A 72089-nucleotide genomic window follows, 5' to 3' on the forward strand; every position below is an offset into this window, starting at 1 on the left:
GTTTGACAGACGATCATAGATGCTTTGCCTTTATAAACTCCCGAATAGCAGCAAGCAGCAGGGGAGAGTTTGCTGAACGAGCTCCATTCAGAATAAGGTTTTGGGTTTCTGAATTGAAAATGCCAATTTATGAAGGTCACATCATTTTTGTTGCATCAGGAGCTGCAGCTTTACTGTTTCAGTTCCAGGGAATAACTGCTAACCGCTATCCGGTTCTCATTTATAAGACGGGATTTCTTTCGAGGTTAACCTGGACATGCTTCTCTAAAACATTTTTCACGATTTCCTGTTGAAGCGTTGCCCTTTTTGTGAACTACAATAACAGAGCAGCAGTAAGGAGATTACTACAGAGAATAGGGCTTTTATGCAGCTCTCTTACACAGAAATGGATGCTGTTGCAATCCATCAAGTACATCAGATTTGTTTCCAGAACATTTGCAAGCCGCTTCGGCTGTATTCAGCACACTGACCTTAACCGTGTGATGTCAGTGGTCACAGTGCTGAGTGGATTCCCCCATTTTTCTCCACAATTTGGTCACCTTCCAAGTTCCCAACCCACCAACATGGTCGGGTGAAGGCCAACACATGCTTCCTCTGAGACAAGCGAAGCTATCCTGCTGAATCTTGACCTGCTGGGTCACACAGAGGAATGCACTATCTGCCCTCTTCCTCATACATGAGCGCTCAGACTACGGATTGTTACAGTCTGTTGCAGAGTGGCAGGACGGTACTAAAACGCTTTCCCGGTGCATGCTTGTCCCTGCAATGGGCCTCATTCAACAGGCCGGATTTATTCGTAAATCATTTGTACGAACGTTTACACGAGAAATTTGGTATTCGTGAAAATCCTTTTTCATTTCCTGTTTATGTTCCTGAGTGTGTCTAAGTTTATGCATAAGAAGACTAACTAATGTAAACCTTGAGTTAATGAAACTTTTGTGCAACCCAGTCTTTCATATTAACAGTATTAACTAAAGAAATATTAAATATGAAAAGAGATAAAGAAAGCAAGTCCTAAATCCATAAACTAGGACAAATAAGACCAGTCTTTAAAAAAAAAAAAAAAAAAATTTTTATTACAGCCAGCACTAACTCAGTCCCTCCAGGATTTTGTCGCAGAAATTGTGGAAACTCTGTGGTACTCGGAGGACTGAGATTTTCTGCAGATTTGGGCCAAGACATGTCATGCAACGTCATCACAATGCATCATGTAACCTCATCACATCAACACGCATTAAGCCATAGCCCTCTTCGATTCATGTGCGTCGAACACGAATACAGCTGAACGGTCTCATTTACCAACAAACATCACGGCAAAAGACAGTGCAAAACTATTTTGTGCAGTTGCACTTTTGCCAGTTCAAGTGGTTTCCCGCAAAAAAACAAACAAACAAAAAACACAAAATACTGAAAATTGCATCGTAAATTTAGAAAAAAACCACAGCAAAATTGAACATTTTTGGCCGCGACGATCACAAACAACAAAACAAACAAAACTGCGAAATCCTCTGCGGGCTGCTTAGTGGCTGATAAGAGACCGATCTGATATGTCTCAAGCCGCAATATATATGGTATGAAATTATGATTTTTTTTTTCCTTCTATATTTTCCTGTCAAACCACTTTCTTTTCTTCACGTCATATTGAATTGAGCTTTTCTGTAATTTACCTTCAGATTTTGGCCTTTCAGGTGCTGTAATGTTTTTTTTATTGTCACGGACGCAAGTCAAAATGACTTTCACCTCTACCTCTGAGAAAGTCCGTTTCAGCTGTTCGAGCGTTGCCTTTAATGGAGGTTTGTGGGCGTTACCAAATGCAAATCGGCTGTCCCGTGTATTTTACAAGCGATCGGCGTTCATCAACACAAAATTTTTTTTTTCCCTGACGGTTTTCCTGACCACGTGCTGCCTTTGTGGTGACTCGGTGCTCTATCACGTATTTATACTCACAACTGCACCAACGTGCAACGTGTACATCAACACCGTTTATTTGCCAAGTACAAACCAAAGAGTTCCTTTTGTGGTGTTGCCGACATATTCAGTAGAAAAAGATAAGCTTGTGGTTTGGGTTTAAATGAAAGAAATGCAGAATACGAGCCAGTTGTAGCTGAACAGTTTCACTAATTTTGATGTTAATGACTTCTGGCTGGGTTTCTGCATCGCGAGTACTCGATGTGTGTACGATTCCATAAGTTCACTTTTAATAGACTTGGACTTGGATCAAAGGTGAAAGCTACACCTTTAAAAAAAAAAAAAAAAGATCTATGCAATAAAAAAGAAAAAAAAGTGGTTTCCACTCTGGCTTCATACCAGAAAAGTTACTGCTGATTTAAAAGCCCCTTCCTGAGTCAACATCAAAGATTGTAGTGTTTTAAGTGTTTAATTAAGTGTACAGCTCATTTGTTCCCGGGTTATCCATTTCATCACCGGCTGTGTGCTGGGAATAGTTCTCAGCACATCTCTTTTCTTCTTCGTCGGCTGTGATGTAAAGTGCCTTGTAACTCTCACTTGGTGGAATGTTACCTCACCCTCTTCCTCCTCCTCTTCCATCTTTTTTGCCGTCTGTCTGCGCTTATTCATTCGTTTAAACGGTCTCGCTGGAGCCAGAAAATGTGTGCGAGTTGAGGTTTTCTGTCTCTCTCTCTCTCTCCCCTCCCCTCTCTGTGTCTCTGTCTCTATCCGTCTCTCTGCGTGACTCATGTGGGTGTTGGGCTGAAATAGTTTGGTGTAGTTTTACATTCCTTATATAGCCCGTGGAGAGGGGACAAGACGTAAAGCCTCACCCCCGCCACAAGGCCGAAGAGTCGGAGGGTCGCACTCGTTTCCAGAACCAGCGTTCCTCGTACTTTTCCTGGCTTTCCAGCGGCTAATTTGGCCCTTTCTGTGAGGTACGTTCGCACTGTTCGAGTCATTGAAGTCAGAATTGGTGGTGGAGCGGATCGGACGCAGGGGTGAAGGGTCTCGTAATTCATTCTGCCAGAGAGCAAGTGTCATTTGAGACTGTTTTTTTTTTTTGTGTGTGTGCTTTAATTGGCTTTGGCACACGTCTTTTCAGGAATGTCAGATCTTCTGTGTTGTGTATTATAGTTTGTAGTCTGCTTTGTCAGAACTTTGTCTTGAATGGTTTGTTGCACAGTGGACCTTCCAGTGCTTCGTAGTTTTCTCAGATTCCGATAATATTTTAATCCTTGTAGTCAGCGGTTCTCAAATCTCCAAACCTTGATAACTCCAACACAAATAAGTCTATATATAATATATAAAAATAAAGTTGACTTGGACCTGACGTGTTCTGTCAGGAGTTTTAAAACCTTGAAGTCACCAATAAATACCCTGAAACATTTGTATAATGAGTATTAATCTATAATAAATACTTGGATTACATTCGTACTAAGTGGATCTCTGGAGTTTAAAGACGCTCCCTGAGTTACGGTTTATGACGTCACAATATGACGCGCGATAAGATTTATCGTTCTGAGTAATTCTCACAATTCGGTTACAAAGACTTGCAAAGGGTAACGACAACTGTAGCTTTTATGACGTGCTCAAAATAAGCTGGCCGACTTCCCACAGCGAGTGAATCTCAGCTTTAAATAACGGAGAGAAACTCCGAGCACGTTCGTACACTGCGACGAGTCCAACGCGAACGTGTTACTGATGATGTTTAGAAGTGTTCATGATGATACGGTGCATATTGAGTAATGCGGTATATCATTAAAAAAAAGATTGGCACGGAATAATTGTTTTTGTTTGGGTGTGTTTTTTTTTTCTGTTTGATGAATAAGTGCATGACTTCAATCCTAGAAGTTTCCCCATGCCAGTTCCGGTAGTTTTTAAAACTGTTTAAACCCTTAAATCAGTACAGAATCGTTTGAGACTGTAATCGGCTCCTAACGGCCAGTTTGACTGCCATCAGTTTCATTCTCGGGACGTGATGCAACAAACAGGCTACATCACGAGCAACTGATTAAGTACGGCGGGAGAGACGTTATACTTTAGTGTGTAGTATAAAGCTACTATATGATGTCGTTAGACTTTGAAACAGGTTTGTAAAACCTCTAATGATGGTTTAATTTAGTGTAGGGTTAGGCAGCTCATGTGGTGTCTGGCAAATCGGCTCATGAAGTTGTGAGAAATGTATGAAAATTGCAGACGTCAGACTTTTGAGTCGTCGCTGAGAAATGCGACTGAGTCCACTTACCAAAAATCTTGTTGAACAAAAAATAAAGCAGTTAGCAATAGCAGACTGTTTAAGACATCGGCTTGTCTGGGTTTTGCTTTCACTCCCTTTTTGGTGGTTATTGCACTGTGATGAAGGACAACCATCCTTGATCTCTCTCCACTCATCTGTCCTCCCTCTCTCTGTCTCTCTCTCTCTCTCTCTGTCTCTCACACACACACAGGCCATGAACGTTTACAGCGTGACGCTCAGCGGGCCGGCGCCGTGGGGCTTCCGACTCCAGGGAGGGAAGGATTTCAGCATGCCTCTCACAGTGTCCAGGGTGAGTGTAATCCATCTTGCCTCCCAAAAAGAGCTCGACTTCACTCCCAACTATTAATCTGTGGAATTTTTTCTGAAGACGTCACCGAGAAGAGCGCCAGCGCGCGCACACACACACACACACACACACTCAGCAGTTTTCCCAAAAACGTTTCCACGTCAGCTCCTCTATCACTCGGTGAATAAATGTTATTTGGACGTGACCAAAACTGCAAGTAGGAATGTGTTCGTATATTCGGCTCACAGTTTTTTGACTTTATGGTGATGTGTATCTTTTTAAGTGTCTGTGAAGCTCAGATGATGGCAACTACTTAGGAAGCCTCCTCTCAAACGAAAATCAGATGGCAAGTGATGTGTAATCAGTGAATTGTAACAAAAATTGCACTATTGTGACTGTTGAATATGAATATTATACATTTACAAATGTAATAAATTTAGGAAGACACAAGTGAACAGCCAGATATGAAGCTCATAGACAGGAGTGAAATCAGGCTGCTACGTTGTGTACATTTGTCTCTGTTTTTCCCGACCAATTCTGAAATTTCCATTGTTTCTGAATATTGAATTGAATCTGAATACAGATACAGATTTAAATATTTGGAGGCCTAAACAGAGAGTAGAATTGGGTTACACCAGCATTGACAAATGACTGTTAAAAGATTATTGAACAGTGAATGTAAGCTAGATAAGGACAAATGTTTGGCATTTCTCACCGATGTATTCCTTAAAAGCTGTACTCATCAGGATGGTCGTCCCCTCCCCCCTACCCCGCATGCTAATAGAAATGGAGCACTGAATGCACTCCTGTGGCCTTGAGGCACTGTGTTCCTGCTGAACAGAAATCACAAAAGCATCAAACAAATCCTGAAAAGGAAATGCAACGAGAGAAATAACGAGAACCGTATGCTTCCAGCCCGGCGAGGGCCGTTTCAACACTCGCATTCCTTCTCAAACATGTCACTGCTTGATATCAAACCCATAAAAGAAGGCTCTGCGCAACTCTCTCTCTCGCCTCACATGGATATGTTGAAGGTTTGTTTGGTTTCTCAGGATGCCTCCTCCTCCTCCGCTAAAGGTCATCGAATCTTGGTTTATTGCTGCCTCCAAAGCTCCAGATTGAACACGACACTCTTTCCTTCCCTTGTATGTGCAGCATTAGGAAGTAAACCTGTTTGCCAAGAGTAGCAAAGAGTGTCATCTTGAAAAGGTCTTTAACGAGTACTACAAATGAGCAAATGGCTCAATCATGACAATGTTAGAAATGCATGAACACTTTAATAATTAAAAAAAATATATATATAATATAATATATAATATAATGTATGTTACATTGACTAAAGCCTAATATCAAACAACAAAATGTAAATCCTTCTATACACTTGGCTTCAGTGGTTACACTGGCATTTTGGAAAGAGACTGCGTTCTGGTTGGTTGGTGGAATTGCAGGTGGGAACTTGTGGTCGACTTCAACATTTATTTCTACCTTGAACGGGATTGCTTTGTGTGTTTTTTGTTTTTTGTTGTTTTTTTTGTTTTTCACACTTGCGTTTTTTTTCCCTCCCAGACTCCGAGATGTCTGAGTGCCAAGTTTGGTATTTTTCGGGAGGTGTGAACACTGTGGTCCAAAGATATCCCATCCTCAGTTCTCTTGAAAGCGTTGGGTCGGGCTTCACTTCAAATGAACCACGGCACAGTCCGCATCTGGGGCGGTAGCCGTCCATGCTTGGCCTTGCGTGCCGAGGAACACGATTGGTTTAACTTCTCACATTATTTCCTGTTTCTACTTTTGTGAAGCAGCGGAAATTAGAGCACAGTGGGGGGGAAAAGGCACGTCTCGTGTCCGCCTTATGAGATCAGCTCCTGGTTTGCAGGTGTTCCTGCATGATGACTTCCAAAAGGTATTTTTCTTTGTTGCTTGAGCGTGCCGGCGATTTATGAGCCCAGAATCAGTCTTGGGTTCTAGATTCGAGTATTCGGACCAAATGTGAAAGTGACCCATTTTTATATAACTAGGGCTTCGAAGGCACTTCGTGAAGCAGTATAGTGTAACTAATGCAGTACAAAGCTCTCATGAAGCTTTCCTAACTCAGTAGCTGAAATTTGAGCTTGTTCTAACAAGACTCGCTGCTGTAAAGTTTTGTCATCTGTAACTTTTAATCCATATTTACACAAACTTCATTGTGAATCCTTGTTCTTCCATGGCAAGGGATTTTTTTTGGGGGGGAAACGCCCCAAAAATGATATGAACACGACACAAATATTGTTTTACCCTTGTGCCAGAAATGATATCATTTGATAACATCTTTCCATTTTAGACTGTCAAACACAATACACTGTAACGTCAGTCATCTGTTTTCTTGTTTCTCTTCCCTCACGTCATGGTTTACGATTGGATTTATGACTCTTTATAAGCTCCACTCAACCTGGAACCTCTTGCATCTGTTTTGCCACCAGACAGGAGCTACAGTTGAGATCAGTGACCGAAAGGATCACCTGGATGCGAGGTAGACCTCGGTGACCTCACCTGTCCGAGTGACGAACAAGTGTTGCGTAACAGTTATTGTGAGCGTGTCTGTATGTGCTCTCTCTCTTTCACTTTCACCGTGGTCTCTGAGACTTTCTCTGGGTTTCTCTTGTCAGCTGGCATTTGACAACGTGACTCTCTAATATGGAAAAGAGCTTAATAATGAAAACAAGTCGCTGATCAGGGGGACGTCTGTAATACACCTCTCCTCAGTAATAATGCTAGGGCTGCAACTAACGATTATTTTCATAATCGATTAGTTGGCCTATTTTTTTGTTTAATCAGAAGGGGGTGCAAACTTTCAGTGCCCTTTTTTTTTTTTTTTAGTTCATTTAAAATAAAATCCACAAACTGAGTGTTACAAACATAAACTTCAGACTACAACTTTACACAATTGTCCAATTATATATACACGACTTAAAAGAACCCAATACACAGACATACAGCAGAATATATATTATTCATTTAGGACTGTAGTTTAATTCAGTGCTTTTTGTGCATCCATAAAATAATGTATAAATACTTATATAAGCTAATATATAAGTTTGTATTATATAATCGTATTTACTAGAGATGCACCGATGTATCGGCCGATAAAGGCTATTTTTCACGCTATCGGCCGATAATTTAAAAACATCCGATGATCAGGGCAGATTATATCCTGTCAATCAAAAGAGGGTGGGAAAACACATTGATTTGGTGCTGAGTGTAAAGATGATGTCTCTCCTGTGGAATGATGACAAAACTGCAGTTTTTAAGCTCTGCACTGCATTTACACCGGAAGTGAGCAGAGGTGAATCAGGAGTTTCGGCGTAGAGTCTATTTTTTCCCCCCCACGCTGCTCACGCTGAATTAAAGGGCCAGTACACTGTTGAAAGATTTAAATGATCGGTATCGGTATCGGCTGATATCACACGGTTATCGGTATTGGCTTAGAAATTTAGTATCGGTGCATCTCTAGTATTTACGCATTACTTCTTATAAAAAGTAATGTTGACATAAACAGTAAACTGAAGAAAGTTATTGTCGGTGACTCTGGGTGTTTGCTAAAGCTAGCGGCATCACATTACGTGCGTATGACGTCATGCGCTGTCGACTAGGAAGCGGCTTATTCTTCCGGTTAGTAAAAAACCGCTAGAGATCCTTTTGAGACTATATTACCTTTCTAAAATTCATACACTAGATGGTAGCGTACATAGTGCATAGTGTAAGTGTATAGTACTTCATTTGGGACACAACTTTTAATATTTTCTCTCCGAAGCGCGTTTTCGGAACAGAAGTAACGTAGTGAGTAAACACACCCCGTGCCAGGGGCAGACCGACTAATCAATAACGAGATTCGTTGACGTCGATTTTCATTGTTGCAGCTCTAAATAAAACTCTCGCTTCCGAACAGCAATATAATGACCATCGGTGGAGCAAGTTTCTAGTGGGTTCCCTCAATGCCTGAAGTGTCTTGATGGCATCACATGCTTTAGAGCAGAGCATACCTGCAGATTAGAAGACCGAAGCAGAACAGACGCACTACGTGTCTTCCGTCTTCACCAACTGAGAGACATTGTAATGAATTATTAGTCACTCATGTTTGAGACGATGCTAGACTGACGTGACGGGAACAGTGACTGTTCTCACAGGCTTGACTCATGCACTGATTCAGAACAGCCTTATTGACTGCTGTTGACTTTTCTGTCCTTAACGGAAGAACTAGGTTTCTTCTCAGCGTGATGGACCAGAGTGGGGTGAATGGTCTACGTCTCCCCTCCTTTTCCTTCCCTCTTATATGTGTGTATCTATCCACGATCAGAAAACATTCCATGCCTTTATGATGTATAATCTGAGCTGTAAGTGATCAGATCGTCTCTGTCTTGGTCGAATTGCAGATCTTCATTCGGAGTTCTTCAACTCTGCCGTGCGTGAGCTGTCTGCAGGATCTCCCTGATTAGCACGCATTTCCAGCATTCCAAGCATTTTTAGCACTGCCGTCCCACTCCTGACAACACACAGTGGCCTCTTGTGTCCTCCCTCGGTCATCCTTGAGCCCCCCCCCCCAGCCCTTGGAATGAGGCAAGGATTGTTTGTTTGGAAGAGTTCATACACGCCTGTGACTAAAGAAAAAGTTTACGCAACATTTCCAACAGATGTTTAGTGTTAGTTTCTACTTTTGTGATGGATCATTCATCTGGTTCGCGTCAACATATTCTGTCTGAACACGAGCTGAGCTGTAAATATGATGTAACCATTCGGATACGTTCCCACATGTCCCTCTCGGTTTTATCCTCGATTATGTCTTTATGCCTTCATGTCTTTACGGCTCTTTTCTCCCCTGCGTCCCTGAGCCCGCATTACTCCTGACGTTTAATGATGTGCGAGAGACATAAATTTGACAAGCGCTCAGCACGAAGTGCTTGCGCTCATAAAATCAGTCATTTGTTGCTGATCTGATTCCCAGCCACGTCAGGATTCGAGGCTGAATCTTTGAAACAAGTATTTGTGGTGGTGGTGGTGGTGGTGGTGGTGGTGGTGGTGGGGGGGGGTCTAGTTTCTCGTGTAAGAGCTCTCCGAGCTCCCATAGCTCGGCCCTGCAGGGTATTTATGGATCTGACGCAATGGTGTATTCCAGCCCCCCCCACCGAAAAAGGCAGTGGAAGAAGTAAAACTGAAATATGACTAGAATGAAGTGCTTGTGCTGAAGGTGAATCGGTGGTCTACAGATGAACCAAGGTGAAATGTAAAAGGCACTTGAGCATTGAAGGGGCTTCTTCAGTATGTTAAAGCCATCATGTGCCCTGGTATTCGTGTTACGTTGGCACTTTCCTACCTTTTTGAACTTTAGAAGGTGTCTCCTACAGTACGTAATGGCAGATGTGTCCTGCTGAATTTGCGCCAATGTTCTGATCTCTACGTGTGAAAGGACATGCTTTTTATCAGTACCGAAGGAGTTCACGGTGTCGTATGAAAGGCCCGAGCTCAGCACTTCGCCGCTGTCCTGCTTTGAGTGGAGGAACAGCTGCTCTGAACCTGAGCCCAGGACGCAGGTGCTTCTGTCCATCAGCACGGCCCTCGGAGCCTCATTGCTCTCCTCAGTGTCCTCCTTCATACGTTTCATTTATTCAGCTTCTCAAAACCTTGCACTCCCACTCACGCTTTCTGTCTTGTGTTTTGGATTTGGGCTTACCTTCTTAATCTCACATTCACGAGTTGTAGTTTCTCTGCTGCAGTTGTTGTAACGCGCAAGAAAAGTGCTGCTACTCCCTGGAGGGGAATTATTTTCATATAATAGTAGGGTCTGGAGTGCATTATTCCACTTACACCACAGCGATTTGCCAAAGATCGCAGTGTTTAATTAATTACCGAATGACACGTCGCACATTTTAAAGGTTTATCGTTCGATTTAATGTTGAGAAACATCCGCGAGACAAGTTAGTTCCTGTTCTCACCAATGTTATAGCTGTGATAAACACTCCTGAGCTTTCCTGTAGTAAACTGTCCTGAACTGGGAAGCTGATAACATCACAAAGCGCTTACAACCGAGACTCCTTTCATAAACGTTAAATTAATGTCTCCTTAAAAACGTCTTCTCGTTATAACCTTTACTTTGTTAAACAACACGTTAAAAAAAAAAAAAAAGGTTATTATTTTTATTAGTCTTGGATTATGTGGAATGTCCACAGTACAAGTCCCAGTGTATGAGCCGTTACTATAGAAACAACAGCGAGCGCATTAATACAAACTTATCGTTAATTTTACAGCTGGAACTACTTTTTGAGCCGTGCTATTATACGCAAGTTTTCATTTTCTTGACCATGATACAAGAGGAGTAAGACCCTTTGGAAGGTGCTGTTCTGGTGGGGTAATAACTCCACTTGATGTTCGATTACTTTCCTATAGCAGCATGCCTCTGAGTGATTTATTTTTTATTTAGACAATTCTAAGCTTTATGCTAAGCCAAAACAGGCAACTTGAACTATCTGCACAAAGGACAGGAGACTAAATGAATGCTGGTAAAATAAATGCTACAATATATTTATTTATTTATTTATTTATTTATTTAATAAGAAAAATTATAAGAAAGCTGTGATCTGTTGTAGTCCAGACCGAGGGCTGAGAGGATTGTGGACTTGCGAGGCTGTAAAACTCTGGGTGGAGTGTCGAGGGAAGGATTCAGGACAGGAAATGACTGAATGCTGCAAGCGAGGCCTTGTGAACTGTGTGTGCTACAGATATTGAATGCTGTGCTGCTGCTTCGCAAGGAGCTGAAGGTCATGTCGAAGGCGTTGCTCAAACACACACGCCGTCAAAGCGTAGTCTGATGAAACCAGATCACCTGCGACAATAGAAGCACTGCTGTGAGACTGAACTTTGTATCCAAGAGAACTCCATGGCCGAGCTGCGGACATGACTTACTCGCGTCTAGTCATTAAGGTTTACAATAAACCACTCTGAAGACTGTTGCATGACTCGGCAGAATAATCTCCAACGTTTATTTTCCACGTTGACTCCACGAGTTCACAAAATAAAGTAAAACTGGAGACAGGAAAACAACCTGGAGACTCACTGAAGCAGGGATTCATTTGGTAAACGGCTCACCGTCAGCATGGTTATAGCAGGAGCTCTTTGTCGAGTCATGTTTTTACATTAATCCATTTGTAAACAAAGTCTTTTGCTCTGAATCTCTGTACTTGATGGAGTCGAATGAATTTTGTATACCCCGGAAATGGCTGGTTCATTTGGTGTCTACGGTTTAAGAAATCGATTCTGTATTGAAACAGGTGTTGCTGCTTTGTTTTGACTGACAAAGGCTTCGCCAGTTAGCTGTTGACTCTTGCTACAGGTCACGTTCAGCCACATGTTCGCCTCTGGATTGAAATTTGTCGAACTCTTTGTGGACATGGTGTCAAGGTTGCGTCTTGTTTTTTGAGTCTTTGTGATCTGGATTCCTCAACGGGAATAATTTGCCTTTGGGGCAGGAGTCGTGACGTCCTGCATCCACTGACATTACCAGCGTTAAGTGTTTTCTTCATCCTCAAGTTGCCAACAATCATTTATCATGTTTTTTGTCCCTTTATAGTTACATGTAACTTTGTGGAACGTCCATGAAACAAGTTAGTTCCTGTTCTCTCTTGCGTTATAGCAGCTGTAAACGCTCGTTCTCTCACCAGCCTTGCTTTTGTGTGTTGTGGAGACTCCAAATGGAGTAAAAGTAATGGCACCTGTGTAATATCACAGTGTATAGTAACTTTATTTATATCACTATTAGATTGTCACAGCACTCATCCCCAGATCATGTGCATCACTGTTTCTGAGAGTCAAGCTTTTCATTCCTCGTTTTTTAAACGCATTACACATACCATCTGAGCCCGAAGTATTCCATGGCCCAGATCTCACAGAAACATAGCGAAATGTCTCTGCTCTGCATGTGCGCTGTGATCTTCACTTAACTGAGATCGACCCCGTTCTCATCTTTGTTTTCCCCTGAGGGTGTATTTCGTCTCTTCATCTTCAGTCCAGTAGAGTAACACAATACACCAGTGTCCGTAGACACCGAGTCAGCATTTAACATCCATCCACGTACGCACGGTATACATTTCCTGTACGTGACCCGCTGCTCAATTATCCATCGATGCCGCGGACTTCTATAGACAGACTGTTTTTACTGTCTGAACATCGCCGTAGTGCTGTCGACTTGGTCTTATCCTTGCCTTGTCCTTCATGTTGCCTTTGCACAAAATCCACTCGCTCTTCCCGGTCTCGAGGGTGTGATTATGAACTGACGATAAGCCGTGTCTTATCTAGCGCTCTTGGCAAGCATAATGCACAAGAGAAAACACTGTGAGGAACAACTGTAGGATCATTCAGATGTGTGGGGTTTTATTTTTTTTTTTTTAAAAGTGTGGGGTTTTTTTTTTTTTTTTTTTTTTTTTTTTTAAAGAGACTCTCATCAATTACAGGCTCACAGTATCCGCTTTTCTCTGTATTGTTTTTCTTTGTCATTGGTGCAAATGTCCTAGAATGCAATGCATCTAGAAGAGATAGTTGTGCAGAGTTACAGCAGAGACTGTCCTCGATGGTCTGAGCAGAGACTGTCCTCGATGGTCTGAGCAGAGACTGTCCTCGATGGTCTGAGCAGAGACTGACCTCGATGGTCTGAGCAGAGTGTACAGATGAGGGAGAAGTGGCCAGACTGAAGGACTAAAGCGCCACTGCATCATTCTCCCGAGGTAGAGCTGAATCAAGGGTTAAATCTCACTGGCACCACTATTAACAGGAAGTCATATGGCATTGTGGGTAATGTAGGACGTTTGGATTCCCCGACGCAAGATGACACCATAATGACAGCCGTGTCGCTGAAATTGCTCGGTTTAAGTTTTATTTACGGTGTAAACCATGTAATTGCACACTTTAGCGTTCGGTCATGTGCACCACAAAGATACGAATAGACAGCGTTGACATGCAGAACTATTGATCAGTGTTCAAGTTGTGATTAACAACTTGATTTACTCGTTTAGTGCTTAACCGGTTTCTTGGTTGAGCCGGTTTTGCCAACCGAAAGCATACTCCTCAGACAGTCAGAAAGCACAGAGTGGCTAAACGGTAAGTGCTATAAAATATATAAAACTATTTGCTCTTAGAAGAATTATTCACACCAGTGTGTTTGCTTATGCGGTGGCTAATGCAAAATGAAGTGCTTGGTGGGTTGTTAGTGATATGACTCATGCTAATTTTATGTGTCTTCGTGTGTGTGTGTGTGTGTGTGTAGCTGACTCCCGGGGGAAAGGCAGCTCACGCCGGAGTCGGAGTGGGAGACAGCGTGGTGTCCATCGAAGACTCCAACGCTGAGGAGATGACACACGTTGAGGCACAAAACAAGATCCGAGGCGCATCTGACTCCCTCACTCTGACACTCAGCAGGTACACACTCAAACGCTTAGCAGTACTCCAGTTGAAGCGACATTCGTCACTCGAGTAAACACTTCCTTGTTTTAAAACGCAGCTTGGGGGTCCAAACTTCGGTACCCCTGAGGTTAAAATCCCCTTTGTGTCTGACAACAACTTCTCAAAAATGTGTTCCTAAGAAAGAAAGAAACAATTTGGATTTTTTTCATTTTTTTTATCCACAGGGTTGTGTGCCCTTAATGCCATGAAAACTACTGTAAAATATTTTTCAGATTAGGTTCTCGTACCATGGACTTTTCTAACCGTGACACTCCCAACTTACCGTTTCTTCCATGATAAACAAATTCATTCCCAGTAAGGTGGGGTGGGTTTGTTTTGTTTTTTTCCCCCTTTCCCCCTGCTGAAATTCTTCTGATATTAAACCCCTGAAGGGCTGATCGCACTGGGACAGATCTCCTTTGTCTATCCAACTGAGATTAAAATCATTAAATGTACAAATCTTTATCTGATTTTTTCGATCGTGCGAACTTTTACTGCACTGACCGCTGGCTGGTCATTTCTAAGCGATGATCTATGCCAGATATGTGGGACATATGAGTGAATTTTTCAGAGAAATTGCAATCCAGGAGTCCAAGGAGAGCGAGGTTATAATCGTGTGAAATGTGCTCTTTCAGTTCAAAGGCTTGAACGATTCTGTGGTTTGAGTAATGGGGAAACAGGCTTGCCCGGTAGTCTCACACATACACGGCGTCTCCCTCTGCTCTTCATCCTCGAGAGCTCTGTCATTATCCCGCCGCTGTTGTATCAACACACATGCATGATGAAAAGCCTTCATAGCGTCCCAACCCACACGCTTCTCCTTTTTAGGCACGAGAGGAAAATGGCTGCCTTGAGAATTACTCAGTAAACCCCACGCAGCAGTTAGCCAAGGCTAGTGTAAGTGCAATGAGTCGAGGTAACCGAGAGTGACGTCAGTACAAGTCGTGACCTGGCACACCCATAACGGCGTGGCGGTCTTTTTTAGCTCGAGTCTAGAGCCAGAGGATTTGCTTGACTCCAAAACCAAAGTTCATTACAAAGATGAGGCTCCAACTGGCTGTGGGAGGAAAAGGGGGTGCAGTTCAAAGCATAGAAACCTCGGGAAAAGGACCAGTACAAGACAGATGTTGAATTCTCGAATCTGATTGGTCAGAATGTTCACTGATTTTTCTATAACAGCAAGTTTATATTAATGCACTCGCTATTGTTTCTATATAACAGCTAACACTTGTATATAATTGGTGTAAGGAAATGATTAACATTAGGGCTGGGTATTGCAACCAATTTGGCGATTCGATTCTTATTTATATGGTTTCGATTTGTTTCGAATTCGATTCAATATTGATTCGTTATCGATATTTCAATTTAAATGTTTAGTTTTGCAGACACGGAATCCATGTTTTAAAATAAATGCTGGTAACTGAAACCCTCCTGCTTAGCTACATTACTGAAATACACATTTACATTACCAATAAGACCTGCACAATTATGTTTCATTACTTCTACTTTGAGTAACATTGTAACAAGAATAAATGTGTGCATACAATGCACACAAGGTGAGCACAAACTGCACACTGCAGGTTATTGTAAAAAAAAAAAAAAAAAAAAAATTGAAACGGTGTAGAAGTGCAACAGTGAAATTCATTAACGACTTGAAACGTGTTTAAGAAATAAAACTGTTTTCATAATTCAAAACATAAAAGAATCTTCAGGACGAGAGGCGAACTACAGTTAATATTCACATCCTCTCAAGTAAATCACGCGCATTAAGTAATGATATCGTTTAGTTAAATTGTAGATCGATTAAAATCGGAGAATCGATATTTTTTTACCCAGCCCTAATTAACATCTATGGAAGTGGAATCTATGGAAATAATTGCATTTCTCTGTACCATGACGATCTGCATAACCAAGAACAGGAACTAACTTGTTTCATGAACATTAAATGAAATTACGGTCGCCTCCAAAATTATTGGAACGGCAAGGCCATTGATCAAGATGACAAGAAATCAGTATCGGCTGTAAAAATCCTGATCCTTTCTCATAAAAGAGTTTAGAATTTCAGCTTTTATTTCCTGGTATTTTTATGCAGATGTGTTTGTAGGTGAGCAAAAATATTGGAACATGTGACTGACAGGTGTTTCTTGTTACCCAGGTGTGTCCTGTTAGATTGATTTGTTTAAACAAAAAAATCTACTCATGGTTTTAGTCTTCAGATTCACCTGTGAAGACTGTATTTGTTGTTAAAAAGGATACACCAACATGAAGATCAGAGAACTGTCTATGGGAAAAAAGCAAGCTGAGAAAAGGGGGAAAATCAGTCAGAGGCACTGCATAAACATTGGGGATAGCCAATGGTTTCAGCGCTAACTGCATAAATAGATGTGCTGGTCATTTGATAAGTAAGAAATTGTAATTGTTGGCAAGTTGCTGTGGTATAAGAGGAATAAAACACTTCAGGACATGCTGTTATAGGAAAATAAGCAACTTCAGGGTTAAGAGTAACGACGCTTCAACATTACCACTCCATGGTGGAGTACTTTCCAAAAACACATGCCTCAGAGTGTTTTATTTCATGCTTACACATTGTTCATCAGTTAATATGATGCATGCCAATATTCAATAGAAACAAATTCACAATTTTTCTAACTTAAATGAACATGCAAGGGATCATTTAAAAAGTATTTTCGGTGTTGGTGCTAGGGCTGGGCGATATGCTGATATGATATCGGAATCTTGATAAACTTCTGTATCTTACAGTAGGTACACAATTTGAGATATTCTGGGCTTTTTATGACCCTTTTTTTGGAAGCAGATGATTTCTTGTTCTGTATATTTAATATTGTAAAATGTTTGGGGTTTTTTAATGCTAAAAATTTATTCTTTAATTAAAATTTCTCTTTAATTAAAAGTCTACTTTTCAGTTATTTTATTTTTGTACACATCAAATAAATGTGTACAACACATTTTAAAAAGCAAAATTTTTTTAATGCAGGTTTTTTTTGTTTGTTTGTTTTTTGGTTTTTTTTTTAAAACCAAACCTGTATATCATATATCATAAAGTCTTCAATTATCATGATCTGATGTTTTAACTAGTTGGCGTGTACATGACTCATGAAATTTCACTGTAATGGATTGGCATGTTTTTGCGTTATGAGTGTGAGGAGTGTGAAACTGTCCTTCATTCTCACTTTAAAGTTGAATACAGACCATTTTAAAGTGTTTTCTTTCCTCCTTGACGTTTTTCCATGGTACTGTTGCCAAAATATCAACACTGTCTTGGTGCCCTTGGGTTAATGTGCCCTATTCGAAAGGTACATAAAGATACATAGATTCCTTATTTGGCAAAATTTTAGGACAGCATCAATGAAAATTGTTGTAGTCATTTTTTTAAATGCAGAATGTAATGAAATAAAGAGGACTCGATTATGCTGTGAAAATTTAATTGACAATATCTCCTTGAAGCTTTAAGTAAGAGATGGTTTTAAAACCATCACATGATCCTCGTCTGTCTGTTTTGAAACCGTTTCTACTCATACACTCAGCCTGCCTACTGGGTAAAAGCACTGTTTATTGGAGTCGTAACCCTGGGCCCTGTGGTTTTCCACTCTCTTCTTACAGCAGTTTGTCAACTGTTGTAGCCGGCCACGGTAAAATGACAAAGTTCATTGTCTGTGAGAGGAGGTAATTGAAGGTGTGAGTCAGAACTTGTCCGTGTGGTTAATCTGGAGGTTTTCTTTGGTAAAGACAAGCCTTCCGGTTTGATTCACCATCGCTTTCGAACAAGTTGCACAAGCTTGTTTTGTAAACTGTCCGGACTGGACATTCCTGCACGCGTAAAGCTTTTGTATGAACGGTGATTCGTTTTAAATTTCAATACAGCGGAGATTGTCTTTGTTCAGCTTTATATTCTGACCTTAAGAGACCTTATGAGTAAAGGTGCCCTTTACAGTTGGGTTGTTGATGTTTAATTTGTCTCGTATTCAGCGCAGTCAGTCATCCATGTGTGGCCATTTCATGTGTTTTGTATCAACTTTGAGGTCATGGATGGATCATGTGTCCTATGACGTAATGCATTCAGAGGGATTCTTGGCATCTAGCTGAACCTCAGCTCTGGTCCTGAACTCTTAGCATTCATATACTAAAAGTGTCTCTCCCCTCTCAAACAGCTGTCCCACTAGCCTTTTTTCTGTGAAATTGCCTGTGTAATTATATTCATTTCCTTGGCATTCACTACAAACAAAGATTTTGGCATTGAAATCAATGCATCATGAACTTATAGCATAACCTCTTTGGCTGTGTTGACCGCTGAAGAGGGGGTTCTTCAGATTACAGTACAAAAAGATCCAAAATGGAGGAAGCACTTATTTTAGCAGTGAGATTTTATATAGCACTTCCTAATCCTGCTATAAATTACTCCATAAAAAGAGGAAGGATGCACGGTCAGGCAGACAGTTGGATTATATGGCTTTTTGTATTTTTGTACTGTTTATAAGAAATTTAGTTAGCTAGTTTGCTAGAAAAAATAATTGCACAAATTTGAAGACACAAGGAAGTTTGCCAACAAACTCTGTGTTTAAGTCTCATGTTTGAGATGAATTCATTTAGAAAGTTGAAATGCATTTATAAAGCAGGGCTTTAAAAAAAACTTTCCTAATTAGTATCTTACTCATTAAATAACCTACCATTTTACTAACTTAAATGCCTAGTAATTACCTGAGTATCTTCTCTAAGGAACTTTCTTAACTTAATAAGCAAGTTACTAAGTAAGCTCCTGACTGTCATAATTAGCAAATTCTGTAACTTGGTTACTTGCTAATCTTATTCTTATTTAGTAACTGTCTTGCTTAGGAACTTAGAAACTTAGTATGTAACCTTGGTAACTTATATGCTTGCTTGCTTGCTTGCTTGCTTTGTTTCTAACTTTGGTATGGCCATACTTAGGAACTTATTCAGTACTTGCTTTGTATTTTACTTGGTAACATAAGAAATTTCCTACTTTCTTAGTAACTTACTTTATTTAATTACATACCTAGGAACCTACTTACTTACTTGCAAAGCAACTTACTTAATAACTTATCACTTGGGTCACACCTATTTTACAAGTAGACATGAACATGCAAATTTCCAGGACAACTGGGGCTTAATTTCATGAACTCTTTGATTACAAAGCTATCTTGAGCGATTATTATTATTTGCACTGAGTGTTTTAGATAAATAAATCAAATAAAACGCAAGGTATGCGGTTCTGAGTTCTGCCAGAATTGGGAATAAAGACTGCTGCCTTTGTCAGTTTGTATCTAGTACCAAGTAAAACATTATTATTCGTTCTAATTCAATAAAGGCATCATGTGGTGATGAAGTGTCCCAGGAAAGCAGCCATTTGGAATCCCACTGAATGGCTCGTTCATCTCCCACTTCACATCTGGTGTTTTTATGGCTTTATGGTGCACTGAAATGGCTTCACTCCACATTGTTGTCCCATCCTGTTTCCTGCAGCCGTGCTCGGCTCAGATAACCTCGTCCAGGTTGGAGGACTTAAAAAGGCCACGCTACTACAGAGAGCTGCTGATGAGCCCACAGGAAATAATGCACAGTCACAGGAAATGCAGACTCATGAAGAGCTGCGCATTATAATATCATTTGTGGTTTTTCTCACTCTTTTTTTTTTTTTTTGACTGCCAACTGAAGGAGAACTACAGAAAGATACAGAAGTTGAACACGTGTGATGTCGCGTTGCTGTGTTCCACTTGCTTTTCGTGACTTGTCTAGTAACCTGACCATAATGACGCATCTTGCCGCATTAGTATGATTTTGTGGTTTGTATTTCTGCCCAGCTCCAGGACCTCTTACCATAATCACATATAAAATGAATATTCCATCTAAAACTAATCACTAGCTCCATGTTCCTTGGTGTTTAGTCAATTTGAGAAATGTTCCCCTGACAAAGCGGCTGGGGGAAAAAGAAGAAAAGAAAAAAAAAAAAGTTTTTTTTTTTGGGTTCACAAAATTGTTCCTCTGGAAGATTTGGCAGGTCCGCATGAGTGTGCTGAAATTTTACTCCTCCAGGACACTAAATGTTTGTATTACTTTACGACTTAAGGTCACCCAGGACAGTAATCAGAGTTCGATACATGTGTTAGGTATGTGTATGCGAGTTCAGTTCAGACTCAGGCACATGGTGGCTTAGTTAGCACATTCGCCTCACACCTCCAAGGTTGGGGGTTCGATTCCTGCCACGGCCCTGTGTGCAGAGTTAGCATGTTGTCCTCATGCTGTGAGGGTTTCCTCCGTTTTCCTCCCGCAGTAAAGACATGCGTGGTAGGCTGATTGGCATTTCCAAAGTGTCTGTCATGTGAATGTGTATGTGATTGTGCCCTGCGATGGATTAGCACCCTGTCCAGGGTGTACCCCATGCTCCATGGGATAGGCTTCAGGTTCCCCGTGACCCTGTAGGATAAGCGTTATAGAAAATGGATGGATGGAGCTCAGACTCCATAAACCGGTGCTTAACTTTGACTTTCTGTGCAGCTCATTTTCATTATTGAAATTACTTGTGCAAAGTTCATGCCTCCGAGGTTGCCAGGTTTTTGAGTATCGCTCGGTTATGTCAATTAAAAAAAAAATTGCCTTCAAGCACCAGATTGAAATTACGGATAGATTTTATTACATTGAAATGTAAAAGCAAGAGGGATTTTGACTAATATTATAATATAGAAAAGAACAGATTCGTTCAAATGAACGAATAGGAGAAAAATATGAGGGCAAATCAAATGAAAACCCAATGACATGGAGATTTTGTCTCTTTTTGTGACACCCATTTGCAATAAACAATCCAAAAAAAAAAAGGTTTTAATTTGATTTAGAAGGTGTGTTTCAATCAGCTCTTGGCCAGTATATGGTGTACGTGAGTTCAGGCACTGGTAAGGACCCTGACTCTCTACACATTGGGACATATTTCCAGCCACATGAAAACGTACTCATGTTATAAAACGTCACTACTGGCATTTATCAAGAATAGGCAGGACCGAAAGCTTTCTGATATTATAGGTCATAAATTTGTTAGCTTAATCACATGCTTTTGTTACGCTTGGGACTTCAAGCAGGATTGTAGGCTAGCTAGTGGATTTTTTTTATTTTAAAATCATTAAACACGTAAAAGTTAGCAAACCGTATGTACATCGTCAAATAAAGTTAAAAATCGCTAACTTAAGTAATTATTTGAGAGCAACAACAATGATAAATAGCTACTTGCATTAGTACACAATGTTAGCTGAGAGTTTGTCCTTTTTTTATTTTTTATTTTTTATTTTTATTTTTATTTTTTTTTAGCCGAGAGACTTCAGAACATATGACATTTCCAGTAAGTGAACGTAGTGAGCACAGATGCTCCCTGGTTTTTGCAGTGCATTGTGGGATTTGTAGAGCGCGTAGGTTCCAGTGCACTGGATGGATTTTGCGATCGAGACGGCCCCTAAAAATGGCCACCTCCCTAACCAGCGCCCTGACTACTGAACTATGGATCCGATTGAGACGCACCCACAGTCATGTATTCAGAATCTGAACTCTACCCACTAGCTGATACCGCAGAAGTGTCTCTTATCCTAGATCCTACTGCAGAAAGTCCATGGTTTTGCACAAATTGTCCAGTATTTCCAGTGTAAAACATATGGACGCTGCAACAAACCTTCCATTGTAACTCTTGTTTATGTTTTAAATCTCTCCTGAAGGTACTGACGCAATAAAGAGAACCAGTACCAGATCAAGTTACACTTTACTGAATGAATGTTCCTGTTGTTAAACATGCACAGAAGCATCAAATGTACAGGACGGGAGAGCGGGTACAACTGCGATTACAATGATTTTACAATTACAGTGATTTAAATGATAGATTTCCCACCTAACATCATGCAAGTACATGCACATGTTCATTGAAAAGAAAACTATCTATTTAACTAGAAATCGCAATCTCCTCTCTTCATTTACAAAGCACTGACGCTTTTCTGGCGACTAAACAACACGTTTTCTTTTTAAAAGCCTGTTATTAGAATTGGATAACATGGCGCATTTGCTGTACAAGTCCCTGTATATGAGCTTTTACTATAGAAACGCTATTACAAGTTTTACTATTGCATTAATCTCTCTCTCTCTCTCTCTCTCTCTCTCTAACTCTCTCTCAACAGAGCTTTCCAGTCTGGAGGTGAACAGAAGGTAAACATCCGTTTCTGCTCAGTGTCTGTCAGACATGTGGTGATTCTGCAGTGTCACGCAGCCTTGTATTGACAAACACTCGTACACGATTGGAATTTCTTTGCATAAACATGCACACGCACTCATTTTTCCACAACCGCTTCCATGGATCGATGTGCTAAGCCTCGTTTAACATTCTGTGATCTTAGAGCCTTTTTTTTTGTTGTTTAAATTTTTTATGAAGTTGGTGCACTACACTGCAGGAGTGTTGTTTTGATCAGTGTGATTGCCACATAGTTTTTTTTTTTTTTTTTTTTTTGTCTGTTTGTTTTTCCTTGCACTTGAACAGAATGCACAATCCCAGAAATCATTTAACACCTAGATCTCACCTAGATTCTCCAAAAAAATAACTAATTAAATGTACTGTTAACCATGGATGCACAAGTTTCTGAGTTTGGGGGAAACGGTGACACTGTGTGGCCATTCTAGAGCAGTACACCCAAAAAAGACCACTTTTTTTTTTTATTTCAGTGCCAGCTAAAAGGTTAAGGTTGACTCTGAAGCTGCTCAAGTGCTGAGCGCCGAGGTACAGAACACACAGAGGGTGCAATTTGGCCAACATCCAAGAGAAATATTACTCAGACAATAGGGTGTGTTCACAGGACTCTCTCTCACACCCTCTCTCTCTCCTTCTCTCTCATACCCTCTCTCTCTCTCTCCTTCTCCTTCTCTCTCTTTCATTCTCTCTCTCCTTCTCTCTCTCACCCTCACTCTCCTCTCTCTCTCCTTCTCTCTCTCTCTCTCTCTCTCTCTCTCTCCCCTTTTCCTTCTCTCTCTCCTCTCTCTCCTTCTCTCTCTCTCTCGACTCACTCAGAATGAATAGGTGATGGCAGATTTACTTACTTAGCACAACTGTTGCATAAGTGGTTCAATTTCAAAGAGTTAAACACTTGGAGTTCAGAGTGGTATTGAATTAAAATGCAACAAGGACACCACCTGTTGATCTCCACAGGCTCAAATAAATATTTCATCGTTATAGAAACAAATTCTGGGATCGTTCATAGTCTGTGTGTGTATATATGCTTGGTTTGATCAGCATGGTGTTCTGTTTGTATATGTGTGTGTTCACTGTGTGACCCTCAGGGATCGCTTGCTGCTGCACCCACTCAGCCTAAGTACTCCTTCACGCCCAGCACTACCATAAACAAGATGGCGCGGCCTTTCTCCGCCTCCTCTAATAACTCCAGCGCTGGGCCCGTCATCAAACCGGTGGCGTACGCTTCCAAGCTTAACGCCAACGCACCTAACGCCAGCATGTCGGTGTCGGGCAGCACGCCCCCCTCTCAGAATGGGTAGGTGATTCACAACGCACAGCGTGGAACTCAGGGAGCGCTGGCTTTTTAAAAAAATTTAAATCAAAAATCCGTTCTTTAAGTGTTAAGCTGCAGCATTCATCATTTTTACGGTATTCTGCAGCTGGATTGTTAAAAAGGTGAAAGAGTTCAGATTAGATTCTCGTCAACGGCCCCTCTGCACAATAGCAGTTTGGAAACATGAGGCTGCGGTGGGTCTTGAAGAGGACGGACGGGGTTTGCTCTCCGTGCATCTCTCACTCACTCACCCTCTCTCTCTCTCTCTCTCTCTCTCTCTCTCTCTCTCAGGAACATTGAGTGCTTTTTTAGAGAGTCTGTCTTTATAATTATTTAAAAACGTCATCATAAAGCAGTCCATGTGTTCAGACTCTGACTCGCAGACTCATGCGGAGCACGCGGAGACAGCCAAGCCGTCTCATGCGATCCTCAATCTGTTTTCCTTTCACCTCTTCTTTATTGTCCCTGTACGGGGACCCTTCGCTTGTCCTCATCCCTCTCCTCTGCCAAAGATGGCGGGAGAGCCTGAATTTTAACGAGCACTTTTTATTGAAACACTCAAAACAACAGATGTTGCTGGTCAAGTGAACCAGAACAGGAGGCGACGAATTCTTCAGCTTTGGGGAACAAGTCAAGTGGGGCTGCTCGGAGCTGCGGGACTGGGCTGAGGTGTGTGTGAGAGAGAGAGAGAGAGAGAGAGACTTTAAGTTTGATGTTTGGTGCCGTTTATAGAGCCCGGCCTCTCCCCTAAAATCCGCTGAGCTCACGGAGTGCTTCTGCTGCCGTGGTGCTGAGTTACTCAACATCCTTACTTGGAGAGAGAGCCGTACCGTAGTATCTTTTTCCATCAGACACTTAACACAGATTGTGTGTCATTGCAAAGTGTTTATATGGAGGGAAAAAAAAAACAATAATTGTGCTCCCCCCTGTTTAAAGTGATTCCTTCTCTAAAAAAAAAACCCCCTGCATTGTTTTATCATCAGTATAGTCGTGTGTGTGCAAGTTTACTTGCCCGTATTCAAGTTACAGGACTCAGGACGAGAATAGTTAGTGGAAAGGAAAAGCAGCCGTGTTACAACACTGCACTCTCTCACTGTGCGCTCGCCGATCAAGACGTTTCGCATAGAAAAAAATGCACAACTTCCTACTGAAATGTATGATGACGCGTCAACCGAAAAGAAACCCAACGAAAACAGTTCTAATGTCGTCAGCGTGTCTGCAATTCTCCAACCAGATTGGTCAGGAGGCGTTAAAGATCCCAGGCTCGTTAATTATTAATGCACTCGTTCTAATATGTTATACGCATAAACGGATTCAAAATCGAGCATGTATAATCGTTGACATTGGGAAGTATTTTGGAGAAGGAGTGTCAGAATTTTGTAACAGCCAGAGCTAAAGCCGTAACTCGAGTTACAAGTTACTGTTTTCAAGATACTCTAGATAAAGAAGCCCAACAGTATCCGTACTACTCTTATAACAGACTTGGAATAATTCATGTATTTATACTGATTGAAAATGTCTAAGTCGAGTGAATGCCTGTTTACTGCTAGAAATTGTTAATGGAAGAAATGTACAATTTTTAATATTTAAAAAAAAGAAAAATTCTAATTGTTGGCAAATTTCTGTGGTGTAAGCGAAATAAAGCACTTAGGGGCTGCAGGTATTAAATTCAACTTCAGGGAGGTAACAGTAACAGCGCATCACATCAACCCACTGCTGATTCAGTTCCTGTAACAGCGAACACCCCGGATTGTTTTATTCTTTACATAATACAAGATTTTGCAAGATTTACATTGTATTGTGGGGTTAAAAGGAAATAAAAGGACATGTATGCAGTGCGCAAACGGCAATTAGAAATTATTTACAGATACTGAATAAGCATTCTTTTGTTAGACTTTAGCAGGTAAACAGTTAATTTCTGTGAAACTGCACAGAAAATTTTGTGATGTGACCAGATTGTTTGTGGGGTTTTTTTTGTTTGTTTTTTTTTTTTTTTTTAAATCACCTACAACAAACCAAAAAAAAAAAACACCAGTGAAAAGTTTCCCAATGGAAAAAAATACCACATGATGCCCATTGTTTTCAGTAACAAAATCTATTGCCAACCAAGCACAGTTTATTGGCTAAATATAGAAAGTAAGGAGATGCAAATGTAGGGACTAGAAATAAAGTGAAATTAGCTTGGACAAGGACAGATAGTGGGTGGGGGGGGCACAGAAAAGGGACTTCTGGGTAAAATAATGTTTAAGTGTCTCTTTGTTCTCACCTACGAACCACCAAGCGATAAAATTGGAACTACCCCAAAGCTATACTGCCTTCCACCTGTCCCGCCCTCGTTCAGACGTCATGAAGGTCCAAGGATCAGACTGCGGAGCTTTAAAGGAGTGATGTTTATGATCGAATGCTTGTGGCTGCTTTCAGCTTCTCACAACGTGCACGCATTTGGCATCGTACAATACAAACAGTGTGATTCATTTCACTTCCCTGCATCGTGTGTGTGTGTGTGTGTAACATAAAAAGGAATTAATCTCTCTTATTACTCTTCCTAATCCAGCAGCTGGAGGTTATTGACAAGTTAGTAACACCCCTTTTTGCTTCTTGGACAATAGATATGCACTAAATTTCAATATTCATTCTTATAGTCACTCCTATTGCTCATTTTGTCCCCCTCTTTATCTACTTTCTATTCCCCTTTTTCAGTAGAGGAGAGGGATTCTATGAAGCTTTGTACAACGACAACAAGTAAGTGAAGCGAGCATGCGGCTCTGATGCGGTCTGCTGAAACGAGAACGGAGCATGTCTTCGGTTGAGAGTGAGCGCGTACGAGGACGTTAGCGTCAAGGGATGTTTTTTGTAGCACTGACATCAGGCATTGGAGAGGTCTGGAATATACAAGCAAGCGCTTTAATTTGTCATGTGACCAAAGTGATGTTCCAGGTGTGAGTGGTATGGCATGTCGGAGGGAAAACAACACCACAAAACTTAATGGTGCTGTTGCTTTCACACTTGGTGTCCATCCAGTTTTGTGTACTGTCTCAAAAATAGTCATTTTTTTTTAGTTTTAAACACTGGAATTTTGGCGATGAAATAGTTTCCGGAAATCACTGTATACTCCCTCATTAACAGCACGAATGATGTCCTCCATGTTTGTTTATCTCACTTGGCCCCACAACTTGTTACCTGATTGGTCAGGAGGTAAAGGATTACGTGTAAGACATGCACCGGTGGTTTAAAACAATACTGCAAGTGTGAAAGCAGTCTAATCTCTAAACAGAACAGATCACAGATCGGGGTCAGCATGTTCGAACTCGTATCACAGTCACAGTGTGGTGTTTTTGTGTGTGTCATGCAGTCCTACTAGCCACTGTTTTATTAAAGTGGTGCTCTCAGTTGGGTCGGTGTCATTTCAGTAAATGACTCAAAAGGCTTTTGAGTGTGAATTACAAACACTGTTTAGGGAATAGCTTGCTATAGTTGAATAAACGCTAGTTCCAGACTCTCAGAACATGCCGGGGGTGTTGTGAAAGCTGGAACTCACTCCGTTCACTTAAAATGGATGACTGATGAAGACAAACTGCTTGCCGGTGTTGAATTACACCAGCATGTTGTCTCGCCGTTTGTGCTCGTTGTGCTTGGTTTTTGTTTATTTGTTTTTGTTTGTTAGTGCAGCGTGCATACTGATTGTGGTAAAAGAGCTGACGCATCTGACTCCTCCACGCAGGTACGGTCTGCGGGCAGAGAATGTCCCGTGCTTTATCCCAAACGATCGCAGTAAGAAGCGTCTGATCGAGGACACGCAGGACTGGCAGCCTCGCACTGGCACCACACAGTCCCGCTCCTTCCGCATCCTAGCTCAGCTTACAGGAACTGACTACAGTAAGACGCTCACACCAAAAACAAACTGCGTTAATCCGTCTTTTACAGCATTTACGCCCTGATCCAGAGCGACCATAGCATACGTGCGCACTATGCAGCCAAAAGTATTTGGACACCTGGTCATCACACCCATATGTGCTTGTTGAACATCCCATTCCAGTTTCAGTCCCGCTTTGCTGCTATAATAAGCTGCACTCTTCTGGGAAGTTTTTCCACTAGATTTTGGAGCATGGCTGTGGGGTATTGTGTTCGTTCAGCTACATGCGCATTAGTGAGATCAGGCATTGATGTTGTGCGAGGAGGCCTGGGGTCCAGTCAGTATTCCAGTTTGTCTCAGAACCATGTGTTCATGGAGCTCGCTTTGTGCACAGCAGCACTGTCATGCTCAAACAGGTCTGGGCCTCGTAGTTCCAGTGAAGGAAAATCTTAATGCTACAGCATACAAAGACATTCTAGACAGTTCTGTGCTCCCAACATTGTAGCAACAGTTTGGATGTGGTGGTCAGGTGTCCATATACTTTTGGCCTTGGAGAGGAATTTATCCATCAGGAAGTGCTTTATCCTGGTCAGGGTCACTGTGGATCTGGAGCTTATCCTGGGAACACGCGACCCGAGCCAGGAGAATTCACCCCAAATGAGATGCCAGAGTATCACAGGGTTAGAGATGAGTACATCGGGATTAGTACAGCAACAAACTAATAAGAAGCCTTTATTTGTCTCGCATACATTGCAGCACAGTGAAATTCTTTTTTTGCATATCCCAGCTTGTTAGGAAGTTGGGGTCAGAGTGCAGGGTCATTCAAGATACAACGCCCCTGGAGCAGAGAGGGTTAAAGGCCTTACTCAAGAGCCCAACAATAGCACCTTGGCAGTACTGGGGCTTGAACCCCACCGCCCCAAAAATAGTACAACTCTGGTTTAATTATTTTCTTTACAAGGTGAATTAATTTGATTTGATTTGAATTGTAGAAGAATCCTCAAGAGCATACATCAGGGGTGTCCGGTTGTGTCTGTAAAGGGCCAGTGTGAGTGCAGGTTTTCATTCCGACCAAGCAGGAGCCACACCTGATCATCTCCTGAAAGCCAAGATCAACTGATTGAACAGATGGAATCAGGCATGGCTCCTGCTTGACTGGAATGCACCCACACTGGCCCCTCACGGATAAGATTCAGGAATCAGGACTCTGCGTTGGCACACAGTGTTTTTCTATCAGTGCCCTAAAGAAGACCAAAGACCTCATTCAATTAGAGCTTCCATTTTTATGGAAATGATCTTGAATCTAAATCTGGCTTTTATAAAGCCTGAAATAAGTGTGTGTACAGACTATTCTCAGTGCTCATGCACTGCTCTGCAAGTGCACCCTCTGATGTTGAATGTGAGCAAGCGTCCGCATTAGTGAAATAAAAATAAATAATCGATCTGCACGTTTAAAAATTGATGTGCCAAAAGAACAAGGCAGAAACTTTACTAAATCTGTGAACTCTTAAGGTTCACATGTAGGGTGTGTTTATGAAGTTCGCCCTTATGAGTCATTATTACTGTAGTGGGGGGTGGGGGGAGCACTGTTAATATTGAGGTGAGGGTTTCTATTTAAACTTTGGGAGGACACACTGTGCATGGAACAGTCATGATTTTTACTGAATATAGGCATTATTTTGTTCCAAATATGTGCTATTAGATTTTTTAAAAATGCCAGTAATAAACATTTAAAAAAAAAAAAAGAACGAAAGAAAGAAGACTTTACCGAATATCTATTAGGAAAATTATTAAGATGTTACAGTAATGCAACATGAAGGAGATGACGTGTAGGCTGTTTTTTAGTTCATGAAGGTTTAAACTGAGGACTTTACAGAAATCCTGTCACTTTGTTTAGCTAAAGCCTTCCACCCAGTTGTTGGTGCGAGACTAAAAGCGTTGTCCGAAGGCAACCGAATCCGATCTGATGTCAGGGATTTTACTGTTTAGGATCCTAAAGCCATGTCTAATCTCTGCAGCTTTACGGATCACGGATCAGACTTTGCGTGCGTTTGATCAGCAGGCCTTGAACCACTCTTCTCTGACCTCTGTAAAGTGGAGTTAACAGGGTTTTTTAGATGTGACTCCATCCTGAATTTTGTTGCTGAATTTCTGCTGTAGATGTTCAGTACCGCTCAAAAAGTTTGTACACCCGGCTCAGTGTATGATTTGCAAATAATGATAAGGAAGACGTCATGCCGTCTTGAGTGTAAACTCGGAACTATTTTATATTTGAAATACTTCACCTAGGAGGCTTTATTTCTTAAAAAAATTTTACATCTTAAATGTATTTATTCACCAACATTTATCTGAAAAAGATATTTGGATATATATATCGCCTGAAACTAGAGCTGCAACGATACTAAATTTCTCAGCCGATACCGATAATCGACTATTCAGAGTGATCTCGGCCGATACCGATAGTTCTGCCTTTTATGCCTTCTTTTAAATGAATAATAATTCATTCCACAATTCTGAAAGAAATGCAAATAAAAACTTTATTCTCTCCATTTCAACAAGTTGTTTCACAGTAACTGGTCTCATAAACAGAAAACACATTACTCTAATTAACATGAACACGAACTAAATTCTGAAGATTAAAGTAAGATTTCTTAACTTCTTGAATGTTATTAATTCATATTAACAGAATTAATTGACTGAATTCTAAAAACCTCCTGTTAGTCTCACATTCACTCACCACAAACAAAAGCATTTCTACTTCATCACTGAACATCAAACTGGTAATATATAATATAAACTTTTTTATATATTAACATTAACTGGATATGAAATATACTACTCTACAAATATATTTTTCTGTGCAATATATAATTTTTTGTCAACTCCTCTTCATTTAAATCTTTCAACAGTGTACTGGCGCTTTAATTCAGCGAGAGCAGTTAAAAAAATTTAGCGGCATAAAAATTAGACTCGACACCAAATCTCCTGCTTCACTGCTGCTCACTTCCGGTGTAAAATTTTAGCAGTGCAGAGCTTACAAACTACAGTTTTGTCATCATTCCACACAAGAGACATCATCTTTACACTCTGCACCAAATCGATTTGTTTTCCCGCCCTCTTTTGATTGACGAGATATAATCGGCCCTGATCATCGGATGTTTTTAAAATATCGGCCGATAGCCGAGAGCGTAAAAAATGGCCTTTATCGGCCAATGATCGGTATGTTTATCGGAAACATTGGTGCATCTCTACCTGAAACACATGAACACTGGGCAGTTGGTTCCAAATGATCGATTAAACAGCGTCTTGCATACTTTTTCACTCCCCTTGAACTTTTTCATTTTTTTAAATGGACTTAATTGACATTTTATGCCATGAATCTGCTAAATAAATAAGTTAAAAAAAAAGGCCTTGATATTAATGTAAAGTTCGCAATATAGTTCGCAAAATGGCTGGGTGATATGACACTAATATCGATATTGTCATATTGTAGATATTGTGATATTTATTATTTTATTTTATCTTTTTTTTTAAAATAGATTTTTAAAAAAAATTATTACAAGCTGACTGGCAGCAACAGATTTTTTTTTCCCGTTACACTTTCAAATTTTTTTCAGTCCATAATGTCTTAAATATATTTGTTTTGTATATACTTATTTATTTTAGTAAGTATAAGTTGTCTTTTTTGTAGATATTAAATAATGTATCACTGAGCAGAAGTCGTCGCCCCCCCTAAAAAAATTTTTTTTTAATGTTCTTTGGAAAAAATCTATACTTCATGATTCATGTCTTGTATCGTAGCAATACCTTTGAGAAACATGATATTTTCATCATATCGCCCACACCTTTGCAAGATTATATATAAATTTTTATTTATTTTTTTTAAGTTAAAGTGGTAATTGCAGAAGAGTGTAATTTTTTTTTTAAACGTGCACATGATAAATTAGATATAATTAGCACATTTTATACATTCAAATAGCCCATTTGATTCAGTTGTCTTCCACAAAATGATTAGAAACTAAAACACAGGAGAAGGGCCAAATTAGACACCCGTCCTAAATGCTAAATGGAAACGACTGCCATGTTTACTGTATATTAATTTCTATTTCCTCATAAGCCTTTATCAAATTGTCCCTAAGGCAATGATAAATATATCTTGTGTGTGTGTGTGTGACAGCGTTTAGTGATTAATTGGTGTTTGAATGCCGTGTATGAGGGTGTGTGTCCGAGCTGAACGGCATGGGACCTGATTTGTGTGTGTTTGTGTGTGTGTCGTGCTTTCCTCAGTGCAGGACCCGGATGATGAGACCATGAAAAGGTCCAGGTAAATATCAGGAGTGGAAATGTGTGGCTCTAATGAAGTGCAGTGGAAAGTGCTAACCCGCTCCTTCACTCGTTTAGAGTGTTGTGTGATCAGTTGTGATGAAGGCCGGAGGGTTAGATCTCTCTTTTGTTGCGTCCCGGCTACAAGCCTTCATTATAGCTTGGCTGTAATTAACAGTCGGGTTATTTATTTGACGTTGTAAAATCCACTGCATGGTGTGCGCTCGCTTGTATTTTAACGTATCAAATCTTTTCCCAAGCTGTCTTGCTCTTTCTGTTTCTCTTTTTCTTATTGCGTGTGGCTTTCTTGTCTCGTTTCTCTCTCCCCCCCTCCCCCTTTTTACCTCTCTCTGTGTGCTGGCTCTGGCAGGGAAAAGTTCCTCACGGAGATTCAGAGCCCTCGCTATGCCAGGCTGAGGGACTGGCACCATGACAGGTCCGCTCGGTCCCTCAACATCAAGTCCTGAACGCCCAGGCGTCGCACCACACCCAGCCTGAGCCTCGCGTCATATCAGGGCAACACGGCGTGCCGATCATGGGCCTACGCTGACCCCGGTGATGTGTGGGATGTCTAGGGAAGATTAAAACGGGGGGGAATAAAAAACACAAAAAAAAAATCGCAAGAAGAAACACAGCCCAGGTGCAAACCTGAAGACTCCTTAAACCCAGACTGAGTGCGGTCTGCTGTAGAGTTAGCACATGCTCTGTCTGTCTCTCTCTTATTTCACAACGTGTTTCTACACACGAATCTGTAGTTCTGCTAGTCTGAGGGAATTGTCAGGTATTGGACTGTTTTCACAGCGTATAGTGTAGGTCCTCTGTGTGTTGATCTTTCATCTTTATTTCTCGTATTTTCTTTCTTCTCATTCTGTTTTGTTTCATCGCTTTTTTTTTTCTGTCTCATAAAAGAGCAAATCTGTCCTGAAACGACCTTTCACTTCTTCTTTTCATCAAACATTAAAACTTTACTTCCTTCCTACTGTGTCCTATTATTATTGTTATTTATTTCATCTCCTCTCAGGCTTGAAATCTTAACTCTCCCTTTTACTTCACTAACCACAACTAGAGGTTGACCGATACCAGATTTTACTGATAACACTAACTAAGTAACTAAACATAACACTCAAAGTAAAATATGGCTGAACTTTATTACAAAAATAGAGTACTGACTACCATGAGAATGTACTGTACTTTTTAAAAAAAAATTTTTTAAATATAAGTAAATAGATAAGTGTGTGTATGTATATGTGTGTGTGTGTGTGTATGTATGTATGTATGTATGTATGTATGTATGTATGTATGTGTGTATATATATATATATATATATATATATATATAATATACATACAAAAGTAAATAAAAGAGAAATCCAAATTGAACACTCCAAATAGCAACTCAAAATAGAGACATCCAAAATGAATCAAAAAATACTTCAAATATCAGAACAAAATTTGTTAGTGGTTTTTATTTTGCCTCTAGAGGCCGCTCTCGTACTGTATAATGACAGCGGACACTTCTCAGCCGCTACCGCGATGGACGCAACCAGGAAAAACTGTGTGGATTTTTGCTGATAACCGATAGTTCCAGCAAACAGTTGTCAGTGGCAATTAATCTGCAAAAAACGATCATTCGGTTGACATCTAACAACAACTGTTCACGCTTGACTTGTATGTGTAGCAAAAGCAAATTCTAGAGAACTTTCTGTCCTGAAAATAATACTGCTGGTTGATTTATGTTTATCAAAACAGCCTAAACTGTTGTATGTGCTCTTTATAGGAAACTAATAATTTATTAATTGTTGATTTTATTAATTAGGCAACATGTACCTTTTTTCCTGTCTATAGATACATTTAGTATTGTTAGTTAGTTTCTCTGGTGTTTATTTGTCATAGTGAGACATTTAAGAAGTATATGCTCAGAAAAGCACACTTTCTCTCCATGATATATTTCCGTATCATCCACCTCAATTAGAATCGTTTTCTGTATTTTAAAGCCGCTTCCTGTACAGCTCGACGTTGTGACGGTAAAAACTAAGCACCTTAACAGTTTCAGAGTCCTACAGCAATATGTCCTGTTATGGATCACGGACTTAAAATAAGCGATGGCTATAATTTCGTCTGCACTCACTATAAATAATTAATAGTAATTACAGTTCACTTACGGATTGACTGCAAAGCTAAAGGCTCCATCAGTATTGTCATACCTGGATGATGTAGCGGGCCCTTTTTAAACACACTGTGGCATTTTTTTTTTTTCTTCTCTTCCTTTGGCCCGTATCGGTGCCTCTGTTTCTGCAAAGCTTTTGAAAAGAAACAAGGAGACGAGTCACGCCTGAGTGGTACCAACTGGTTTGGTGAGCGCAAGCTGATTAACGGTAATCCATGGAACATTAATCAAGCCTGTCTGTTGTGTCATCAAATACAAGAAATAGTCTCTCACACACACACACACACACACACACACACACACACACACACTTTTTCACACACAGAAAAAAGAAGGAACCTGCAAACTAAAAGTGATGTATGAGGCTGGCCATTAAGGGTGAGGATCATTTAGCATTTCGAGGACGGTGTATGAATAATAGCAACAAGATATCAATAATACTGCTTCGGGAACATTTATAAAATATTTATCTGACCTAAGCTTTCAGTGTAGAGGGTGAAAATATAGTGATGAAACAAATGCAGCAATTTCCGGAATATATAACATGTAGGTTGAAAGTTTATGCAGTGCAAGTATTGCAACACATAACTAATGAGGTCCAGCTGGAACATTAACATTTTATGCATTTTGTAGCTGCTTTTATCCAGCGAGTCTGCAAACTAGATGGAGTGTTTGAATTAAGAGCCTTACACTTGCTAGCTGTTTTTTTTTTTTCTTCTTCTTCTTTTCTTTTTTCCCCCAGCATTGTGGCACCAGTCAGTGTTTTCATAGTTTAAAAAAAAAAAAAAGGCCTGTTCATGGCCCAGGAGTTTTGCAGTATGGTATCGTTTTGTTGCAGTTCACATGACATGGTGGGTATGGATTGATCATTAGTGTTGGGAAAAGAAATTGCAACAATGGATTAATGATTTCAGAAAGAAAAGACCACAGAACTGTAGTGGCGATTGTAGCGATAACAGTTTTGCACTTGTAGCTAAAAGCTATAAAAACTTACATGGTGGAAGTATCATAAGCTTTCCTACTGGGCCACTGAAAGATTTAATGTTTTGTCCAGGCTCTTGTTTTGATTGGCCAGAAAACTAAATGGCTAAAAAGTAGTAGCTAACATTTTTTATCTATCTCTCTATCTATCTCTAGCTATGTCCATGATGCATACACAAATGCAGACGTAAATTCCCACGTTGGGGACGGCTCGGCCATAGTCATTTACTTGATGGCCCGTCTGAGATCCCTGTACGTCAGGAGTCCGCGTTGAATTGTAAAGATTTCAGCGAGTTTATGAACAGCTACTTTAAACACACTAACAATATCTGTTTCTGTTCAAACTTTCTGCTGTTGTCATGAGCCTCATCTCAAATCGAAAACTCTGACTTTGCATTCAAAGATATTTACCAATATTGAAATTCCATACGCAAAACAGACCTCAAAACAGGTTTGAAGGCTATATGAGAGTTTTTAAAATTCTAACACGAACACTAACCCTGGTGCGACACTGCCCCAACTACTTACTTTGGTGTTGCACTATTCATTTCTGAGGACGTTTACAAGCTACACGAATCTTGCGTACACTAATCCTTAATTAAAGGCAAGCATAATTCATTCAGAGCACCGATTTTCTCGCTGCAGAGATTCCCCAGGAACTTTGCAGTAAATATCAGCAACTCGTCTCTTTGTTGCAGCTATGGTTTATTTAACATGAGAGGAAAAAACAGAGCTCCACAGCTCCACTGACTCGATAGAAAGCAAAAGGTTATATTGGGTACAGAACAAAGCATTTTAGTGTGAAGTAAACAGGCTGGAAGATTACATTTTAGATGTTGATTCGTCTCAGACGGTGAGAGGATGCCTCGATCAAAGGAATCAAAACAACATCGAGATAAAGTCAGACTCTTAAGAGTTTCCACACGCCAGCATGTATGTCAAGTTTAAATATACACACCGAATGAAAACTTTGGTTTGGTTGGAATCAGTGATGAGGGTTTCTTCTTTCTCTATTGGTTATAAATGCATGAAGGAAAAAAAAATGCATGTGATTGCTTGTCTACAGCGCCAACTTATTAAAAATAAGCTTAACATCCTGGACCTAATCATCTTGTCCTGGGTGCCAGGGCTAATAATTTATCCACTCTTGTTTGTCTATGACTGTGGTCACCGACCCTGTTCCTGGAGATCTACCTTCCTGAAGACTTTAGCTCCAACCATAATGACCATCTAATAATTGCCTTCAGAAGTTGTTGACTAACTGACAGGTGTGTTAGATTTTGGTTCAAGATGAGACCTGCAGGAAGGAAGATCTCAAGGTAGAGGTGGTCTATTGATGATATCTTTATGCTGTGTATAGACTCTGAAGGATTTAGCTTTGGATAGCCAAATATTCGCAAAGCCAGAATTTGTCAAATCTGACATGGTTTTATAATTACGCTATTCATTTGAAAAAGTTTCACTGAACTTGCATTGTTAGGGTCAGTAGCTTAATCGCTGAGCTGTTCTCGACACCACTACTAAAACTGTTCCCTAATGCCGAGCTCAGGCCCACGCTCGGTCTTTCTGCTGCGTCTTCAATCACGTCACAAGAAGCGAGGTAGAGGCCATGTTGGCAAGCCGCAGATGGATGCGTAAACGTTGCCAGGGCCCCATGGAGTAAAGCTGCTCTGCCGTGTCCAGACTGCAGACGAGGTTTCAGCACGACAGATGAGCGTTCACCATCTGCTTGTCCTGAAGTGACCTCGGCTGAGCAGAACAAACCTGTCAGACGGGTGCGTTCGAGAGATCGTTTCAGCCCCTGCCAGTCGTACTCCTGACGAAACCGCTGCTGCACTCGAGAGGACAGTCTGAGGAAGCAATCTCGGCCCTTACGGCACCTGTGGGATGCCCTGGTTCGCAATTTCAGGAGACAAAGAGACCCTCTGCCTTCCAATGGCTAGCGATTTCATTAGGAACAGGGAAAAAAACATCCCTCAAGTGCACATTCGGAGACTTATAGGCTCGGTGCGGCAGTAGCGGCTGCGTGAAGTGTTCACAGAAGCACGGCTGGCTGTTACACGTACAGTGGGGTTTTTTTTTTATATATTTTTTTTCTTGTGTATCGCTATCATTAGGATTGTTTATGTAATGAAGGTCAGAATTTCGACGTTACAGGCATTGCATCCTTTTTATATCGGTGGAATATGAATGCTGAGTACTGTACCAACCCGTGGGTGAACATCATTAACCTCTGAGTTCTTTCTCGGGTACTCTAGACCAGGCCTCTGTGTGTTCATTATAAAATGATTTAACCTGCCGACTCTGCTGTGCATGGGTCTTCTGAGCAGGATGTTTGTGCCAGACCCGATACTGGCCTGTAACATTTTTATTGGTCTGGACTGACGCAGTTGTTTTCTGGCAATCCTTATTCTGAAGAGACTTGTTTTTTTCTCTCCACAGCCATGGAGTGACTCCGTGCCCCAGCAAACCTGCGGCGAAGCCCGAAGGAGCTCGAGGTAAAGCCCATGATCTCACACCCCAATGAATTTCCTGTCGCATCCTTTATTTAAAATCATGTCTGTCCTTGAATGTCATTCTTCCATCCGACCAAGTTCAAAATGCTTATATGGTTGCTTTCGAGTTGCTTAGGAGAAAACGCCTGACCCTTAAAATGTTTTAGATCAGTCAGATTTTGCTGAATGAAAGTTGTAGTAAGACTGAACAGAGCTCCGCGTGCCTGTCTTTCATTAAAGACCCAGAGATCACAAACGAAAGCTTTAGCCTTAATGACTTTCCACGATCCCGTTTTATCTTGACGTCTGCGTGTATTGGCAAAAAAAAAAGATGGTTGTATTAAGGCTCCTGCTCCCATATGTTCTCTGTATACTATAGAGATGATATGAAATGTGTAGTCTAGTATAAGGTCTGTCTGGCTGCCACTTGCCTCTATATCGTCTCTCTGTTTGTCACCTCGATGTGCAGCTCCACCTCTTCAATCTTCCACCACGTCTGGACCTTCAAGCCGGCCACCTTGGGTGACAGACCCGAACTTTGCTGAACGCTATCGGCCGGATAAGACGAGCACGGTGGTGACGCAACACAGGCAGCCGGCACAGCCCACACCCGAGCAAAACCGCAGCTCCATCCTCCAGGCCGCACAGCAGAACCCAGAGTCCGACTCCGGCTCCGGACGCACGCCACTCTGCGCCGCATGCAACAAGATCATCAGGTAGTGCCGCGGGTCTCGGGTGACACTGACGTTTTTTTACAGCCACTTTGTGAGGTGAAGTGCTGCGTGGTCTTAAAATAGGGATGAAGTCAATGGGGACTTGTCAATATTTAGTAGAGCAGGCAGAAAGGGAAAAGGTCAAACTTCAAAAGAAAGTAGCGTTTCTCAGAACAGGAGATTTTACTCCGATCAGTGTGAATGCCGTAGCTGAGCAACCTGTGATTTTTTCCATTACGGATTTGTACAGGTACTGTGGATTCCCTGAGAGTCCCTTTGACTAAAGAAAAATGTGTGTGTGTGTGTATTTGTGTTTCAGAGGTCGCTACGTGGTGGCTCTGGGCCGCTCCTGGCACCCTGAGGAGTTCACGTGCTGTCAATGCCGAGAAGTGCTCGACGAAGGCGGCTTCTTTGAGGAGAAAGGCTCCGTTTATTGCACCAAATGCTACGACAACCGTTACGCCCCAAACTGCGCCAAGTGCAAGAAGAAGATCGCCGGAGTGAGCATGTTTTTTAATAAGATGGAGGAGAAACTAGTAGATCTCAGTTTCCATCCTGGTGTGCTCTGAACAAGCAGAACGAGTAAAAGAATCGTGCCGAGTTTATAAATAAAGCTATAAGAACAGTCTGTAATTTGTATCTGTACCCATAAATGATACAACACAGGTACTTTGTGTACTCTCTTTCTAAAAATGACTAAAATACCAAAAGTTAGTATGGCACGTCGAGTGCACTCAGACTTTTTTTTTCCTTTTCCCATGCATGTATGCTAGAGCGATGGCCTTGTTTCCCAGATCTTTCAAACACTCTTTTGTCTCTCGCCAGGAGATCATGCACGCCCTGAAGATGACCTATCACGTCCAGTGCTTCATGTGCGCCGCCTGCAAGAGGCCCATCAGGAACCAGGCCTTCTACATGGAAGATGGCGAGCCTTACTGCGAGAGAGGTGAGAGCCTAGAGACTGTCCCTGCAGAGCCATAGCCATTTTAATCACTCGCACACTGCCACTGCTCGGCTGCGCACATTAAACCACCCCGAACATCGACCTGCAGCGCAACTGCTTTCTGCTCCCAGTCAGATTCTCCGGGGTGATCGATTGATCGCCTTGAGCTTTTAATAAAGAGTTTTGATTAGATCTATTCTTGTTTCTTGGTTGTTGTTTTTTTTCATTTCAGATGACTTTTTTTTTTTTCCTTTTCTCTTGCATCCTTTTTCGTGTCTGTAGTTTGTATTTTGTGCAGATGCAGCTTTCCGTCCTATCTAACACGCCCAGACATTTACATGCACGTACATAGCAAGGGTTTATATTTATGGAAATGAAGCATGCGGTCAGTGCATTTTGCGGCGGTTCAAGTGTTCTTGTGTCAGCATTCAGTTAGAAACCAGGATTTGAGTGTTGATCAAATAGCTGCAGTCTCAGCACGAGCTTGAAAAACCGTTCCCTAAGACGGCCACTTTAAACCCTGTCTCCAACTGGAATGGAAAATCACGGAAAGTGTATTTAAGCATCTGGAGCTGTTTGTGTTATCAAAGCCTCTAGACTACTAAGCATGGACATGACTAATGTGATCTCACAGGTTTGATAATGTTTTCTGTCTGTTTTGTGGTCCCCCCCCCTCTCTGGCTCAGCTCTGGCTTCTTGCATGCTAATCAACTAATCGGCTTTTGTTGTCGTTTGTTTCCCCCCACAGACTATGAAAAGATGTTTGGTACTAAATGTCATGGCTGTGACTTCAAGATCGATGCCGGCGACCGCTTCCTGGAAGCTCTAGGCTACAGCTGGCACGACACGTGCTTCGTCTGTGCGGTAAGTCTTTTCGATTCATTCACTGCTTGTTGCCTCGTCTGAGGATGCCTGTCCCTCACAATGCCTCTCTTCACCACCTTCTGACCTCGGCCATTTTTGCCTCGCAGTCATGTTTGTCGGCTCAGCGGACTCGAATGGAATAACCCCCCTTCCCTCCATCAGCACGCCCCCCTTGAATACGCCCTTTTGTACTCCCTTTCTGAGATTTGATTTTAGAATTCCCATTCATTCCCCTTCACCTTCTACCCCCCCCACTCTATCTTCACAGCTTTGCCACGTCAACCTGGAGGGCAAGACATTCTACTCAAAGAAGGATAAGCCTTTGTGTAAAGGTCACGCCTTCTCTCCACTTTGAGGAACCGAGATCCAGTGCTCCAGTGGAATTGAGGCAGGACAGACCAACACGTGACAGACTCCTATGGCAAGGGTTATGACGGCTAGAAATTTTGGACCGCAGTTTTGGAATACTGTCTTCTTACCGTTTAGTTTAAAAAATTAAAAAATAAAACCTGGTATAATAAGACTGCCGAGAGAAAACCACACGGTGCTTTTCAATGGTCTTGATCTTGTTGTTCTTAAATAAATAAATAGTATGAAATGATGTGCCTGGGTTTTCTCCTGACAGAGATGATTAGGCCTGTTGTGAGCTGTGTAGCCAGGAAATCTCAGCCATTTTCACCTCGGGAGGTAAAGAACTCATCATTCCTGCCAGCACAGGTTAGCATTTCATCCCTGACAGTATTGGTTTAGGAAACAGGCCACTTTTTCCATTAATCTTGAGATTGCAGGATCCGTATTGATATTGAATACCGAATAGGTACTGGATTTCGAAGCAAATTCCAGCCTTAATAATGGTAAATGAGAATAGCTAAATCTGTGTCTCATGTTGCCAGTATGTGCTTACTCATTCATGTCTACCACACTTTACTGTTTTTTTTTCTCTCTGATTAGTTTAACATACATAGGCACTCTTCAGTCAGTCACACAAAATTTAAAGCACAGGTTAAATACACAAATACGTAATTCATCAGAGAATGCGCACTTCCTGATCGAATTAGGTCTGGAATACATTTATGGCATGTGTAGAAACTCTGGCCCAAGGTGTGACATCATCCTAACACTACGTCAGTGCAGCTCTGCGTGTCCCCAGACAACCCACAGTCCTCTATCCCCTGTGTGCCGTGGTACTTAAAGTAATGGCAAGGAAGAAAAATGAGCCCCTGGCAGCCGAACAGCACTGCATTAGCACTGATTGCGAGAGCTTCATATTGACCCGAGCGACAATCTTTACGTGCCTCCCATACCGAGCGTGCCACGACTTTTTCTTCTAATCCGACAGGTACCTCTAATTAACAAAAGGCTTAGGGCCTGCATGAGCCGAGCTCGTTTGCTGAGCATGAATTTACATTTTTTTTAACCAAAAGCAAGACTCCTGCTGATCAAAGAAACTTGATACGATCGACACGATATTGCCTCCTTCAAAGAGCGTGTGGTGCTACCATGATCACTTCAGAATCTCTTGGTGAAGCCAGATGACTGTTTTTAATGGGCAGACTGGTCATTAGTGTCGTCGTCGTGGTGCTCCGTCTCAGTCCTACAGGCCTCCCCTTGGCTCTGGCACCTGAATCGACTAATTACAAGGTCATTAAGGGAAACCTGCAGCATTTTTCCAACTTCGTCTCCATCGACCAAGTCTGTAAGGCACGCGCGATGATCACAGACAAGAGTTTCAACATTGTGCGTTACCCTGTGCGGAGACAACTGTTCCATCGTTAAAGATCTTCGGATAAGACGGACATGAAGGAGGAGGAGGCGCATCAGCCAGTATCTGCTTACAAACCAAATTAATCTTTACAGAAAGATGGTGAGAAGAAGATGAGGAAGTCAATACGGAATCATTAAAGATGAGATGTCAAATATATATTTTAGACAGAAAAAATATTTGGAAATGTCTGATATTTTGTGTTTGGGCTGTTTGCCTGAATTCCGCCTCATCTGATTGGTTGTCCAAGACCACTACGCATATATACAAAAAAAAATACATCGTTAAATTGCGTGTATTGAGACAATTTATTAAATGGAGATCCATTTTTAATTGGGTTTTTTTTTTTTTTAGTGTAGGGAAAAATCAAAAATATTGTCTGATGCCCAATACCAATGCCATCTGTGGCCTGGAGCCAAGGGAAGAATATTTTAGGACGGACTTACTGTCAATCACCGTGACATTCCACAAGCCACTTGTTAGTATCAGTAATCTCATGTATGCATAAGCGGACGGATAGCACTTCACTCAGTGTGTTATGCCGTCTTATGACGCAGCATGACCAGCAAAGATGAGGTTGGCTGGTTTCACAGGCTCACAGGACGCACGTGTTGGCCTTCACCCTCCCCAGGTGGTAGCTGTGGTCTGATTGGGAGAGCTGGCTGGTGGCCAAATTGTGCGAAAATGTGTGAGAACCTACCCTCTGGCATAACTAGAGTAAAGCATTCTCGGCCTTTTAATATTGAACAGTGCCACTTCCTGGATATCCCACTTCTTATATATTCTTTTATTAGACAATAACGTCATCTTGGAAAGCACTCCCGTCCTTTAAACCTGTCTTGGTTACATTGTGGGTCTGTTAATCTTCAGTGGATTATTGAGTGCCTCTCTTACTCGAACACACCACCTCAATGAGCTGTTTTGGCTCATTACAAGCTCTTCATGAGTCGGAGGATGTTTAATTGTAGAATGGGTTTAGCGCAGTGATTTTAGAAGCCAAGCTTTTTGCCCCAAACATGATAGACTATTTTATCCAAAATCAGTCACTGTTCCGATATCTGCATTGAGCGAGAGTGCGTTTTTTTTTGTTGTTGTTGTTGGTTGTTTTTTTTTAATTGCAAAGAAAAACTCCACCCTGAAACACATTAAATATTTAGATTGCAATATTTGTGACGATGATGTCGGCGCCATATTTTCATTATTCCCATGACACTGACGTCATGTTTGTTATTGCTAGTGCAGTTACAATGGCATTCAATAAATAAATTTAAAAAATCATATTAATGAGAACTCTGATGTAAAAGTAATGGAGATGTTGATGCAGAATTTGGTCTCTGTGTTCCAGAATGCACTGCAGTTATACAAATGGCATTGTGGGTAAAGTTGGAAAATATGCAAGTTGTTCAGGGTGGATTTTTTTATTTTTAATTTTTTTTTTGCTGTTGTCATTTTCTGTTTTGTCCTAAACTTTTAACCATAAAGCTGTAACTCTGATATGTGTATCCAGATCTTTATCCTGTATTAAGGAATCTGAAGATCCTCTGCTATGTTCTCATCACCATCATTGACTAATGATTAGAAACGCTGTAGTGTTATCAGTTCATCAGCTCATTCAGGTAACACGTGTAGATAAAGTAACTGCTACTTTGTAAGGTTGTAGTTAGAGTCCGGACTCGAAGATCATTCATATCTGGACAAATTCTTTCAATTCAGTCAGTTTTAGCATTAATTCACTTTCCAAAACCCTGTCATCTTCCTCCTGTGCTCCAGCAGCTGACGTGCTTTCAGATTATAGTTTACATTCATGGATCAGATGATCAAGCGCAGAATTTCTCCATCACTCCGACACACGTTTGTCTCTCTCCTCTAGGTTGTGGTTTTTTCCCCTTTTATTGAAAGTATTTGCTGTATTAAGTGCCTCTTTAATAGCTTTGCACCTCCAGATATTATCATGATGCGTGTTTATATTGAAAATGGGAAACTGCTGTATTCTTTTTCACAATAGATATTTTTATCCAAAAGTTCTGTTATAGCTGTACGTTTGTTTGAAAGAAGAAAAACGCAAAAAAAAAATGGTCATGTTGTATGTTAATAAAGTCATTTGAAAAAACAAAATGAAGACTCAACTCCTGTTTTTAACAATATATAATTTATTTACATACATTTTCAGGTTGAATTACTATACATACCTTTCTGAAATTTCATAGATATATATATACATAAGGCCAAGTAAATACTTGAAAGCACTTAGAAACGAATTTCCAAAATTCTACCCACAAATCCATATCATTGTCCAAAAGTAGAGAAAAACCCTCCGTCACAAGGGCTTCCTGTTAGCACAGAGTCATCGACGACAATTTACGTTGACGGGAGGGGAGGGGAGGGGGGGATTTGAGAGAGAAATAACAAACGCAAATACAAAAAATGCCTTCAAAATATGGTTTAAAAAAAGAATTGTACAATTGCATAAGCGCTGTGGCGTGTTAAATACAGCATTCTGACTTGCAGAAAGGCAAGGAACATTGAGAATTTAAGAAATCGAAAGAACATTCACAGGTACACAAGTCTACTGTTTTTAGTTGGAAAATAAAGAGCTGGGTAAAAGTAACAGTACACTCACACACATTCTTTTATACAGAACAGCTATCAGTGAGATCGACTCAATGTACAATCGTGGGGAATTGGATTCGACGTTACGTCCAAAGTTGGCTTTTTTTGGCAGAAAAAAAGTGCCTTTTCTTTTCTTTTTTTACGTTTGTGAAATGAGGAAAAATGTTAACATTTAAGCACACATTCATGACGGGGACACAAAATGACATGTTTGGATTTAGAAAATACATTTTTACTGGTTTTTTTTGTTGTTGTTTTTTATATATATACTAAAAAAAACCACCTCATCCATTTTACAAACAACTTCAGGACGAAAAAAAAAAAAAAACCCAAACAAACAAAAAAACACTGCAATAATTCTGAAAAACATAATGCTGTAATTGATGAACGATGCACCAAACACTTCACGGGTCAAACTTGGACAAATGTAACCTTGTTTTTTTTTTTTTTTTTTTTTTTCCTTTTTTTTGTTTTTTTTCTTTTTGCTTGATATTAAAATATCATTTACATGTACTTCCTAGATGACAGAGTTCAACTGTGTTTCCGGTGAAATGGTCGTTTTATTAAAATGCTGCACAGTTTGAAGTTTACATCGTTCTGATTGGACGGCTTCGTACTGACGGTCTGAGGAACGTTTTAATGCGACGACGTTAAAGGAAAGAAACTCGTCTCAAATGGCTCATAAACTTTGGTTAACCGACTTCCAGAGATGTGTAGGTGTAGCGCCAGCATCGCAACTGGAATAGAAAAAGATTTGTATATACAACGTTAATTGTATAGATGAAAGGGAAAAAAAGAAACTGGAACCCTTTCAAAACCATGTGGTCCCACTGAAAGCTCGACACCGTATGAGAATACATACAGCTGAACATAGTGCTGGATTCTGGAGCTCATTAATCATTCATTAATCCCAGGTTAAAGGAGCAGTTTGGGGAGAAATTGTATTCCCATTCCAAACGTAGCTGATCAGTTAAAATGTTGTGAGAAGTCTAATGTAGCTAACAAGTAACAAAATAATATTTGTTGTAATAAATATAATATTGCTGATGTGTTCGATGTTAGCATGCTAACGGGTGGTCACATGGCAGCAAAAGCGAATAATCAGTTCCTCCAGGATTTCACGATCATAGAAATGAACACACAATCGAGCAAACTCCACAATATTCAGAGGAGCTTGCAATTTTTCAAAATTACCGCAGATTTTCCGCAGATTTGGGACGAGACGTGGCATGTGATGTCATCATGACGTGCATCCGGCCAAAACCCTCTTGGATTCACATGCGCCGAACATGAGTACAGCTAAAGGTCTCGTTTACCAACAAACACCTTCGAAACAATTTTATACAATTGCGATTTCGCAGTTCAAGTCGTTTCCCAGGGGAAAGATCCTGTACGGACTATAAATATATATAAACTTCAAACTTGTTATAGAATCTGTTATGTATGAGGATTTCTTTGTTTTTCGTCCACAAACTGCTCTTTTAAAACCGTCCTGATTCACAATCGCTGTCGAACGTGAACATGTTCTTGGGATAAGTTGCATCGTTGCGGCTGCTTTCATAGTTTCACTTAAAAAAGTGGGACGTTTCTAAAGTAGAAAATGAATGTTCGATTTGTTTCGGACACGAAACAAACCCGGAGAACAAACTGCTGCGGAAAACTAGCCTTGTCGGATACATTTCAGTGTCGATATTGTGATAACACAAAAGTAACACGCCTTAAATAGTGTGGAACGTGTGAAAGCAGCCTGAGAAGATAACGTCTTGCTTGATAACCTCTGGGATATTATTGTAATTTGATTGTGTGATTTATTTATTACAGGGTTTACTTTTTTTGGCTGCTACACGGCTTCACGATTTTCAATCAAGCTTCCCGATTCTCTTTTTTGTCTCTGATTTGGGAATTAAAAGTACCGCAGAATGCCCTAAAGCCAAAAGGTTTTGCTAACAAATATGATCAACATTTGATTGGAAAAAAAATTCTAAAATATTTTTTTTTAAACAAAAGTATAGTATTGCATTTTATACTAAATTCCTCTCTATTTTAGAGTGTTCTTTATAAAAAATGATCAAATTATATGTTGTGGTTTTAAAAAAAAAAGTGCATAAAAAAAAAAAAGATTTCCCTGAAAACATTGAGCAACATCATACTGAAACCTCTATTCTCTATTAGCTACGTCTCACTAAGATCTTGCGCATGTTCACTTTATTCCCCCGTACGTATCAGGCCCATATTATTCATCATCGATGCATTTGGGGATTTTTGTTTATGGCTTTGGAAAAGCAGTGCAGCCGTGTTAAGGTGCCTGAAGTGGGTCGAAGGGAAAAGAAAAGCTGACACCTTGCACACAAAGACACGCTTCTTGTGGTTTGATCTGTTTCAGCTGGTTATGATAATATATAACTGATATCATTTTTATACATTTTTTTGCTATTTAGTTGTTATATTTGAGTGACAATCAGGCTACTGACACGCTGGTGGTCGCATTAAAGCAGCATGGCTGCCTTCAAAACTCCTTTTCACACCTCTCTCTCTCTACCTCTACCTCTCTCTCTCTCTCTCTCTACCTCTCTCTCTCTACCTCTCTCTCTACCTCCCTCTCTCTCTCTACCTCTCTCTCTACCTCCCTCTCTCTCTCTACCTCTCTCTCGCTCTACTTCTCTGTCATACTAACTTTAAAAGTTCTTCCTGTTTAAATGGGAAATCTTGTTTATATCTTCAATAAAGAACCTTATTGTACCTTCCAACTGTGGCATTGTGAACACTTTGCGTTTGCATATTGCTGTACGCCACACGTTTACAAAATGAGAACGACCGTCTCAACGGCAACACGAAAAATTTTGCAAGCGCAATTTCCTCCGATTTCTTTAGGGAATTCATCGTACAGGGGTGGACAAATCATAAATCTGTTGGCTAGCCAGCGAAGGTTGGAATGTGCAGACGTCCAGTCCGATGTTTTAAAAAGTGGTAGCTAAGACGAATACGATAACATTTGACGAGCTAGTTTGCTAGTTACGTGAAGGGAAATGAAGGAGATTCTACGATTGGACGAGATTTTAATGAACATCGTGTTTTTTCATCATTTTGACCGAACAAAAAGTCAGCAAGTTTTTGGCGAACGTTCTGGATACGACACGCGGTTTTCCGTCCTCAGATCGCACGTAAAATCTATTATTCAAGTCTTGCTAGCATGTTTACGTTCTCTTGATACGTTCACCTGCGAAGTGAGGTATAATTCGGATTGAGATTCCGAACAAGTAGCATGGACTAAAGTTACAAGATCGAGGTGTGTCTAAGGTTAAACGTGGCTGTGTAGCAAAATAAAATCGTTTTGTGTACGTCGATACGGAGTACAGTTCATTTTCTCTTCCTGGTTGATCGATCTATTTGTCTCTGGGTAACTACAAATAAAAAATACACAAAATCTCTTTCTCCTGAGAGTCTACTGGTGCTACTGGTTTGTCCACCCCTGTCCTAGCTGTGTCCTGACTTCTGAGTTGCCTTCGTATAAATTACGATCATGATTTTTGATTATTTTCGATTCCTGTTAACAAAAAATAAAGAAATCAGACAGAAGTGTGGATACGCTACGGTTAATTAAAAAAGTGTGAATCAAGACAGGGCCGAAACAATATCTGTGAGTTCTATACATCGTTGCTGATCGTAAATGTAGTTTGCGTGTGTGTGTGTGTTTAGTGTATTTATAGTCACAGCACACCTAACTGGTGGCTAAACCCTGTTAGATTAGTCCTTCTATTATTAAACCTTATCGACCCCCAGCATTTAGAGGCCTTTATTCCTGGCTCTGATTCTCTCTGTGTGTGTGTGGATGTGTTAGCACTCCCCGTCGGACACCAGGAATATCATGGCCTCCTGTTTGCCGATCTCGGCCATGATGGCGGCGAGCTGGTTCAGGTTGCCACTGTGGAAGTGCTGAGCTTCCCAGAGGTCCAGGATCGTAGACGTGGGACTCGCTTTGGACGCGAAGAAGCTCATGTGTCTGCATGCAGGGAGACAGAAGCAGGATTTCAGTGTAGGAAAGCATTCGTTTAACACCGGTTACACTACGAACAGGAGTACTGTCTTTCCTGTTGTTTTGTTTACACAGACGAGGGCTTAATCGAGCTCTACGACACCCGTGTGATCCGTTATGGAAGTTGATCACCTCAGACCTGCTGTATGTAAAAGTACAATTTAATTTAATCTTCATTACTTAGCAGTGGTGTGTCTTGAGAACTACAGTTCGATTATTCACTTCATGCAAGTGGAGCCCCAAAAGACTTGCCAAGACTATTGAGTCTCTATATAAGACTCCCAAACAGAAATGAAGCGAGACATAGCAGAACCTGGAGTCCAGTGGGTGGAGCTTAACACGTTCCAACTCCTCCTATAAGCCAAGAGATGCTGCGCAACACACTTAATAGAGACTTTTTGTTCGACTCCGCCCTGGTACTGTAGGAGGATCTGGATCAGGTCAGACTCCACCCCCCTGGACAATTTGGTTCTGCAGGTATGGTTAGGGATGGTGCGCTGCTCTTTTCAGTCACTTCTTTCAGAGCTGTGATGTGTAAAAAAGATAGAGTGGCAGAGGAAGCCATATTTGTTACTTGTGACAATGAAGGAACCGTGTGTAAAGACAGAAAACACTGTCTTCTTGCTATAAATAAAATTTCCTTAGTCTTCGGTTTTTTTTTTTTTTTTTTTTGTCCTAAGGGAATGTGTACTTTTGCACTCGATTATATGCGGTATGTAAAAAAAAAAAAAAAAAAAAAAAAAAAAAAAGATGATTGAGAGAACAGGCTGCTGTTAACATCACCGTTTTTTAAAATTTTTTTTATCAGATTTTATTTCAGCTTGTTGCTCAAAATGAACCGAGCCTGATATTTAAGTTTATCTGGAAACTGCATATAAAATCGAAGTGAGAAGCAAACTACTAACGAACACATTTTATGCCTGGTTGGTGTGCGTTGGTGTTTGCGTAATAAATTGCCTCAAGCTCACTAGAAGGGAGTGAGTACAGTACAGCAGCATGAAAGCTGGCTAGAGGAAGCGGATGAAAAAACAACCTTCATGCTGTGGCAGCGTTTACCCAGATACACTGTTCAATCCAACTCGAAAATGTGAGTCATCATTATTTATCCATTTAAAACGGGGACTTTTTTCAGTACTATAAAAACAACTGTAATTAGGGCTGTAATATTTTTAATGAAACATGAGATAATTGACATCATGCTTCTCACTCTGGGTTCTTTGACCATTTTGTTGTAAGGAACAACATGTAAGGGATAAAACATGACAGAAAGACGGCTTTCAGATTTTCATTTACTGACTACATTTACATGGACAGTAGTAATCTAATTATTGACCTTACTCTGAATAAGATATTGTGATTAAGGTGTTTACATGTGTTGCTTTTAGAATACTCCTTTGATGTTCCTGTTTTACATGTTTTAGAACATAGATCGATTAACGGCACACATCATTACGTCCTCACGTCACGCCGTCCGACGTTCCCTCCAGAATTTCACGTTTCAACATACATTTCGTCTTTGTTATGGTACCGTATACAGTTTCAGGTGTTTCATTTTTAATTTTACGAAAGCATCAAGTGCAGTTAAATATTGGTCATGCTATACGTGCAAATAGACGACTGCTTGAAGCCGTGGGCTGCATCTGAAACCTCGTACTTACCTATTATATAGTAGCCGAAATACATGTTTTACATAGTAGGTGAAATACAGGTATTTTGGCTACTATACAGTAGGTAAGTATGCGGTTTTGGACGCAGTCGTGCTCTCTTGTTTACCGTCAAACGCTTGAGCACTGCCGTGTGTGTATGTGTCCTGTCGCAAAATGCAGTGAAAACTCCCACACGATGTTAATAGTGTGATTAAGGTGTGTACATGTCTATAATGCACTTCAATAATGCGACTAAAACAGGAATACTCCACATGTCTTAATTCCATTTGTGTTTACTTCGAGTATGACTTTACCCGGATTAAGGTCATCAATAATCAGTTTACATGCTAGTTTTTTAATCAGAGTATTGTCTTATTCAGGTTAATACTGGATTATTGTTGTCCATGTAAATGTACTGACTGATTCACTGCGTGTTTGTGCTACAGATGCCTGCACTGTTGATGGTTTGGCTGCTTTTCAGTAAATCAGTGAGAATAAAATCCCCCTCGTGTCTACTCGTGACAACTGCAACAAATTTTCACGATCAGTTAACTAGCCAGCTAGCGATTCATGATAGCAGCTGGTCATTAGCAATTTGCATAGTGATAGATCCTTGCATTTGTATTTTTCAGCACCGAATTAAGATGGAAATGGCACACGGTGTGTCTTGCACCTGTGTGCTAACTGAAACGACTGTTTTGATGACATTATCTCGTTGCTCCTCACAGCATTCCGCATATTAGTTTTTGATGGAATCACTATTTGTGTCTCCGCTTTTATCGAGCTGGATATGAACGTATTTTGAAACGAGTATTTATGCAAATCCCCTAAATTGGGGGGTAGGGGGATAGGGGGTAATGTAATTAAATTTGTAATTTAAGTACACACAAATTAAATATTCTTTAGACATGTCATTTCTTATGGGCCTAAATGGCATTAAGGAATCAAGGAAATGTATACGAAATCTACTTATTGTAAGACAAATAAAGCTAGTTGTTCAATTAAGATCACTGTATAAAACAAGAATGTTGCTGGGGTCTCTGCAGACAAGAGCTGGAAGCTGAGACAGTGCAAATGGCAGAACTGATATTACTGGACGAGTTAACACATGATGCCCTTAGGAGGCAACAGATATTTAGAGACTGGTATGATTTCTCATTCTCTCTCTCTCTCTCTCTCTCTCTCTCTCTCTCTCTCTCTCTCTCTTTTCCTTTGACATGGTATCTGGTCAATTTAAAAATCTTTGTCTCGGCTTGGCCTCACCTGGTAGCAGAGAAACTGTCAATTAGCAACCATACTTTTTTTGTTTGTTTGTTTGTTTACTTGGTTTTTGTGTCAAACCATTGGACGACACCGAATTCACCTTCAATAATCCTTTCCTTTTTGGCCTCAGCTGCTAAATATTGTTTTGTTTTTTTTAATTCTCGTAGATGTGAGTCAAAATACACAATTGCACTTTCTGAGTTTTAACTCGCCACTGTTGCCTTTGTTTTTGTCATTAGGGATAAATTGATACATTTCAATTTTATATCCTAAAAGTAGATATGTCTGTGAAGCTGCTTTGTGACAATATCCATTGTTAAAAGCATGATACAAATAAATTCAGAGGCCTTTTTGCACTTTCTGGTCTGTGACCTTGGCCTTTTTATGGGGTTTTGTGGGCGTCACCAAAAACGCAAATCAACTCTGGTGTGCGCCTGGCAATTTAATTATAATGAGTCTTTATTGGTCACATATACATTACAGCACAGTGAAATTATTTTCTTCACATACTCCAGCATGTCAGGAAGTTGGGGTCAGAGTGCAGGGTCAGCCATGATACAGCACCCTGGAGCAGAGTGGGTTAAGGGTCTTGCTCAAGGGGCCCAACAGTGGCAGCTTGGCAGGACCAGGCCTTGAACCCCCGACTTTCCGCTCAGTAACCCAGTAACCCTTACCCACCAAGCCACCACTGCCCCCATTTTTATGGGGGATCTTCGTTTGTGTTTATGAAACTTTTGTGAATCTGGCGTACATTTTTACTTTGGTTTGGTTTACGTAAAAACCAAAAAAGTTTTGTATCAACCTTTGAGTAAATTTTGGTGTCAATTTTTGCATAAGAATAAACATCATGAGGCCCACATTCGCATTGAAATGTACCATCAGTGTGTTGCTCATAACTATAGTTCTCACTCTTATTTTGCATTAAGGCAGTCATACACGAGAACTCAAAGCTAACAACAAAAAAAAGACAGTTTAAACAATAGCACCATACAGTGAGCGACTAAAATGATCTCTGAACGGACGTGCATTTGTTTGATGAATAGTTTAGCGTGAGCCGTGATGTTTGTTGCCGTGCTGATATTCAGGTAGCCGTGACCTTTCCCATTGACCGGCCAGAACCTTTCAGATCAAAGCCGATCGATGACAACAAAGCCGAGGCTCTTGTTGGTCCATCCTGGAGGGAAACACCTCTAAAGGCGAGCCCAAGTTCGATCTGGTGCCCTTTTTGTGTTCCCTAAATACCTAAGGGGATTAAAGTGTTGTTCCCTACAAGCACTTTGTCTTGACGTTTCCAAAAGCCAGCTTAAAAGCCACTGGATTTTTGCTCCCGAACACGTTTAAAACGGATTATTCCTTGAATGTTTGTGTGTGAAGTCAGGAAATGAAAATGGATTGTTTTGCCCCCACGTGCTAATTGAAGCAAAGCACTGCCACTTCAAATGGGTAATTAATTGGACCAGGTAAAGCTGATTGGACAAATGAAGCCTACGCATTATGCATCATTAGCTAGAGGAAGTGAACTAGGAGTCTAATTAAATCACTGCCTGTGGATTCAGCCTGCGTTCATAAGCTGTGGAAGACAGTAGAGCGCGAGAGCTTGTGTACACCAATGTGTACTACAACTAAAAAAATGCTAAGGTCTCTAATGACCAAGACACGTTTAAAAAGATTACTTCTTGTCACACTGTACGCGAGCCTGAAAAAAAACTCGGCTGAATTCTAAGTCATCGCTAAACACGGTCAAGACTTTCATAATGAGCTGCCATTTGACTAACAGCCAATCGCGTTCATTTGCCGCTGTTTCAAGCAAAAACGTTTTACAAGATGATTCCGTGAACCTTGTTGTTTCGTTGTTCAGAAGTGTTTCGGAGTACGGATGCGTGCATACGCTGAAGATTCTGAAGCTTGTAGCCAGAAAAGTGTGTGAAAGATATCAAGACCCTTTTGTGGCATTGTGACTAATGGGTGCAAATCAACATGCAGGAGATATTATCACATGAACGTCGCAGGAATTCTAAGTGATTTGGTTATATTTAACGTGATCAAAGTCTTAAGAAAAGCATGGGACTCCATTTTCCTCAATATGCTTTATATCACTTGCCATTGAGATGTAGCTAAGGTATATCTGGTTCAACCTGTACAGCTGAGTTAACGAAACACGACTATTTGCAGTGGTGACAGGGTTAAAGTTGTACCTGTCGAGTTTGAGTCTCTGGGCGAGGAGTCTCCAGTCGGCTCCGTTGGGGCATGACGCATCCAGACTGCTGCAGATCTTCTGCCGGATGAGGTAGGGGATCTGAAAGGCGCTAGGGCCGGCCAGAGCAGGGCTGCTCTTATCCACCAGCAGGAGCTCAGCATCCAGTGGTCTGGTGTCCTGCAACACCACAATACAGTGAGCTGGGGTTTACTGTATATCAATTAATCTGTTATTTACTGTTATTCACCAAGAGAGCTTGAAATACCAATAATTAAATGAATATAACCAAACCAAAGTAATGGCGCCCCAGTTCAGAAACACATTACGATTAGTTGCCACCAAATAAACTTTTGCAGCACCTTAAATATATTATCACTAACCCAATAGATGATTGGGTTTACTAACTGTTCATGGTCTTTTCCCCCCATCTTACATTACTAATCTCTTACCATGACTTGAAATTCTTGTTTGATTTCGCAGTAGAACCTGGAGTGCATGTATACAGGGTGGGGGGAATAAAGTTGCCACTCGTTTGTTTTGTGCATTTTCTTTTTAATCGCTGTACATCTTTTTTTCATCGTTTTTCTACAATAGGAAGAAAGTAACGGGGCAGTTAAAGTTTCCTAGCATCCATCGACTAAAATAGACAAGTACCAGCTTTAGCTAGTGCTAGCTACAGTGATCAAGACGGTCCTACTTTAATGTGGTGCTACAAAAACACCTGCTGGCTTGCTAATGCCAATGTCCCCATGTTGGCATCTTCTCAAATTAGCCATGCTAATGGTTAGATCCCAGACCACAGGAAATAATCCTTAATTTGTATTAGGGTTAGGATTAGGGTTAGGTTCAGGGTTTAAACCTTGAACAACTATCTAATATGAGCAGCAGTTAGCTAAAGATGAACTTTACTTTGTCGGAAATGAGACGTTTTTCTGCAGGAAAGATCTAAAGTGGTTTCTTTTAAGAGGTTCCTTTAAAGCTGTAGAGATTATCAAGAGGCGGATGTAAATCATAAATCCTTTAAAACGTTCGGCTCTATTTTACGGTTTATGCTCATAACCCTTCTGCTCGAACTAAACGGTTATTTAGGACAGGTTGCTATGGCAACTGCACAAGCAATACAAGTTTTTGTGAACCCATAACCAGCTATTATTCCTAACTATAATGCCAGTGTCAGTGAGTCAGCGAAAATGGATTCAGATTGAAGTCTCGGGACTCGGACGATTCATTACTGACTGAACATCGTGGAAGTGTTTAGAAGAAGACGCACAGTTTAGTGAAGCACTTTCCCTGATGGAACTGATCAGTGTTAGCTAACGAGTTGGGTTCGGTGCCAGAGCGGAGAGATGTGCTGCGGGTGTAAACAGCCAGCTGTGTTACCTTGGAGATGTTGAAGTCGAGGCTGAAGCTCTGGCCTTCACCCTCCACCTGCCACACACACAGCGTGCAGGAGAGCTCGCACGTGCTCACACTCATCCGCTCCAGCGTGAAGGCGCAGTGCAAACTCCGCTGTGTGCCGCTCCAGATGTGATAGAACGGGATCTCCTGCACGCGCGCACACACACACAGGGAGAACACGATGGGTTTATGTGGACGATGCACACTTTAACAGGCGTATCTACAAGTCCACCAGATATATGTACTGCAACCCATGTAGTCACACTACATGTGTGTGTTAACGCTTTTAAACACTATTCTCCTGTACATCCTGTGTGAGAGAGGGATGGAGGGATGGATGAAAAAGGATAGAGGATAGTTCAACACTAACTACTATGGATGGATGGACAGACTGATAGATGGATAGATAGATAGATGGATGGATGGATGATAGATAGACAGACAGATAGACAGATAGATAGAAGGATAGACGGATGGATAGATGGATAGATAGATGGATAGACAGATAGGTGGTTGAATAGATAGATAGGTGGGCATAAGGCAGGAGGAGTCAGTGTGTATCACACACTCAGGTCATGAAGCTTCTGTTATTACACAGTACACCTTACAGTTGTGAAGTAAATTATCTCAGAGAAAACAATCCCATACTGTCATGTGTGTGTGTGTGTGTATGTGTGTGCGTGAGCAAGAGTGTGTGAATGTGTGTTAAACAATTAGATGACAACCTCTTTACCCTTTCCAAATCTGTAATTACACACCTACCATTTAACACCAGAAAAAGAAACAGTTTTCACAACAAAAAGGCACTCCGTTACACCTTAAACTGTCTGACCGACTGCCTGTCTGTGTCATATTCCTTGTATGTCTGCCTGTCTGTCCAACTATTTGTTTGTCTGTCCATCTCTGTCAAACTTTGTCTGTCTGTCTGTTAAAATGTTTGTCTGTCTATCAGCCTTTTTGTCTGTCTGTCTGTGTATGTCTGTTAAGCTAACTGCCAGAGCCATATCTCCCTGCAGGTTTCCCACTGAAGCTAAGCAGGGTTGAGTCTGGTCAGTACCTGGATGGGAGACCTCCTGGGGAAAACTAAGGTTACTGCTGGAAGTGGTATTAGTGAGGCCAACAGGGGGTGCTCACCCTGTGGTCTGTGTGGCGCCTGATGCCCCAGTATAGGGACACTATACTGTAAACACAGCACAGTCTTTCGGATGAGACATTAAAAAGAGGTGCTGATTCCCTGTGTTCATTAAAAATCCCAGGACACTTATTGTAAAAGAGTAGGGGTGAAATTCCCCCATAGGCCCTTATCTATCATGGCCCCTAATAATCCCCTACATCACTCTCTCCTCTCCACTAATAGCTGGTGTGTGGTGGGCAATCTGGTGCAATATGGCTTTGAGTGCTATATAACTGCCTGTCTGTGTCAAACTCCTGGTCTGTCTGCTTGGCTGTCCACCAAGTTGTCTGTCTGTCTGTCTTTGCCCATCTGTCCATCTCTGTCAAACTTTGTCTATCTGTTAAACTGTTTGTCTGTCTGACTGTCTATTAGCCTTTTTGTCTGTCTGTATCTATGTCTGTTAAACTAACTGTCTTCCTGTCAATTTATTCATTTGTTTGTCTGTCTGTCAACCTGTTTATCTCATTGTCTATCTGTATGTCCATCTATCTGTAGGTGTACTTGTCTGTTTGTTCATCCAGACTCTCCTCCTATATGTTAATACCTGCCTGACTGATCCTGACTGCTATCTATCTATCTATCTATCTATCTATGAAAGCGTTTGAGAAGCAGACAGCACTGTGTTGCATTTTGAACAGGCGAGTCTGTGACATTAATCACTGGTTCTTTAGAACATCGGGTCATGATGGAGGGGTTCTGTGGGACGCAGACTAGCGAAAGTCCAATAAAATATGATTTATGAGTAAGCGGTCAGTGCAGCCTGTCTGCACACAGGTGTGTGTGTGTGTGTGTGTGTGTGTGTGTGAGTGTGTGAGAGAGAGAGAGAGAGAGAGAGAGTGAGAGAGAGAGAGTGAGAGTGAGTGAGTGAGTGAGCGAGCGAGCTGTAATTACCAGGCAAGCAGTAAGTACTAATCTGAAATAAAAGCCACAAATATGATCCCATTATTGTCATCATTTGTGAACATTAAACATTACACATTATGAATCACAGGAACAAACACACTGATGCTTTTACGATGACGCAGTAATAACTTACACACAGGTCCCTCTGTTTATTAGCTTTGCAGAAGATTTGATTAACTGTTATAGAATAAGGTCAGGACTGCAGGCAGCCACCTCTAGACTCCTAGTCAATGTCTCTAACCTCTCACAGTGTGTGCTCTGTGCCTATAGGGGGAGCTGTTGCTCAGTGTGATACACACACACATACACACATACACGCACACACACTAAACCCTTGCTGGGTTGAGCATTACTGAGATAAGAGATGAGGAGTGTGTGTCCTGAGCGCTCCTACACCTCTGCACTGTGCCTTCTACTCTCTCATTCTCCCACGAGAATCTGTGCTCCATCTCTCCTCCAGCTCACTAAAATACACACACACACACACACACACACACACACACACACACAGACTATAGAAGGTGGAGTGAGGGAGGAAAGTATTTCCATGCAGCTCTATATTTATCTCCCTCCACAGCCGTGAGCTTCAAACTGCCCTGCACTGAAATCTGCAGGAAGTGAGCAGTAAATCTGCCACGTCTCTTCACTCTGACTTCTACTCACTCACTTACTACTCATTTATGATAGCTGTCTGTCTGTCTGTCTCTCTGTCTCTTTATCTATCTACCTCTGTTTCTATCTATCTATCAATCTGTATGTATGAATGTACTGTATGTCTACCTGTCTGTCTCGCTTTATCTTGCTGTATATATGTATGACTGCTGTCTATCTGTTTAGCTGTCTACCTGTACGTCTGCCTATCTGTCTGTCTCTACCTTGCTGTCTATATGTATGTCTGCCTGTTTATCTGTCTGTCTGTTTAGTTGTCTGTCCGTCCGTCTACTTGTATTTCTGCCTGTCATCTATCTTGTGTCTATCTGTGTCTCCATCTAGCTGTCTATCTGTATGTCTACCTGTCTACCTAGCTGTCTGTTTTTTTCTGCCTATCTATCTAGCTGTTTTTCTAGCTGTCTCTCTGTCTAGTTTCTAGCTGTCTCTGTCTAGCTGTCTATACATTTGTCTGTCTCTGTATATCTGTCTATCTGTAAGTAGGTCTGTCTATCAGTCCCTCGATCTAGCTGTCTCTAGCTGTCTGTCTGTGTATGTATAATTATCCCTGTCTAACTGTCTCTCTGTCTAAGCTATTTATTTACCTGTCTGTCTGTCTATTTGCATTTCTGCTTGTGTATGTCTCTATCTAGCTGTCTATTTATCTGTCTGTCTCTCTATCTGTTGATCTAGCTATCTATTTGTCTATCTACCAGTCTGTCTATCCACCTAGCTGTCTGTCTGTCCATCCATCCATCAATCCATCCATACATCCATTCATACTGGTTTTCTGTCTATCTGTCCAGCCATCTATCTGTCTGCCTAACCTGCTATTGATTTATCAACCAGTTTTCCATCCATACATCCATCCATCCTTCCATCCCTCCATTTATCTGTTGCTCCATTTACCTGCAGCTGGTTGTCTTTCTGTTTATACATCTATCCATCTGTCCATCCATTTCTTTCTCCATCCATCCCTCTATGCATCCATCCATCCATCCATCTGTCTGTCTGTCTATTGGTTGTTTATCTATCTGATTATACATCAGTTTATCTGTCCAATTATCTGCCCATCTATCTGTACATTCATTTGTTTGTCTGTCCATCCATCTATCTTTCTAAACAACTAGCTAGCTACATGTCTGCAAGTTGATCTATTTATCCATCGATTTGTCCATCCAGTGTCTCCTCCTATAAGTTAATACGTGCCTGCCTGCCAATGTCTTACCCATCTAATCTATCAATCTATATAACCTGTCTAACCTGTTATCCATCTGTCCATCCATCCAACCATCCATCCTTCCTGCACCTGCTAATTTCTATCTATCTATCTATCTATCTATCTATCTATCATTCTGTCGCTCTCTATATCAATCAATCGCATCGTTATGTAAATTCCGGCGCTCAGGTAGCTCTTATTGTATCTCCGCGTGTCTCTGCTATGGCAAGATTTGTGGCTCAGCTGCTCGCACTGTAATGGAGCTGGGCTCCATTGCCGTACGTTCAGAAACGATCCTAATGAGGCCAAACCAAAGAAATATCCCATTAGAAGGCTCAGCAATGCAGAACGGTGCAGCATTAAAAACCTGATGCTGGCTGGAGCGACGTATCAAGAGCCCTTTTAAATGTGGCGCCCGTGGGGAAATCTGCTAAACTCCTGCTCACAGAGCCAATGATCAAACTCAGGCAGTGGAACGTGCATGCAGAGCTATGTAAAAGAGAGAGAGAGAGAGAGAGGGGGGGGGGGACAATAGCTGGGGGCCATTTGAAGGATAAATAAGTGTAATAGCAGGGTGAGGGTATGAGTCAGATTTGGCGAGATGAGGAGAATAAAAGCGAGAAAGGAGAGGAGGAAAGCTATAATGACAGAGAAAGGAAGAAAAAGGTTCCTAGTAATGCTTTGTAGAGCCATTAATGGTCTATACCCTCATATAAAACATAAAAGAAGTACCACAGGTACAGACTTTATGCTCTGAAGTTACACAGATCCCTGACACAAGAAATCCATCAAGCTCCCTTTTTCAGCAACTTTTAGATTTTAGATCTGTTTTTAGTCACATTAGGAGTTTATTAAGTATTTTCACAAATTATAGTGTTCTTCTTTTGTGGCAACAGATATCAAGTCGGAAAGTGGAAAGATTTCAGACTTATTTGTCATTTTAGTCCATGGCTCTAGTAACGTGATAACGTGAAGCGCCATTATGAAGCAAAACAAATTGTTCAAATTGTCTTATTTATTAAGAATAAAAAATAAAAACTTGAATACGCTTTGAGTTTATACAGTTCAATTGGTAACATGCTTTGAGCTCCATTCCACATAGAGTACTATTCCTACCTGGTAGGCAGTGAGCAGCTTGCTCCTCCACTGGGCCTGTGGGAGGTCATGGATGGAGAGACGCAGGTTATGGTAGCTGTCTTTAAACAGGAGAACATGTGGCTCGTCAATGAGGCGACCTCCAAGCTGCGCCTCCATCTGCATCACCTCCTACAGAGACGACACAACAGCAAACACAGCCGAGTTTCAGGTACAGTCTGCCACCGAGCACTGTTTTCTAAATGTATTTGATCCATATTATTCAAGGACACCATTTTGTCTTTATCTTAAATCAACATGAGCATTTCCCATTGTGTGCGAAATGCTCATAGGAAATGAAGTATATGTAAGTATAATAATAAAAAAAAAAATCCATTTACACATGGTAGTAAACACTCATGGGTCTACATGTCAGTCAATAATCACTTTGTTGTTCAAAATGAAAGCAAAAAACATGATTATGGGGTTAGGGAAGGGACAAAATCCTCTACAATCTGATGCTCTGAGTCATCCTGATGATCCTGTAAAAGTAACTCACAGCCAGTGCTCTGTCAAGAGTCTGAATTGGTTTGGGAATTTGCACTCGTACATCAAACGTCACAACCTTAGGCAGGAAAGAAGTCCGATTACTGGCAGGAGGCACAGCACATCAGGAGTGGGAGACAGTCATGAAGAGAAAAACTGATTTAGGAGTAGAACAGGTAAGACATTTATTTGTTCCTTTATTTGGTGGGAGGCTAGTGAGTATTCTGATTGGTCCTCAGTGTGGAGTTTGTATCGTTATCCAGTTGTGAAAGAGATATGCTCAGTTAGCAAGTGGATAAATTGTTGCATTTGTTTGGTGTGAATTTTTGTACATTTTAGGGACGATGACAGAACAGTGTGTTTTTATTTTAGCCAGCAGAAGTGATAGTTTTGTTCTCTTCACTATATTTCAGCTTTAAAAGCATGACTTTATCTAATAACTTCCAGTTTGCCAACTGAAGGAAGATTTCAGTTCTGTTTGTGCAGACCTACACTATTAGATTAACACATGTGTGGAACTGAACAATAATTGGCTAAAAGTCAAGGTTTAATCCAATACAAGAAACCAGATAATGGTAGTGTGCGGTTTACATGCCGAATTGAATAGTAGAGTTAACATCAGATAATTGAAGTAACAAACATTTGCACAACTTGTTTTATTTCAATCAGAGCTGTCAAACATATGGCCTGCAGATTGGGACCAGCCCAATGGAGACTCAAATCCGGTCCACCAAATGAATTTAGAACCAACGGACTAAATTTGGATCCTAATTGCATTGAAAGGTTTGAAAAAAGTGCTAGTATCTGTTATTCCACTAGGGGGCATAATGGAGCAGTACTTTTTTTTTGTCGGTGTACAACACCAAGCGCTTTGTGCGGGACTTTGTGGCTTTGTGGTAAAAGCCTTGCCGCTGAATGCAGAGGTTACTGGTTTGAACCTGGTGTGTCCTCACACTGGGTAGGTTGAACTGTTGGTTGAATGAGAAAGTGGTGGAGATTGGGTGGTGAAATGCAGGAGTGGTCATTGTGACTGAAGTAAATGGTGTGTGAAGTCACCAGAAAAAGTGTGGGTGATAGGTTTTTTACAGCACTCCCTATATATAAAATGCAAAAACTAAGTCAAACCCCTCTATTAAAGCTCCAAAAAACCTCAGAAACCATGCCACTAACCATTATACCACTCAAGGACAAGTGAGCATATTGCTTCTTAGACATTTGGCTCAATAAATGGCTCAACCATGCAAAGAGGAGATGGTTATTTCACTCAAATGGTCAATCACTTCCCTGTAGTTGCTGATAAGTAGCTGATTTCAGCACTCAACATATAATTAGCTAAAGCATCTGAGCCATCATCTTCCCCACCATATTTCCCCTTTGGTCAAATCCCAGACTCTGGCTTATAGATTCAAAACTATAAACCATTTTTTGGGTGGGAAAGGTTCTAAACCCGAGGTGTCCAATCTTATCCACAAAGGGCCAGTGTAGGTGCAGGTTTTCATTCCAATCAAGCAGGAGCGACACCTAATTCCACATGTTCAATCAGTTGATCTTGACTTTCAATAGAAAAGATGTGGCTTCTGCTTTGGTTGGAATGAAAACCTGCACCCTCACCGGCCCTTCAACCACCCTTTCACCCAGATTTGAACCAACAACCCCTGAGTTCCAATTGAGCCCCAGGATCTTGTACTAGCAACTTGTTTAATGGAACTTTTAAATTTTGTATACTTAAATCCTGTGCTAAAATGAAGCAGAAGGGCAGACTCAAACCAGGGCTATCACACATCAGAAACCACAACACAATCCACTACACCACTGAAAGACAAGAGAAGACACTGGACTTTTGGCTCAATACATGACCCAACAGTGCAAGTCACAGAGAGTCAACAATGAAATGTTTACTGGAACAGGAGATGTTCCCAGCATTTGATCACTGAAATGGTCAATCACTTCCCTGTAGTTGTCGCTAAGTAGCTGATTTCAGCACTCAACATATAATTACCTAAGGGACCTTAGCCATCACTTAGTTATCATCTTCCCCACACCAGCATTTTGTGGATAAGATTGGACACTGTTCTAAACAAACCATTTTCTTCATCCATCCTTTCTCTACCCAACTCTTCCAGATTTGAACCAACCACCTCTGAGTTCAGGGGTGAGATGTTTACTGCTTGGTTGGAATGGAAATCTAGACCCCTATCAGCCCTTTGTTGATAAGACTGGACACCCCTGTTCTAAACAAACCATTTTTTGTCCACCCAACTCTCCCAGATTGAAACCAACAACCTCTGAGCTCAGGGGTGAGAAGTTTACAAAAAAGACACCAACTCCCACATAACTGCATTGCTGTTGTAGGGCCTTTGTCTTTAAAATTGAAATCCAGGAAAATCAACAAGTTTTAAATATGCTGAATGTTTGTAAGATGACATCATTCTTCAGAGTTATTTATAAATAAAGCTCTAAACGGGTGTACTTTATACACACACTACTTTCCACCTGTCTGCACATGGATGCCACAAAACCTTTGGGAAATTAACCGGAACTACTTTTTCTCTGCTGAAGCTTTGGAGACTTGGACAAAACAGTGAACAGTGGTCCACATTTTCTCATGCCTGTATCATCCTAAGATCTACACTGGTAAAAACTTATAATCATAAATAGAGGTTTGTTTTTAGTTTGGAAAAAATGAACTAATTCAAATCTCACAGAAAGATACAAACAAAAATAATAACTACTGCATGAGTGGGAAAAGAACAGTCCTGCACATCATGGCATTTCATTGCATTACACTTTAGTGTCTAATGTAGTGACCACACACACACACACAAACACACACAAAAACCTCTGCTATAGGTGATGTCCAACAGAGCAAAAGACTCAACATTCAAAAGAAAATACAGTCTGGACAAGTACCACTTGAACACCACTCGATCCCTGACTCATGCTGGCAGTGCACTCGCATCCGATGGATTCTGGAGGAGCGAATATGAAGCTAATGTGCTGGAAGAAACACGCTCTGGAAGGGCAGATGGATGTGGCCGTATGGTGTGGCGGCTTTACTGTGTGAACGCCGATGCACACGGATTGAATTCGGAGAGCGAGTCTAATTAAGATGGAGAATCTCGGCGATTCTTATCTGCGGCACAATTTCATTCGCTGCTCACTTCAGGCTAGACTGGCTTCAATTAAAATGCTAAGGAAGCCAGTACTTCAAATTATCATTTGAAACACGGATACTTGCATTCGTCTGACTGCTGCAAAATCTTACAGGCTGTGTTGTAACATCGAGATCAGATCAGCTAGTCTCTCTGCTCCCTAATGAGGACATAACGAGCCCAATTTTAAGCATGTCCCTTCACAGAGACTCTTTTTAACCAGACATTTAGACTTAAAGCGGTGGAGTTGCTGTCTTTCAAGCCGCGCTCACATCCTCGTGGCCTTTTTGCCTCGCGTGGTGGGGACCAAAGGTCAGAGGTTATCTCTCCAGTCGTCCGGGGTCGCGTGAGTCAATAGCGGAGGCCAATCAAATCTGAAGAGCCATATAATCTCTCACTGTGTGGCTTTTACTCGCACAAAAGGCTCTGTAGGGCAGCTCCAAAGCTCCTCGTTTAGCGCTGTCCTCTTCTAAGCACAATTACTCTTTGGGCAGGAATTAGCATTGCAAATGGTGGCTCGTGGACTTTGATCCAGATTCTGACCCATCAGCAGATCGAGCCGAGAGTCTGCCAATTATCCCATTATGAAGCCCTGGCACCCTGAATACCAATGCAGACGTCCTGCCAGCGTCCCAAGAGCTTCGGATTAACAAGCAAGCATAAATCTGTCAGTCTCAGCGTGCTGTTTTTACACCATCACGCCCCAAACATAAAAAATACGCACTCTCAGTTTGTGTGTTTGTTTTCCACATGTGGTTTCGACAGAGAGAGTAATGGCCTCCTGTATGCCTCATTGTCTTCTTAATAAATTGCTTTGTGCGTCTGCACATTTACTGCGGGGGAAAAAAGCAACCGAGAGAACTCCCTAAAACTTTATTTAGTTGAGTGAGGGAAAGCGCTTGACACCTTCGCTGGCAGATCAGAAAAGATTTCTCATTTATTTACACAACAGATGCAGAGGAAGACAAATTCAAGAAAAGCGCGTTGTCTGAGAGAAAATGCCATGTGGCGATGGTTAAAACTGAGTTTTGAGAAGCCACTCGGGGGGGAAGGCCGCCATGCACTCTTCTTCCTTGATTTTGTTTATTTTAAGAAGGGATAAAGAAACAAGATATAAAAAGCGAGATATAAAGTGGAGAGAGAGGAAAAAGTGGAGAGCGGCAATGAAGAATGGTGAGGGAAATTCAGAGAGAGAGCAAGTGAGCGAGAAAGGATGGAGAAGCAGCTTAGCGTTTTCGCCTTGAGGTCAGAAGAGTGTTAAGCTTCAGAGAGACAGATAACTGGATTATTGGAGGCCCGGACGCAGCTCTCCAGCTTTTCAGCCTCGTCTGTCCGGTTGCCTCGATTCACTCGCTGCGGCGTCTGATAGACTCGGTCCAACCGGGAATAGACGAGACTCTTGTATAGTTAATCTTCCCCGTCTGCCTGTGACAGAAGGAGGTTAGCCGGCGCGCTAACTCTTAGGCGACAAACCGTTCTCGGTTGGAGAAGTAAAAAAGGTTTAAAGGCGATTTTGAAAAAGACGCTGTCTGACAGCTTCAACCAATCAAAATAACCGCGTTAAAGGGTGGACGTTTCAGAGCAGGACCAAACTTTTAAGTGTATCAGGAAAAGGAAATGTGTTAATGCTAAAGGACCAAACAATTCCCATGAGAAACACTGACAAGCAACGTTTTTTTCTCAAATCTGTGTAAATGACGTATAACACTGTAAAGCAACAAATCCAAATCATTGGCTCGAATGATTCTTCTGACTTTTCTTCAGTTCGTCACTTATTTCCTACCTGTAATTAGTTCCCATTTACTGTTTGATGCGCACAAATGAAAGAAAAACAAAGCGTTCCAGATAACAGTGTTGTCTACACAGAAATCTGACTGTAGTCTGTTTTGTTTTGCTTGTTGATTAAATAGCTTACATTAATAGCATCTGGCAGACGCCCTTATCCAGAGTGACTTAACAGTTGAAGGTTAAGGGCCGTCCTTGCTCAAGGGCCCAACAGCGGCAGCTTAGTAGTGCTGGGATTTGAACACATGACCTTCCAATCAGAAGTCCAACATCTTAACCACTAAGCTTCCCTTTCTATAGCTAAGTTTCATGTGCATGATGAACACAGATAAAAACATGCAAATGCCTTAAAAAACATTCCGATTTTTTTCTCCTGGAAGCTTGTTGCCAGAAAAATAACAGAAAATGAATATCGTCCAACAACAACGGACAACAACAGAATGTTCTGATGATCGATTCATACTGGCTAGTTTCTTATCATTCTTCCATGTGTGCTAATCTTTAACAAGCAAATGTGACTGATTACATGAAAGCAAAAAAAAAAAAAGTCACACTAACTATGACTAGGAATGGGGTTAAAAATTTTGGTTTCCACTGGTGCCAATGGAATCATGATGACTATACATTTAACTAAGAGAAATATCCTCAAGTCCAGAATACACATCACAATATATGTACGTTCCTGTTACCTTAACATTTCAGTACCATATGAACATTATCTTAACATACAGAAATATTTACTTTATGGAAAAATAATTAGCTATCAATCTGGCCATCACTGACAGCTATAGACAGACATTAAAGCAAAAAGCCGTAAGTAGGTGAGTGTACACACAAGTGTACAATTCAAAGCAGAGAGGCGTATTGTTATTGTAAAATGACACCAAAAAACACTATGATAAAATCCAGCGTTTAATTTATTATTATTATTATTATTATTATTATTATTATTATTATCAACAATATTTGCAATAGACAGAAGCTTTGGTTGAAATTATTTGATTAATTAATTAATTCAGTTATTGATGATGCTGTAAGAGGTGTGTGTATGTCAAGGAGTTTACAACAACTCTGAACAGCCAATCAGATTTTCGCACCATTTAAAAAAAATATAATTAAATATAGCTAAACTGATCAGTGGTAATGATTAAAAATGTACACTACAAAAATAAATCAAAAGCTGTGTGCTTTTGATTTATTTTTGTAGTGTACATTTTTAATCATTAAACTATTTTATCCTTGAATGAGCCTTAACCCAGAACTGCTCAGTCTCAGCACTGGGATTTGAATCTGCTTTACTTGGGATTAAAAAAAAAAAGACAGAAAAGAAACGTCTGGCAGATCAATGAATATAAAATAAATAAATGTAAATGTCTGAGTGAATTAAGGCAAGCGAACTGTCTGTTGTTAATATCTGAAAACCTGAAAGTCTCTTTGCTCGGCAGTAATGATGTATGATCAGTGATAGTGCACTAGACTGACTTTAAATAAATCAAGTGAAAGCAATAACACATGGATGCAGACGTTAAAATAACGTGTGACATGAACCGCACAGGAGGAAGAGATGAATTAATAATCATGATAATAATAACTGCAATTCCTGTGCAATATTAAATAACAACAGGATTGCAATCCGTGCTTTTTGCGATTTCATATTTGGATATATAGCGCTCTGGGTTTTTTTTGGTTTTTTTCTTAAAGTGAATGAAAGAGATTGAAGATGCAGTCGTGAAAATAAAACGACTCGGAAGATGAATGACCCCTTTGCATTGAGTCGACAAACAATTCAGCATGTGAGACGGGAATTTTTTGAACGATGACGTGCAGATGTTCATTATAAAGACGTATCTGCATATAGTTAAGCATTCCCTCGAGCTGAGCTGGTCTTATTGTTTTTCTCTCTTCATCTATAAAAGCCTCTCTTTGTCTATGTCACCATCTCTTCCTCTCGTGCTCTCTCTCGCTCTCTCTCTCTCTGATGGATCAAGCCCATCAGCATGTCTTCCACAGCCTCCCTCATCTCTGAGTAATAACTTCGAGTGTGAGCATGGAGGCAGCTGTGCTACACACACACACACACACACACACACACACACACACACACAGGCACACACACGCACACACACACACACACGCACACAAACACACACACATACAGTTGCAATCAAAATTATTCAACCCCCATTGCAAATCAGGTTTATTGTCAAAATGTACAGACTTTGAACATGAACAACTCAAACAAACGCAATTGAAATAGTTCAACACGACGAATGCTTCAAGTGGTTTCTCCGAATTCAACTGAAAATGTAACTTATAATGATTTTTAAGTTTTATAAGTCAAAATTATTCAACCCCCTGAATAGAATCCCTCACAACAGCCCAAATATGCAGAACAGGTGTTGTCTCAAGCAGACCTGATGTAATTAATCAGTGGCTTCATTAGTTGCACCAGGTGTGCTTGAGCTGGAACACATGAAATACCTGAACTGGCTAGGGGTAGAAAATTTATGAAATACCTGGATGGGGCAGAAAAAGGAAGCTATCAACGGCTGCAGCCAGATTTCTGAGAAGGCAGGTTGTGAAAAACCCTTGAGTGACTGCAAAAGACCTGCAGCAAGACTTGGTGGCAACAGGCACTGACGTTTCAGTGAGTACAGTAAGGCATGTAAAACGCAGAAGGTTTCCATGCCAGAACTCCAAGACGTACACCACTACTGACCCAAAAGCACAAGAAGAGTCAGCTCAAAATCATATAAATAAGGCACAGAAGTTTTGGGATTCTTTTCTGTGGAGCGATGAAAAAAACTGAAACTTTTCGGAATGATGGATCAGCAGTATGTCTGGAGGAAGAAGAATGAAGAAAGAACACTCTGTTCAAGCATGGTGGTGGCTCGGTGATGCTCTGGGGCTGCATTGCATCCTCTGGCACTGGAAACCTGCAGCATGTGGAAGGCAAGATGGATTCATTGACGTATCAGAAAATCCTAGGAGAAAACATCATGCCATCTGTGAGGAAGCTGAAGCTTGGGCGTCATTGGACCTTCCAACAGGACAATAATCCCAAGCATACCTCAGATTCCACCAAGGCTTGGTTGCAGAAGTAGTCCTGGAAGATTCTACAGGGCCATCACTGTCACCTGACTTCAACCCCATAGAAAATCTCTGGTGGGATTTGAAGAAGGCAGTTGCAGCACACAAACCCAGGAATATTACTGAATTGGAGGCCATTGCTCATGAGGAATTGGCGAAGATTCTTCAGGAACACCACCAGAAACTGGTGTCTGGCTATGCATCTCGTTTGCAGCATGTCATAACAGCAAAAGGGTACTCTACTAAGTACTAAAGATGCTTGCCATGAAGGGGTTGAATAATTTTGAGACTGGAGAAGTCATTATAAGTTACATTTTCAGTTGAATTCGGAGAAACCACTTGAAGCATTCGTTGTGTTGAACTATTTCAATTACTTTTGTTTGATTTGTTCATCGCAAACAGCTGAAAGTCTGTACATTTTGACATAAACCTGATTTGCAATGGGGGTTGAATAATTTTGATTGCAACTGTATACAGACACACACACACAGGAAGAAGATGCACTTTGCTCTTGATAAATCATGGTGAAGAAGTAAGCGCAACACTGAGACGAGTCATTTCTCTCACTCTCCATCTGTCTCCTCTCGACAAAGCTGAGTGTCACATTAAACTTTACGTCACGGAGCTGATGCTGCGCTTTCCAACCAACACACACATGCAATTATACTCTGCTTTTAGACAAAGGTCAAACCGGAGAGCTCTCTCATTTACACACACACACAAGCTATGCTATGCCGAGTCAGCACCCGAAACACCAGACGTTACCCACGGATTCAGCGAGGAAGAAAAAAATCTCATCCAGCATCTCATATGTAGTCTAGACACGACGTTAGCTGAATTTCAGGCATGTCACGTCAGCACGTCAGCATGGCTAGTTTAATAAGCAAGCTCAAAATAACACATCAAACATCATAAAACCATCAAACACTTCATCATGGCGTCCAAAATCAATCATCCACCAAGACGTGTCATACGAAATAAGCACAATTTCATCCAATTATGTTTTCACCCATCATTCGTCACTAATATGTTTGAAAAAAAAAGTGCTGTAGAATCCGTTCAGGCATTAAACAAATAATGGTTGCTCGTATATTAAATATTGCTGACGTCATAACATAATAAATAGCTAGCTAACTAGTATAACAGTAGAATAAAGGCACAGGTGCCTCAGCTTTAAATACATGTTTCCATATTTAATGGAACTGTCTGTATCTAGATCCATGTTTTTGGGTGGTCCCCAAGATGGCCGCCTCTATAACGTTACAATATTTACACTTGTATGGCAAATCTAAGTCTGATAATAAAAGTAAGACAAAAATTTTTTAATAAAGAAGAGAATCGTTGCTCTGGTGAAGTTTTCTGTGAATAATTTTGGAAGGACTCTCCAGTGTGAGCAATGTTTACTGCTGATATAATGCAAGTAAGAAATAAGGGATGTCATAAAACATTGCTATATCGATTATTGATTATATATACAGTATCTCACAAAAGTGAGTACACCCCTCACATTTTTGTAAATATTTGATTATATCTTTTCATGTGACAACACTGAAGAAATGACACTTTGCTACAATGTAAAGTAGTGAGTGTACAGCTTGTGTAACAGTGTAAATTTGCTGTCCCTACAAAATAACTCAACACACAGCCATTAATGTCTAAACCGCTGGTAACAAAAGTGAGTCCACCCCTAAGTGAAAATGTCCACATTGGGCCCAAAGTGTCAATATTTTGTGTGGCCACCATTATTTTCCAGCACTGCCTTAGACCCTCTTGGGCATGGAGTTCACCAGAGCTTCACAGGTTGCCACTGGATCCTCTTTCACTCCTCCATGATGACATCACGGAGCTGGTGGATGTTAGAGACCTTGTGCTCCTCCACCTTCCGTTTGAGGATGCCCCACAGATGCTCAATAGGGTTCAGGTCTGGAGACATACTTGGCCAGTCCATCACCTTCACCCTCAGCTTCTTTAGCAAGGCAGTGGTCGTCTTGGAGGTGTGTTTGGGGTCGTTATCATGCTGGAATACTGTATAATGATCATGCTCTGCTTCAGTATGTCACAGTACATGTTGGCATTCATGGTTCCCTCAATGAACTGTAGTTCCCCAGTGCCGGCAGCACTCATGCAGCCCCAGACCATGACATTCCCACCACCATGCTTGACTGTAGGCAAGACACACTTGTCTTTGTACTCCTCATCTGGTTGCCAACACACACGCTTGACACTATCTGAACCAAATAAGTTTATCTTGGTCTCATCAGACCACAGGACACGGTACCAATAATCCATGTCCTAAGTCTGCTTGCCTTCAGCAAACTGTTTGTGGGCTTTCTTGTGCATCATCTTTTGAAGAGGCTTCCTTCTGGGACGACAGCCATGCAGACCAATTTGATGCAGTGTGCGGTGTATTGTCTGAGCACTGCCAGCCTGACCCCCCACCTCTTCAACCTCTGCAACAATGCTGGCAGCACTAATACGTCTATTTCCCAAAGACAACCTCTGGATATGACGCTGAGCACGTGCACTCAACTTCTTTGGTCAACCATGGCGAGGCCTCTTCTGAGTGGAACCTGTCCTGTTAAACCGCTGTATGGTCTTGGCCACCGTGCTGCAGCTCAGTGTCAGGGTCTTGGCAATCTTCTTATAACCTAGGCCATCTTTATGTAGAGCAACAATTCTTTTTTACAGATCCTCAGAGAGTTCTTTGCCATGAGGTGCCATGTTGAACTTCCAGTGACCAGTCTGAGGGAGTGTGTGAGCAATGACACCAAATTTAACACACCTGCTCCCCATTCACACCTGAGACCTTGTAACACTAACAAGTCACATGACACCGGGGAGGGAAAATGGCTAATTGGGCCCAATTCGGACATTTTCACTTAGGGGTGTACTCACTTTTGTTGCCAGCGGTTTAGACATTAATGGCTGTGTGTTGAGTTATTTTGAGGGGACAGCCAATTTACACTGTTACACAAGCTGTACACTCACTACTTTACATTGTAGCAAAGTGTCATTTCTTCAGTGTTGTCACATGAAAAGATATAATCAAATATTTACAAAAATGTGAGGGGTGTACTCACTTTTGTAAGATACTGTATATAATTGATCTTCACCTGTGTGTATACAATCGCGTACTGTGACACTACCTACTGCATTCGAGTCAGTACCTACTGCTCAGCCATTCATACAGTGTGTACTGATCAGCATACGTGTGCAGTATGAATACAATCTGGACGTACAACTGCGACATTCTTTTTTTATTTATTATTAAAATATTAAGTATTGTAATTGTTGGCAAATTTCTGTTGTATAATAGGAATAAATTTCAGGACATGGTGTTATTGGAAAATAAATAACTTCGGGTTGGTAGCAGTAACTCCGCACTTCAATACGTATTCATATGACAGTGAAGAGGAACACAACCCTCTCAAATCTGTGTCTCTGAGGGAGCCCTGGGATCTGAACTCACAACCTTCCATATTATCCCAGTCTACAGGCCCGGCAGTGGCAGCGCTGGAGAAGAGCGAGCCGCGTGTTAAATATTGATCTAATTGGTCCCGTAGGGCCACTCGCTTATCGAGAGCCTGTGAACTGAAATGTCGCTGACTCCCGGGTGTCGTGACGACACTTAACGATCAAACACAATTATGCTGTTTCTAATCGGGTTTAAATGGGAGATGAAAAGCCACCCTTCCTGCCCAGCTGTTGGACATGAGGTAGAGAGCGGGATCTTCCATCT

General features: G+C 41.1%; 2 protein-coding genes across 5 annotated transcripts in view; one reads left to right on the forward strand and one right to left on the reverse strand.

Moving 5' to 3' along the window:
- Positions 1–535: 535 nt before the first annotated feature.
- Positions 536–43719, forward strand: LOC128617404 (PDZ and LIM domain protein 7-like). Its single transcript, XM_053640507.1, has 17 exons — positions 536–2885; positions 4398–4496; positions 13777–13928; positions 22136–22163; positions 23286–23494; positions 23619–23634; positions 26067–26086; positions 26213–26254; positions 27234–27388; positions 31653–31689; positions 36380–36395; positions 36624–36658; positions 37804–38046; positions 38363–38543; positions 38869–38989; positions 39735–39850; positions 40119–43719. The coding sequence occupies exons 2-17, from the start codon at positions 4401–4403 to the stop codon at positions 40203–40205; spliced, it is 1554 nt and encodes a 517-aa protein (XP_053496482.1). The 5' UTR covers positions 536–2885; positions 4398–4400; the 3' UTR covers positions 40206–43719.
- Positions 43720–47956: 4237 nt separating this feature from the next.
- unc5a (unc-5 netrin receptor A) overlaps positions 47957–72089 on the reverse strand; it is a 225751-nt gene continuing 201618 nt past the window's right edge. For all 4 annotated transcript variants that reach the window (XM_053651214.1, XM_053651207.1, XM_053651198.1 and 1 more), the window contains 4 exons: positions 59820–59969; positions 54742–54906; positions 53360–53538; positions 47957–48222 (listed from right to left, as the gene is read on the reverse strand). In XM_053651214.1, the coding sequence (XP_053507189.1) occupies positions 48057–48222; positions 53360–53538; positions 54742–54906; positions 59820–59969 (660 nt within the window). In that variant the 3' untranslated portion in view covers positions 47957–48056. The remainder of the gene's footprint in view (positions 48223–53359; positions 53539–54741; positions 54907–59819; positions 59970–72089) is intronic.

This window comes from Ictalurus furcatus, chromosome 2 (assembly GCF_023375685.1).
Source record: "Ictalurus furcatus strain D&B chromosome 2, Billie_1.0, whole genome shotgun sequence".
In the NCBI taxonomy this organism is placed as follows: domain Eukaryota; kingdom Metazoa; phylum Chordata; class Actinopteri; order Siluriformes; family Ictaluridae; genus Ictalurus; species Ictalurus furcatus.

What these genes read in the sequence shown, in the direction of transcription:
- LOC128617404 (XM_053640507.1), top strand. Translation starts at nt 4,401, where the DNA reads ATGAACGTTTACAGCGTGACGCTCAGCGGGCCGGCGCCGTGGGGCTTC. An exon ending in GCTTTGTACAACGACAACAA is followed by an intron (nt 26,255 to 27,233) that starts GTAAGTGAAGCG and finishes TCCTCCACGCAG; the next exon opens with GTACGGTCTGCGGGCAGAGA. An exon ending in CGAGCCTTACTGCGAGAGAG is followed by an intron (nt 38,990 to 39,734) that starts GTGAGAGCCTAG and finishes TTCCCCCCACAG; the next exon opens with ACTATGAAAAGATGTTTGGT.